The 72,089-nt window shown below is 41.2% G+C and overlaps 3 protein-coding genes across 10 annotated transcripts in view; all 3 read right to left on the bottom strand.

Moving 5' to 3' along the window:
* Positions 1-22,731: 22,731 nt before the first annotated feature.
* On the bottom strand, positions 22,732-42,905 carry LOC123507622 (cytosolic carboxypeptidase-like protein 5). Of its 6 annotated transcripts, none has more exons than XM_045260637.1 (8): positions 42,788-42,905; positions 40,698-40,865; positions 40,083-40,301; positions 38,083-38,234; positions 36,184-37,786; positions 35,571-35,709; positions 32,721-32,928; positions 22,732-32,456 (listed from the first exon to the last, which is right to left on the bottom strand). In XM_045260637.1, exons 2-8 carry the CDS (start codon positions 40,780-40,782, stop codon positions 31,077-31,079), a joined length of 3,786 nt encoding a protein of 1,261 aa, XP_045116572.1. In that variant the 5' UTR covers positions 40,783-40,865; positions 42,788-42,905; the 3' UTR covers positions 22,732-31,076. The 6 variants fall into 6 exon arrangements, with proteins under 6 accessions (XP_045116572.1, XP_045116570.1, XP_045116574.1 ...); XM_045260635.1 differs by having other exon boundaries at positions 40,698-40,868; positions 42,788-42,902; XM_045260639.1 differs by lacking the exon at positions 42,788-42,905 and adding an exon at positions 42,603-42,744 and having other exon boundaries at positions 40,698-40,868.
* Positions 42,906-46,200: 3,295 nt separating this feature from the next.
* LOC123507742 (protein PRY2-like) lies at positions 46,201-54,517 on the bottom strand. Of its 3 annotated transcripts, none has more exons than XM_045260904.1 (5): positions 53,807-54,516; positions 53,566-53,685; positions 52,782-52,901; positions 48,128-48,238; positions 46,201-47,481 (listed from the first exon to the last, which is right to left on the bottom strand). In XM_045260904.1, the coding sequence occupies exons 1-5, from the start codon at positions 53,918-53,920 to the stop codon at positions 46,810-46,812; spliced, it is 1,137 nt and encodes a 378-aa protein (XP_045116839.1). In that variant the 5' UTR covers positions 53,921-54,516; the 3' UTR covers positions 46,201-46,809. The 3 variants fall into 3 exon arrangements, with proteins under 3 accessions (XP_045116839.1, XP_045116837.1, XP_045116838.1); XM_045260902.1 differs by having other exon boundaries at positions 53,523-53,685; positions 53,807-54,511; XM_045260903.1 differs by lacking the exon at positions 52,782-52,901 and having other exon boundaries at positions 53,523-53,685; positions 53,807-54,517.
* A 15,858-nt stretch (positions 54,518-70,375) lies between these two features.
* LOC123507743 (glycine receptor subunit alpha-2-like) overlaps positions 70,376-72,089 on the bottom strand; it is a 70,284-nt gene continuing 68,570 nt past the window's right edge. The window contains exon 9 of the mRNA XM_045260905.1: positions 70,376-72,089. This exon is cut by the window's right edge and continues 557 nt beyond it. The gene's annotated coding sequence lies outside the window, so the exon portion shown is untranslated.

Genomic DNA, 72,089 nt, shown 5'->3' with positions numbered 1-72,089 from the left:
CAGTGTATAGCTGGATGCAGGGTGCAGAGTAGGTATGCATTCCTGGGACCTGGAGGGACAAGGGAACAGTGCTGAAACTGTCCCCTTTACAATGCAGTATTATGCTTGCCATGACAAGAAAGTATCTCAAATTGTGATGTATGAATGTGAGTAGTATGATATTATTTGTGCAAAAGAGCCATGATATTTTGACTGGTTGGTAGAGATGGGACAGGAATGGTAGAGATGTAGAAACAAGGGGGTGTACTACATATATTACTTTGAGAAATATGCTGTGGGGAAATGGTTAAAGAGAAATGCTGAGGAATAAAAGAAATTAAAAAAGGATGATTCAAGACTGACATGGGAAAAAATAGAATGATTAATAGATGAATCATCACAGTGTTTATAATTATAGGAAAAAGATTTGGAAACTGAAGATGTTAAGAAATGTCAGAGAGAGAGAGAGAGAGAGAGAGAGAGAGAGAGAGAGAGAGAGAGAGATCTGAATACCCTGAATATATTTTTGAAAGTAATAGGTTTTTAGATAAATTTATATGAACTTGCAAAAGAAAAGTGTATTCCCTTTTTTTATTTCTGTTCTTCATTGTTTCCACTCTTGATTGTTTTACATTTGAAGTAAGATGTCTTAGGAATCTGGTAAACTGCTTGGAATTGATTGTGTGAAAGTCAACTGCTCAAAATCAATTGCTCAAAAAATAAATTCTTGAATTATCAACTGCTGCAGATTTCTGGAAAATAGTGGTTTAATGAGAAATATCCAAAAAATATGATACAAAAATGCAACTTTATAATTGTCAACTGAATAGTGAAAATTAAGAATGGATACATTTGTATTATACATTATTCAAAGAATATCCAGAAATATATTATTGTTAATTGAACATATATAGATATACATCAAAACATAATTTCTTTTTTCCTTGTTTTGCTCTTAATAAAAGTTAGATTCATCTCTAGGGCTCAATATTTCCAAAATTATTGAAATGAAGATAGAAAACAAATATAAGAAAAAAAAACATATTTAACAAACACGAAAATCATCAGTATTATTGTAAGTTAATAGTTGCTTGATGGAATACAGAGACTAGCCCAGTGACCGTGTGGTAATTTAGCACACAGAGAAGACTGACTGAAACACTGACTCAACGTTGAGGCAAGTGTTTCCAAGCATTTCCACCAATTTACTGTTCCAGCAGTTGGTAATTAAAAATTTTGTTTTGAGCAATTGTTTCCATGCAATTTATTGTCCAGCAATTGATTTCCAGCAAATTACCTAGATCTGATGTCATAATGCCAGTATTGTGGAAGGTGTCATGACATGTTCATTGTTACCTAACATGAAAGTCCAAACATCCTTAGTCTGTGCCTTCAAATTTTAAGTTACAGTATTAGTAAAGATAAACATATATTTTTCAGGTAGGTGAGATTGACTTAGTACAGTAATGTATCACGATTATCCATAGTACAACTGAATGTAAAAAGCTTTTGTTACGATATTACTAGTAACAATGATTATTTGTAAGATTGCAGTCAGCTGACACTCTGTGGTTGGGGATTGCAGTCAGCTGACACTCTGTGGTTGGGGATTGCAGTCAGCTGACACTGGTTGGGGATTGCAGTCAACTGACAATCTATGGTTGGGGATTGCAGTCAGCTGACACTGTGGTTGGGGATTGCAGTCAGCTGACAATCTATGGTTGGGGATTGCAGTCAGCTGACACTGGTTGGGGATTGCAGTCAGCTGACAATTTATGGTTGGGGATTGCAGTCAGCTGACACTGTGGTTGGGGATTGCAGTCAGCTGATACTGTGGTTGGGGATTGCAGTCAGCTGACAATCTATGGTTTGGGATTGCAGTCAGCTAACACTCTGTGGTTGGGGATTGCAGTCAGCTGACAATCTATGGTTGGGGATTGCAGTCAACTGACACTCTGTGGTTGGGGATTGCACTCAGCTGACAATCTATGGTTTGGGATTGCAGTCAGCTAACACTTTGGTTTGGGATTGCAGTCAGCTGACACTCTGTGGTTGGGGATTGCAGTCAGCTGGCAATCTATGGTTGGGGATTGCAGTCAGCTGACAATGTGGTTGGGGATTGCAGTCAGCTGACACTGGTTGGGGATTGCAGTCAGCTGACACTTTGGTTGGGGATTGCAGTCAGCTGACACTGTGGTTGGGGATTGCAGTCAGCTGACACTGTGGTTGGAGATTGCAGTCAGCTGATACTGTGGTTGGGGATTGCAGTCAGCTGACAATCTATGGTTGGGGATTGCAGTCAGCTGACAATCTATGGTTGGGGATTGCAGTCAGCTGACAATCTATGGTTGGGGATTGCAGTCAGCTGACACTCTGTGGTTGGGGATTGCAGTCAGCTGATGCTGTGGTTGGGGATTGCAGTCAGCTGACACTCTGTGGTTGGGGATTGCAGTCAGCTGATGCTGTGGTTGGGGATTGCAGTCAGCTGACACTCTGGTTGGGGATTGAAGGGGGTGTCTGGAGGGGGGTACCTCTATGGCATTCAGTACATCCTATGGCTTTAAAATTTTAATGTTTTGTTAGTTGGCATCAGCTTATGATATTCAGTGTAAAGGAGTAAGGGATACCAATATAAAGTCATATTTCTTTTTGTTTCAGAGCCTTTATTTTTTATGAATCATCTTGAAAAAATACCATAAATACATTGTTGGTATATATACGTTTTGTATTTACAAAATTTCCATATTTGTGTTTAGTTTTTGAAAAAAATAAATAAAGGCTTTTTTCACCTTCAGTTTTCTCTACTGTAATTTCCCATTTTCTCTTCATCTTTTTGATGTCTTGCAATAGACAATCAAATTCTTAACAAATTTTGTGAATTTTTTTTAAGTGTTAAAAAGAGTTTATCAAGATATAGGTTCCTAGAGATTTTTTCTCACTTCTTCACTGTTTGCATTTGTTTGATTAGCATGAAATCTTCACACAGTAGTGTTTATACTTTATTTACTTTCTGGAGTAAGATAAGGCATGTGGTCCCCCTCTTTTAAAAAGCTAATACTCACTCAGCAGTGAGGGTATTAGAAGGTACCACTTGCCTCAGTTTAGCCTGATTTTATGCTAGAACATTCCAGGTTGGTAAGCATCATCCTTCTTTTCTATTTTTTTTTTTTTTTTTTTTTTCCCTGTTTTGGTGTTGTGTGTCTGGCTCTTTCTTGGTCCATCCATTGTATAGTTTTACCTAAAGCTGTGTCAAAGTTGAAGAGATGTGTGATGATGTTTACGTTGAAGTAACTAAAGTTGTGCTCCAGTGCTTTATGTTTTACTATAAAAACAGATCTGAAGAGGCCAGTAAACTTGGCTTTGCTACATGTATTTCAAACCTTGGAATGCATGGAGTCGTCAGGGTTCTGAGTAGCATGTTTCAAGCATTTGTGCAGGAGACTTGGGTTGGCAAGGGCTTTATAAACATCATTTATGTATGACAACTTGGAAATTTTGGAAGATAAAGTTTCATGTTGTCATGGCTTTTGGCACTCTGGAAGTTGCAGTGTCACTACTCTGTTGTAGAAGCATCAAGAGTCCTCTCCTTTTGGGGAGAACTTATGGTAGTGTTCTTTGTTGGAGGCTGTCAGATGGTAATATGAGGCCCATATTGCATGTTGCATTATTGCAGTGGTATATGCATGGTCTCTGATGGCCTGACCATAGTAGGATGATAATTTATCTATTACTTCATCTGTGAGCATGTTTGCTCCTCAAAGAAGGTTTCTTTTCCTCTTCTTGCCAGTCTTGGTTTTGATGATTTCATATTCTCTCTTGAGCTTTCTCAGTCTGACACCCATTCTTTTGCCAACAAGATTTATGCATTATTTGGGAACAGTAACTTTGTATGCGCCTCATCCACCATTTGGCTGACAGACAGTATTGTAGGCACTGGAATCCCCATCACCAACAAATTTTGTGAAGTGCATGTTGTAGTTAGAGGAGCGAGACCAGATGCGTACAGCTATCTCAGGTTCCGTGGCCTCCTCCTTCTCATTGAAGTTTTGTTCCATTTACGTTTTTTGTGTCATCTTGTTACTGCAGGTAAAACAAAAGTTGGAGCAAACATTGAGGTTGATGACCGCCTGTGTGCACTTCCATCACAAACCTGATACCAGCATGTGATTTCTGTCCCCTCCACATCCAACTGCAGTCAAAACTGACATCCACATCAAGGATTTCATCTTCATTTGGTAAACTGTGCAGTTCATCCATGTAATACTTAAAGATGCCAACTCTTCCCTCTTTCATTTTCTTGTAAAATGCACCTTCTTATTATAGAGGAACTTGCAGTAAGTCATGAATGCTGCCTTGTTCATTTTCCCTCCTGTCACCAGTGCTTGGTTAAATTGCAAGCCTACAAATCCGATGCCAGATATCAAGCTGAAGTAAACTTGACGTGTAGAGTAGTTTTATCCAAAAGAATAACATGTATTGTCACTGTCAAACTGCTGCTGCAGGATTGTGAGGGGCACTTATGAATCTCAACTAGAGACTGTAGCCGAGATAGTGTCACAGTGACAAGGGAGTTTTGTCTTTTCTGCCATAGGGGGACTCACAGGCTACACACCGTGAAGAATTCTTTCTCTAGTTCTAAGGTTGTTCTCCTGTTAGTAGGTGGTGATGGAATCAGTGGTGGTGGAGTGGTAGATAGTGGAGTAGGTAGTGATGTAATGGATAATGGTGGGATGGCAGTAAGTTGTGTTGGTGGTGGGTCAGGCCATGAGGACTCAGATAAGCTGCGTGGTGGGGGTGGCAGCAAGGTGGATGGTGGTGGTGGCAGCAGTGGCCATGGCACCAGCAGTAAATTGGGAGTCTCAGCTCTCAATGAAGATGTTCCTTGAGTGTTTTGCTGTCTGCAGCAAGAGGCAGCAACCTTGTGCATGTTCTGAAAACATGGCTGTATCGTCCTTCGCTTATAAGTCATGGCTGCAAGCCAAAATGATGCCTGTCCTTTCCCTTCAGTGTCTGGGTAAGGATTGCGGGCAGTGGGAAAGGGACTCGCTGCTACATACTCATGTTGTAGAGGTGGATGCCAAATGACAAAATTTACAGAAGAAAGCATCTTTTCATATAAACATTACTTATGTACAAGCTTTAACACATATCACATGTGGCAGTGCATGAGTCATGCTGTGACGCAGCAACGCAGGTTGGGGCATTTAGATGCCTCCTTGGATGGCTATTTGTAAAATTTTATGAAACAAAAACTTCACTTGAAAATCCAGGGTGTCTAGGAGAGGCTGAGCAAAGAAACTGGATATCATGAATTTGAAAAATATTTGTCAAAAAATTACACCCCGACACCTGCCTGAAGCCAGCTGATAATCTACCACATAGGGAGGTGGTGGCGTAGTGGATAAAGTGGTGAGCGTGGGATCGGGCAGACGTCCACGTGTAGGTTCGAATCCCACCACATACAGCCTGAAAAAAAAAAACACTTTGCCACTTGTCGAGTGGTTTAAAGTTACCTACATGTCACCATGATACCCAGGTTCTAAGTGGTTACACCCAAGATGAGCTTAGGTGGTGATATGGGCCCTAATATGGGTACCACTATAAATAAATAAATAAAAATGATGGGCGGAAGCTGAACAGCGCTTCCTACACACTCTTCAAGTGAGCCTACAGGCGCTATAGGCCTTACCGAAAAAAAAAAAAAAAAAAAAAAAAAAATCTGGTTGGGGATTGCAGTCAGCTGACACTCTGTGGTTGGGCATTGCAGGATGCAGGATGCAGGATGTAGCATAGTTGTTTATTGGGTGCGTCATCAATGGACTCTTCATTCAATTTCAGAACTGCCAGTTAAATGTGTAGGAAACTTGTAGGAAATTTTTTGAAAATTGAAATAGCCCATTTGTGTTCTATTCACTGGCATCCTTTGAGGTGCACTAGGGAGAGTTGTGAAGTGTGGACAACAGTTTTGGTGTAGGGATTGGAAGGAGGTACAGGAAAATGATGGTTGGAGCAATAGAGGCAGGAGTAAGATAAGTAAAGCAGCATGTAGTGCAATGCCAAGATTGGGAAAAGAAGTTACTTGACAAGTTAAGGATGTAATGTTGAAGAGAGTGGAGTGATGAAGGATTTGAAAAAGTCCCATTCAGTAGTTTCATGTGGCCTTATTAGCAGCCTGTTCTCCACCACCATCACTTCACCCTGGGCTGCCACTGCTTCCACATGTTAGAGTGAGGCATCAGTCAGAGCCATTGTACATAGTTTAGGCCTGTGCAGTCCTACATGTGTGCATTGTGACAACAAGGATCCAAGAAAACTGTACGTGATACTGTATGCATTTGTGGGGGAACTGTATGATATGAATGCTGACAGTAATGACAACACTTGATTGTTGTTATTGATGTCATTGCTGTTATTGCTGGTTAGGCCTTAGCAGTGAGAAGGAGTAAGGAGATGATAACTTAAGATAAATGTATATTGATATTTGACAAAAAAAAAAAAAAAAAAAATAAATAAATAAATAAAAAAAAAATTATATATAGCACACACACACACACACACACACACACACACACACACACACACACACACACACACACACACACACACACACACACACACTGATCTTGAGAGAAGAATATGACATTCGAAGCATAAGATCGCATAGTAAAAAGATGAGAAAGGAAAGATGTCTGAGAGATGTTAAAAAATATAGTTTCCAACAAAGATGTGTTGAGACGTGGAACAGTTTGAGTGAAGAAGTGGTGTCAGCAGCGAGTGTGCATAGTTTTAAAGAAAAATTGGATAAGTGTAGATATGGAGACAGGGCCACACGAGCATAAAGCCCAGGCCCTGTAAAACTACAACTAGGTAAATACACACACACACACACACACACACACACACACACACACACACACACACACACACACACACACACACACACACACACACAGGTACTGTATATGTCAGCTGATAAGATGACTTTCAGATTAGAGGACCTCCGAATTTCATGTCTTTCCTCTGACTGACCGTCTTCAGTCTCTTTCTCACAGCGGTAGTTTTTTTTTTTATCTCCTGCTAGCCACATGCCTCCCCGCCTCCCACAACCTTGCTGCACAAGACTTTCTTCTTTCTCTCAGCCTTATTCTCTCCACCTGTCTAATGTAAAAGTTAATCAGTACTTTTAGTCTCTCATATCTATCTCTGGTAAACTCTGGAACTCTCTGCCTGCTTCTGTATTTTCACCTTCTTATGACCTCAACTCATTTAAGAGGGAGGTTTCAAGACATTTATTCTCCAGTTTTGGCTAACTTTTGACCCTTTTTAGGGACCAGCACCTCAGTGGGCCTTTTTTTTTTTTTTTTAATTGCCTTTTTGTTGGCCTTGACAGGTTCTCTTCCTACATAAAAAAAAAAAAAAAATTATAGTGATATTTTGCACAAAATTTTATGGTATTTTTTATTTGATGTATAGCACGACTCACTTTTTCGTATCTTTTTGTAGGATTAATCAAGTGTCGTCTTATGTGACTGAATATACAGTATATGTAGGACTATTTATCTATTATAAAAAAATAAATAAAAATAATATAAAAATACTCAAAACAAATAGTAAAGAAAAAAACTACAAAATACAGGGTGTGAGTGTAAATACATTACATTAAGAAGAGTGTGCAAGTGTGTATCATCAGTATGGCAGTACCTTTCTAGTTATTTAAAGTTTGTGTTGAGCTCAGTTCTTGCTGTGGCAGTCATGATTAATAAACATTAAACTTCCATTTTTTTAGGTCACTGGTAAAATATTTTGTTCTTTATTGTGATCAAAGCATAATTTGTAGTATTTACCTACAGGTCAAGTCTGAAAATCTACTTCATTTTTTCTTTTGTAATACATTAAATGAAAAAAAAACAAAAAACAATAAGATCTGTTGTTGACTGATGTGTGAATATTTATTATCTGCATTTTTTTTTTTTCTAAAGAAACACAGTAATTAACTGTTGATGATTCTCCCATATTTTTCACTATTGCCAGATGGTGCCCTTTGTGTTTAGGGAATGATTTTAGTCACCTTCCTTTACAGCGTTAAGTTATGGACACTCCATACACACATTCATCCTGTTGTGAATGAAGTTTATTCCAAAGTGTCGTGGGTAGTTGTGGTATGGGTGTGGGTGTGTTAGTGAGACTGAAGCAATATAGATACATAAAGGAGGGCAATGTTGTTGGTTGTTTCCTGCTTGTGCTGCAAGGTAATAACTCCTTGGCTCACATTCCACAGTTGTTTTGTGCCAGCTGAGCACAGTAACAGTGTGACAGGAGATCAGCCAAGAATATCTAGTTTCTGTCCTGTCTGTGACTCAAATTCACATCCTTTTTGGCTGTGAGGTGAGCATGCTGTATGTGATATTACTTTTTTATCTTTTTTTGTTTCACTTTTTATGGTTTTATTTTTTTATTTTATTTTCTGATAACATTAGTAATAGTAATAGTAGTAGTAGTAGTACAGCTGCAGAAAAAGAAATTTATGCCTCCAAATGAAAATTTGTACAAATGAAGGTGTATCTTGATTCACTGTAAATGGATGCTGGCCTACTGATGGAGGGAGCCTTGATGCAATTACCAGCCACTGATTAAAATACCCATGGTGAGAAAATGCTCTTGTCACTGACTTTTCCATATCTTGGATGGTCACGCACCTCATGCTGATTCAGGGAATAGTCTGTTTCTGTTGTATTAACTTTGCTGGCTCTAATCTATAATTCTGCTCATGGCCTCCGTCCTCATAGTATGACATACAAGTCCATTCATGACTACATAATAGCGTGTTTAGAAATTTAACTCAAGGGGTGAGGTATAGGGCATTGCCGGGAGACCAACTTCTGCTTTTAGTCATCAATGATTTGTAGTTGACACTGACTGGCTGAACCTCAAGTGTCACAGAGATGCTGCATTCAGGCTCAGCTGGGACACAAGCCTTCTCTTCTGTTGTGAGCTTTTGTCATCGCATTCTGATGAAAGGTAACCAATATGGCAGAAACTGCAGGCCACTCCCTCAATCAGCAGGAGGTGCACTCACTTCCGTGCTGTGCCACCCACCACTAAGAAATGAATGGCTCCTCAGCGTGTGGAGGGCTGGCTGGTTACCTTGCAGCCACTCTCACCTGCCACCAAGACAGTGGCTGCTCAAGATGCACAGATTTTCACATATGTGGATTGTCTTGCATTTTTTATGTATACATTCCTTTGGCATCATCATCATCATCATCATCATCATCATCATCATCATCAGGTGACTTGTGGCATTGCCTGCATAAGTTGCTTCTTTCCCTTTGTTACCAATGAAATATATGAAAGTTCAATTTTTTTTTTTTCCAATTTTTTTCAGTATATTTGTTGTAACATATGCAGCATCAATATTGGAGAGGCACCAAAGTGGCTAATGAGTGTTACCAAGTGTGGGTGCACTATTCTCACTGAGGTGGTCACTCACTAAACAAGTGTTTCCAACCTTCAAAACTTTGTGTTGCTGCATTCTTATTTATCTGCATTGTTGCTGTTGGGATGTGTCATGACTTAGGAGAGAAGGTGTGTAGGTGCTCAGGATTTTATCTTTGGGACTGATTCAGTGAAATATTGATTTTAATAGGTGTTGTCTTTTTATTATCATGGAAGTGTTGGTGTGCATGAAATTTTATATCAAAATCTTTGAAATCACCTTCGAGTTTTACAAAACTACTTTTTTGGGTAAAGAGGATGTTGATCTGTTTTGTTTATAGTAGACAAAGACATGTAGTGTTGTTCTTTGTTTTCTGATCTCAGTACTTCACGAGGGAGGTGTTTGTATAGGGGTGTGATGGGCTTTGTGATTATCTTTTAATCATAAAGATATTCATTTGATTTTTAGAGGCAGGTTTTTATGAAAAGGTCTATACACAAGTATTGGTATTAACACATATTTATGCATAGCACGTGCAATATTGAAAAAAAATTGGAAAATATTAAATCTTGAATAGATTTGTGGACTATATGTTTTAGGCAAAGTTAGTTTTTACTTTGTTTCCTCATGTAGAAAATTAACCATGATATAACTTTGTATTTTTATTGTGAGGGACAGACTTGGTATTGGTCTCTTTCTGGAGTGAGATGTGGTATCCTTCACTGTACTATATGCTGTCTTTTGTGTTCTTTCTTCAATATTCCATCCAAGAGTAATATTTGACAAAGGACCAGCATGCTGTTTTCCATTTTCCAGGGTCTTTGAATGGTGATAGGACTCATAGATTGAGTGTTAATGTGTCTTAGAGGGAGTTGGCTTACTGTGGATAAGGGTTACAGGTGAGCTTTGGTTTAGTGTGGACAAGTTTTGTTTGACATTCTCAGGAATATAGACCCCTGGGCTGTTTGGCCATGTCTAAGGTCTAGTATAGGCACTCTGCTGTTGTGGGTCTAGATGTGTACAGCTGTAGTGTGAGAGGATGATTGGTGTGGAAAGTCAGGTACCTGTAAGGTACCAGTTGTTGCCACAGCATTAACTGTCACCTGAGTTTGCTGTTGTCACAGTCAGGTCAGTGTGTGTCCTAGCTGTCTTTTTGTGAGGCATTCAGCTGCTGGTCTGTGATGCTCGGTCACAACTTACTAGTGAGGGATGCATGGTGTCTAGTGTTACAGTGATTTTAGAGATGAAAATAATGATACTTGTGTATTATTGATAGACTGGGTAGTTTTATTTTATTTCTTTTTATAGATGGCAGTAGATCACTTGTATCATAACAGTATTGTTTTTCTTTTGATCAAGTGGTTATCTGAGTTTTTCAACTTAAGAAAGAATGCATTGTCCTTGAGCTCTTCTGTGTTGTGTTGCTGGCAGAATGAACACCTATGTTATTCTTGGGAGCCAGAGCCATAGTTGTCAGAAATGCCTAGTTGGTAAGGACTGCTGGACTTTAAGCACACTTATGGTATTTATTAAAAAATAGATTTTTTTTTTCTTTTAAATAGATGATTTTTTTTTTTTTTTTTTTTTTTTTTTTCAAATGTTTTACTGGTACCTGTGTTAAAAGTCAATTGATAGAGGTCATGAAAGTTAACCACTAGAAAATGATTGTGTGATTAGTATTGTTGTGTTGTAGCACAGTTGAAAACATTTTTCAGTTTTCTTAGAAAGACAATGCTTCTTAGAGTACTGTGTGACATGATTTACATGTTCTTCCTTGAGAACAAGCAAATAGCTGTCTTTACTTTATGCCTAATGGATGTCACATGTTGCATTCTGGGATTTGATTACCAAACAATATTTAAGAAAAGAAAAAAATATATCTGAATAAAAGTTCATCATAAAAAAAGTAAATGATTAATTAATGAAAATTAGATAAAAGGGAATATGTAGTTTCGAAAAGAAAAATTTAAAACAAGGAAAGAAAGTATGTCTTGTTTGTGTGGAAAAAAAATATATCCTTAATGATAGAAAACTGAATATGTATTCATTAAATAGATAACTAAGTGGTGATGTTACATACATCCTTGTGTCAATTCCTCTTTAGTTGGCATATAGCCCCAAGGATGGGATGGGCCAAGGTGCTGCCTCTTGGAAGAGTACCTGGCAGGAAGGCAGTGCAGGGATGGGACCAAATGGAGGTTGTTCTGCTGCTGTCATCCCTTTGGGAAACTTGTTAGAAATAGTGTCAGAGAGAAGCATAGATAGATAGGTAGAAAGATAGATAGATAGATAAATAGATGGGTAGGTAGAAGAATTCCTAGATATCAATTGATCAGCAAGTAAAATTTTTTTTTTAATATTCCATAGTCCAAATATGGTAATGGGCATTGTTTTCCTGTGAGACAAATATTAACAATATGAAGCTCCATCAGTGTAATCTTTGTGAGATGAGCAGGGTTATGGTGATGGCTATTGAGCTGCTACATGACAAAGTGGAGATATTGGGTTTTGTGTCCTTTTGCCCAAGACCAAATTTCCAATTATTGGAGAAGCAGTTGGTTAAATTTTACGGTGTGTTGTTATTCATAGTGAGGACATTGATATCTCAGGGAGCATACTATACCGGGCTTGGATACATAGTTCATAAGAATGATAGGTTTTGTGTGGAGTGGTCAAACTTTGGTGTTGTGTACCAGGCTGCAAAAACTGTGATTTTGGATTGTGAAGCTGCATTAGCTTTCAGCAGTGCTGACACTTTTCTTGGATGCCAAACAGCTGTCTGATGGAACATGTAGATGTTTTCACCAACAAAATGAACACCAAGTTTTTAATCAATAAGCTAATTGCATATGGTTTCTCTTTTTCCTTTTACCATTTAAATTTTCCCTGTTCTAACCTTTGCTGGCACAGAAGAGATTCACAGAACATTTGCATATTTACAAAGAAGGGAGTTCTATGAAGTTCATCACTCAATTTGAATCTTCTCTCTCACTGTCCCCTTCACTCCTTTACTAATATCTATCTCTAGTATTTCTATTTTACTTACAACTCTTTAAACATTATTGTATATCAATTAACATTATAGAGCACATCATTCTGAGTTAATTGGATAGAGAAATCCTGATGACTTCTAGTGCCTCAAGACACGTTTTTCCATCAGTCATCAAGACACAGTCAGATATGAAGCTGTACATTTCTGTAATGCCTTAATGACCCTCCCCTTCAAGTAAGACTTTCATATGCCATTTGATTTTCACCAAAACTTAATTTTAAAGACCTTTTAATTTTTGCTAAATTATCTTCTTTGAAATAATGCAATCTTTTTGTCTTCTCCTGTATGGAACACACCATGTGGGAAATCACACACACACACACACACACACACACACACACACACACACACACACACACACACACACACACACACACACACACACACACACACACACACACACACACACACACACACACACACACACACACACACACACACACACACACACTAAGGGAAGGCGTAGTGCCCCAAGACTGGAAAAGAGCTAACATTGTCCCAATCTATAAATCAGGTAACAAGAGACCCATTGAACTATAGACCAGTGTCACTTACAAGTGTGGTAGCTAAGATGTGTGAGAGGGTGGTGAAGACTAGATGGACAGACTTCTTGGAGAAAAATGACATACTTTGTGAGTGTCAATTTGGTTTTAGGAAAAGGCGTTCATGCACGACAAACCTGATATGTTACTATTCGAGGGTGATAGATGTAATACAGGAAAGAGATGGTTGGGCTGATGGAATATATCTGGATTTAAAAAAGGCCTTTGATAAGGTACCACACCAGAGACTGATCTGGAAACTTGAAATGGTAGGAGGAGTGCATGGCAGTTTACTAAAATGGATGGAAGACTTTTTGGTAGGAAGAGAAATGAGAACAATAATTAAGGACAGACCATCAGAATGGGGATTGGTGGAGAGTGGAGTTCCACAGGGATCAGTGTTGGCACCAGTAATGTTCGCAGTCTACATAAATGACATGGTGGATGGGGTGTCCAGTTATGTGAGCCTATTTGCAGGCGATGCAAAATTGTTACGAAAAGTGAGATGTGACAAAGATTGCGAACTACTCCAGGAAGACTTGGACAGAATATGGAAATGGAGCTGTACATGGCAAATGGAGTTCAACACGACAAAATGCAAGAAAATAGAGTTTGGCAAGAGTGAAAGAAGAATCAGGAGTATGTACAAGATAGGAAATGAAGACATAAAACCAGTCATGAAGAAAAAGACCTTGGGGTGACAATTACCAATGACCTATCGCCAGAGAGACATATAAACAAAATAATTGGAGAAGTATTGAACTTATTGAGGAACATAAGAGTGGCGTTCGTATATCTAGATGAAGAAATGATGAAGAAAATAATTACTGCAATGATAAGACCGAGGCTTGAATATGCAACAATACAGTGGGCTCGAACTTAAAGAAACACATAAGGAAACTAGAGAAAGTACAGAGGGCTGCAACGAAAATGGTGCCTGACTTAAGAGATTTGACTTATGAAGACAGACTGAAAAGAATGCAACTTCCAACCCTGGAAAACAGAAGAAAGGGAGACCTGATAGCAATATACAGAGTGATGATTGGCATGGAAAAAATGGATAGGGAAGATCTGTGTATGTGGAATGGAAGAATGTCGAGAGGGCATGGGAAAAAACTAAAATGGCCACTTATAGGAGAGATGTGAAAAATATAGCTTCCCTCATAGAAGGGTGGAAGCATGGAATAGTTTAGACGTGGAAGTGGTCAGCGCAAGGAATATTCATGATTTTAAGAAAAAGCTGGACATTAATAGATATGGAGCGGGACAACACGAGCATAGCTCTTTTCCCGTATGTTACAATTAGGTAAATACAATTAGGTAAATACACACACACACACACACACACACACACACACACACACACACACACACACACACACACACACACACACACACACACACACACACACACACACACACACACACACACACACGCGCGCGCCTGGTAGCTCAGTGGTTAGAGAGCTGGCTTCACAAGCCAGAGGACCGGGGTTCGATTCCCCAGCCGGGTGGAGATATTTGGGTGTGTCTCCTTTCATGTGTAGCCCCTGTTCACCTAGCAGTGAGTAGGTACGGGATGTAAATCGAGGAGTTTTGACCTTGTTGTCCCGGTGTGTGGTGTGTGCCTGGTCTCAGGCCTATCCGAAGATCAGAAATAATGAGCTCTGAACTCGTTCCGTAGGGTAACGTCTGGCTGTCTCGTCAGAGACTGCAGCAGATCAAACAGTGAAACATACACACACACACACACACACACACACACACACACACACACACACACACACACACACACACACACACACACACACCCGGTAACTCAGTGGTTAGAGCGCTGGCTTCACAAGCCAGAGGACCTGGGTTCGATTCCCCGGCCGGGTGGAGATATTTGGGTGTGTCTCCTTTCACGTGTAGCCCCTGTTCACCTAGCAGTGAGTAGGTACGGGATGTAAATCGAGGAGTTGTGACCTTGTTGTTCCGGTGTGTGGTGTGTGCCTGGTCTCAAGCCTATCCGAAGATCGGAAATAATGAGCTCTGAGCTCGTTCTGTAGGGTAACGTCTGGCTGTCTCGTCAGAGACTGCAGTAGATCAAACAGTGAAACACACACACACACACACACACACACACACACACACACACACACACACACACACACACACACACACACACACACACACACACACACACACACACACACACACACACACACACACACACACACATTTCTACCACTTTTCTGCTACACGTACATCTCACATATACTACTTGAAGTAAAAATGAGAACCTACATCCCTTGTGTGTGTGTGTGTCATGCACTTACTGTTTTAATTGCATCATTCATTTCAATACAAGAATCTCTTGGTATTATGACTTCTTCATTCTTATCATTGGTAAAGTTTAAAACAGTCTGACTTGCTAAGTCTTTCCATTTTCACATTACCTGAGCTCTTGGAACTTGATAGTTTTTATTCTTAGGAATAGAATTTACAGTATAATGGGATTTATTGTTACATGTGCTTTGTAACTCTTGGCCAATCAATTTTCACTTATAAAGTGCCTTCATAGAATGACAGGGTACCTTTGGGGAGACAACGTGTCAATGGAACTGTTGCTCCGTAAAACTGAATTAAGACGTGAAATTCACACACACTATAAATGTCGAGAGTGGATCTGTCGCCATGCAGCGCACTTTCCACAAGTAATTAGTGCTAGGTGTGTTTTTATCTTCTCAAAGTAAATGTGAATGCAGAAAGCCAAAGGAACCCACAATCTTGTGCTGTTGGGTAGAGAGATGGGTTCAGCTGAAACTATACAGAAGGGGAAGATTATTTCTACAAGTATAAGCTCTCTTAGTGAGGGACTTGAGCAAATCTTCACACAATTTTACACAACAAGCATAATTTTGTTCTTCAAGTGTGTATATATGTAGTGAGTTTGCTAAGTTCATATTAGTAAGATTTGGAGGAATATATATATATATATATATATATATATATATATATATATATATATATATATATATATATATATATATATATATATATATATATATATATATATATATATATATATATATATATATATATATATATATATATATATATATGTATAAAATTTAATTGCCATTTCTTAATTATATTTGTTAGCAAGATATGTAGATAATATGTTTGTTATACCACAGATCATTCCTAGTGTCATCCATCCTGAAGGCAGGAACTTGTTAGGGGTGAAATGAGTACAACAGTGTTTGATAATACAATGGACCCTCAGATTTCGAACATCCCCCGCCTCAAACAATTCAGAGTTTGAACAAAAATTCAATAAGTTTTACCCCCGGAGGTCAAACAAAATTCAGACTTTGAAAAACCTGAAGGCAGCCGAATCCAGGTAATGCTGGTGTCGTTGGTTTGAGGTAAACATCAGTTCCCTGTTTGTTTTGGCTGTACATTGTCACTTTGCTCTCATTCCCAGCGAGGGTCAGGACATTTGACCAGTTTTTCATTTGACTTGAGTCACTTTACCGGGTATAGTATGATGATTGAGTAATATTTCATATAAGTACGCACACTGATCTCGTAACTAACAAAAATATTTTTTAACTACTTCAGTGACTTGAAACAAAGCAAAATTTTCATTGCAGTTGTGTTGGGCTGTAGCCTCAAATGCCCACATCATCATTTAGGTGTGCCATGAAGCTCACTACTAAAAGGTAAATTATATTGATTTTAAATCAATTCTTGAAATGAATGAAAATAATTTACATTGTGTCCTGTGGGGAAAAAAATTTTGGATCTCGAACAGTTCAGGCATTGAACATCCTTCTGGAACTTATTATGTTCAAGGTTTGAGGGTCCACTGTGTGTACGTGCCTAGTCTGCAGTCTCTGTGGCTCTCCAGTGTTGCCTCTGTGGCTTACTGGTGTTGCAGGACTGTAATTGACAAACAGTTAGGCCGAGCACTGCTCTCCTCTTACAGCTTGGCCACCCCTCAGCATGACACTTTTTGTATTCAAGTAGACATTTATTTTGTACTTAATCAAAACTGTGATATTTTGTATTAAATGCAGTTGTGAGGAAAAAAAGAGAAAAACCTACTAGGCATAATATTTACCTTTACTTCTACCTGTCAGTAATTCAGCTTGTGGTTGAGAGCGACAGCATGTTCACATCAAGACTGAAGCAAGTAGTAGATACAAGCAGCAGTTCCCTTATCATCTTCATTAAGCTATGCAGAAAATTCTAACCTGAAAAAAATTGGTGAAATATAGAAGCAGAATTTCTAGTGGTTAGTTTAAAAAATCAATCATAAGGGAAACAAATAACACTTAAATTGAATGCAAGGGTTCTGCCAACACTGGCTCAGGGATGTGGAAGATCCATTCCAGTCATTAAGTGGCCTTGTCTTGGTGAGACTGTAGTATGTGTGGTGGACAACTGCTCTCAGTCATTCTCATTTCAGTCTCCACCAGACAGCTTACTCACTAATTCCAGGGTTTTTCAGCTTTTGTGTTCCCTCAGCAGCAATATCTGTGATGAATACATGAGCTGTAGGTTTAAAGTTTTATATTTGTGATAGAGAGGAACTCCTCCTATATTATAGTTTTAATTTTACTTGTACAGAACATTATGTTAGTATATTGTGTTTGCCTTTGTGTGTGTATTTGTGGTGGTCTTTGTATTATCATTCTTCTTTTAGGTATAATCAACTGAGGTATAAAATGAATTAGTTTGAAATGTATGTTTTAGGTTTTAATGCATATGTTATTGAAATGTTATTTTCTTCAAGATTGGAGTGTTATATTCTACTTTGTAATAGTATTTTAAACAATAGGAATTATGTACTGTAGATCTTGATAAAATGTTTGTCATAACACTAATTTTGGAAAACAAAGAGGTTTTACAGTGTTCATTATAATGGTTAATTCATTCCATTTTATTTTCACCTTTGAGTAAGATATATGTGTTTGGTGATGATTGAATGTATGTGAGAGACAAACTCCACTAATGTCTACATTAAAGTCAATAGAAAATTCAAATATATAGTTTGAGGTTGAAAGAAATACCTCTCATTAGATGGTGTGGTTTTTTAATTGTAGATGATGAAAGAAAGAAAAATTAATGTTTTTCTAACATGAAAATACCATTAGTGAACATCAATTGTCAGTGAAAAAATAGAAGGAAGTTGTGCTATTTATATTTAAATGATGTATGGAAAGAATAACTTGGAAGATGTGGCAGTGTATTGTGAGCTCTGATTGGCAGAGATGCTGTGGCTGCCTCCTGTGTGGGGCTACTTCCAGAGGTTGCATGGAACTAGATAGGTAGACTTAGAAGATAGAAGGCAGAGTTCTCATCAGTATTAGGTGTGAGGCTTGGAAGGTGAATGGCTGAAGCTCCACTGTACACTATTTGATATGCCATGTTTGGTGCAACCACTCAGAGCTCTTCTTAGAATTTTAGTTTATGAGCATTATAAGTAAGTAATAAGCCTTGCTATTTGATTTTTATTGAGTATTTAGATGTTTTCCTTTTTCTTTTACTTATAAAAGTATATCAATTTTTTTTTTTTGTAAGCTGCAAAGGAAAAATATTTCTACCATGGGTGTTAAATGGTCCAGTAAATTCAGTTGATTCTTTGATGGTTTGAAGCAGTCATTCATTGCAGTGCAGCAGGAAATAACCTTTACTTAATGCACTGAATTTGAGACTTTCAGCTGATCTTTCTATATGTGTTTCTCTGTCTATCTGTGTTTCTGCCTTTGTCTGCTTGTTTATCTATCTATCTATTTACACACACACACACACACACACACACACACACACACACACACACACACACACACACACACACACACACACACACACGGCCCGGTAGCTCAGTGGTTAGAGCGCTGGCTTCACAAGCCAGATGACCGGGGTTCGATTCCCCGGTTGGGTGGAGATATTTGGGTGTGTCTCCTTTCACGTGTAGCCCCTGTTCACCTAGCAGTGAGTAGGTATGGGATGTAAATCGAGGAGTTGTGACCTTGTTGTCCCGGTATGTGGTGTGTGCCTGGTCTCAGGCCTATCCGAAGATCGGAAACAATGAGCTCTGAGCTCGTTCCGTAGGGTAACGTCTGGCTGTCTCGTCAGAGACTGCAGCAGATCAAACAAACAGTGAATTACACACACACACACACACACATACATTTTGTGGCAGATCTGGATGAATGCATACTGTCAATGTGTTCCGTGTTTATTAAAAAAATGAATAAAATACAGCAAAGGAATGTGTCTAGGCTAGCTTCCTTTAAGGAAGGCTGCCCTTTCCTTGATAATTTCTATAATTGATTAGTATTTTTCATACAAATTTATTACTATAATTTTATTGAATTTAAGTTTATCAATGACTTATGTATAAGTAAGGTTCAAGAAAGGCTGTTGCTCATTTAGATCTATACAGTAGTCCTGTCCATCCTTGTATGGAATACACTTCTGTGTGTGTGTGTGTGTGTGTGTGTGTGTGTGTGTGTGTGTGTGTGTGTGTGTGTGTGTTGATCCACTCACAACACTGATAAACTAGATGAATCTAAAGCCTTTTGTTTGGTCAGTTTCTTCCTGCATACATACATACATACATACATGCATGTCACTGCTGGGGTCACAGCACAAACCAAGGTCAAAGGTTTTCATGCACATTTCTTCACTCTCAAAGCAATCTCACAGACTTTTCTTGTCCTTAAAATTTTATTCTTTATTTTAATGCATTTATCTTTTTTCCAGAAAATTTAGTGATTTCCTTCTTTGTATTATGGATATCAATACATTTTCTTACTCAAAATGTGTAATTTGAAATGTTAAATATCTAGGGTATGTACATTTGTGGCTGAGTTTGTTTCAATTATTGCTTCAAAATAATGTACCTTTGGAGCATCATTCGCCATCTTGGTCTGTCTTGACTGATTTCATTTGCTTTACATTTTTGCAGTGAAGTCAGTCATCAATATTCGATAAGATATTGATGAGATGGAGTCATTCAGTAACAAATTAGATTTTCAGAGAATAATGTATTCCAAAACTGAAGTTTGAAGAGCTGCTGCCAAAAAATTACCCATCCTCAGTCACTGCCTTGGTCATTAGATTTTGCTGAAAATTTCAGTTCCCTTAGACATATCAAAAGCTTTAGATAGAGTCTGGCTGAAAGCTTGCTTTAATTTTCAAATTATCTTCTAACAGCTTCTATTTTTCCATCTGATACTTTGTATCAAGTTTCCTTTCTGACTATTCCTTTCCTGCTGTGATAGACTGTTCTTCTAAATCTATTCACAGTGGTGTTCCTCAGAATTCTGTTATGTTATCCATGCTCTTCCTATTATTCATGAATAATCTAAATCAAATTTCTTGTCCTATCCACTTGTCCTATCCTTGCACTTTACCACATCTTTTCATAGACAACTAACACGTCAGGAAGTAAATAGATCATACAGAGATGCCACAGAATGCCTGACTTCTATTCTCTCTTAAAATTTCTAATGGGGGCAGAGCAAACTTATTATTGTTCACTACCTTAAAAGCTCAATTCCTCCATCTATCAGCTAGACACAACCTACCAGACAACTATCCCCCTCTTCTTCATTGACACTCAGCTGTCCCTTTCTTCTTCACTGAACACCCGTGGACTTTCCTTTACTTATAATCTTAACTGGAAACTTTACATTTCATCTCTGGCTGAAAAAGCTCTTATCAAGTTAGGTGTTCTGCTAGTTTTTTTCTCTCCCAACTGCTAATTCTGTATAGGGGACTTATCTGTTCATGTATGGAGTGTAGTTTACATGGGTAGAGGGATTCTGTTCATATGTTCTTTGAAACAGGATAGAATCAGAAGTTTTTCGTCTCATCAACTCCTCTCTTCTAATTGACCCTTCAACCTCTTTCTTATTTACATATTGTTTCATCTCTTGCTATCTTGTATTGCTATTTTCATGCCAACTGCTCTTCTGATCTTCCTAACTGCATACCTACCTCCCTCTTGCATCCAGCCTTCTCTTATGTCTACTATGTCTGTCTCTCTAATGGAGGAGTTAACCATTACTTCCATTACTCATCCCTTTCTTTGGTAAACTGGAATTCTTTACTTGCTTTTATATTTCCACTTTATGACATGAACTCTTTCAAGAGCAAGCTTTCAAGACACTTATCCTTTAGCTTTGGCTGATGCTCATGTTACTGTATGGGCCAGGCACCTCCGTGGGCTTTTTTTTATTGTAATTTTTGTTGCCCTTGTCAGTGCCCTTCCTACTTAAAGGAAAAAAAGAACAGTTGTGTATTGAATCTCTTCTCATGCTTTGTTCCTGACACTGCCAGAAGCAATGGTGCACTTGTGTGTGTATTACTTGATTGACTTGCATGTCATCTGTTTTCATTGCATTTGTAGCATTGCTAACTCATATTTTAGCAAATGTGGTTGCACCTTTCGGTTTTCAAACCACATTGTTAGTTTTAAGACTTCTTGATCAAGGCCCTGATGTTCAAGAGCCATATGTTACCCATCACCACATATCAGAAGTCTTTATTACTCCAGTAGGCAAAGGACTTTTGATTGTGTGACCCAAATTTATGATTTTCTTTAGTCTATTGTGATTTATTATTTTCCAAAAGGCCTTAAATTGGATATATCCATTGTTGTATGTTTAAATGAAATAGGGTTATGTTTAGATTAGTCTTTCTGTAATTTTGCTTCCTAATTGTGGTAAGTTCATTCAACACTGGTGTGTACTGAATGAAGTTTTTTCTTCATTTAATTTGGGCTTTCTATTTAGCTATCTTTCTCTGATGCCTCATTTCCTTAGGGATCTTGAAAGAGGCAGCCATACCAGAAGAGCTTCCCCCTCTCTCTCTCTCTCTCTCTCTCTCTCTCTCTCTCTCTCTCTCTCTCTCTCTCTCTCTCTCTCTCTCTCTCTCTCTCTCTCTCTCTCTCTCTCTCTCTCTCTCTCTCTCTCTCTCTCTCTCTCTCGTGTGTGTATCCTTGTCACACTGTTATGGACCCTTCACCTATCCTTTCCAGAATTTCCACTTTATTAGGGGCCTGTTTTTCACCCCTTGGTGTCATTTACATTTTTCCTTCATATTATTCACTATTCCAATTTTCAGTCAAACTATCACATGATATTTATTATTAATTTTTGTACATGTATTGTCCTCAGCCACACATTATGAACTTTATGTATCCTTCATGGATCACCCACTTGTGCAGCAGATTCTCTACTACTGTGCTCTGTTCATCATCAGTCAGTAGATTGATATTTTCAAAATTTCTATTTTGTAGACTCTTTTCCTCCATGGACATTCTTAGTTTTCATTATTCTTGTAATGGAACTTGCCTTTCTCACTTCTTCCTCTCTTATTTTTCCTTTCAAATGCTTAAATTCTGCTGTCTTCATTAACTTTTCTGAGACTACCTCATGCTGTCCTGTTACAGGCATGTTCATCCTATGAGATGTACTCAAGTTACTCACCTTTACTTCCTTTCCCCCTATGACTCATCTTACTTTCACCTATCTTGACTTTTAACTTTTCTTCACACAGACCATAGATTGGTATTTTCAATAAATATTGTAGTTTTCAGTTTGCTTGGTGTTACACAAGTATTTTTGTACTTTTGTAAATTATTAGTGCACATTACAGTGGAATATGTTCCTTCCTCCTGTTATTGCAGTGATGGACAGTACAAATAAATCACAGAATGTACTATAACATTTTAATAGCCATGTAGAACAGTACAAGTATTAATATCGCACATAAGAAAGCTCATGTATATTTTGTATTATATACTCTCACATTGGAAATTCTACAAATTTATATATGTACAAGCTACAAACTGGATAATCCAGGATTTGTACAATAGATAAGAAACATTCCAATATACAGTCAGAATTATTCAGGTAAAATTTAAAATTTGTGGAAAAAATCTTTTAGAAATCATATGGTAATTAGGACTCAAAAAAGTACAGTGTGTGTGTGTGTGTGTGTGTGTGTGTGTAGGGAAATAAATACCTTATGTTGCAATATCAAATGAATAACAGAAAGGAAGATCTTGGGTCATCATCTTGAATCATGGTGATGTGTTTGTTCTGAGAGTAAGTTTGTTTCAAATTGACATTTACAGTAAATAAGAAACATGCTTTGTTGTAAAACTTGCAAGCAGAGGATTTTGTGGGTTACCAGTGACTTGCAGTTTTGTTTCACTTAACGGAAAAATAGATTTGTGGTTACACTGCAATTCATGCCACTCACTTATCTACTCATAAATATGTACAGTGTTATTTGCTTAAATGATGAGGTTGATCTCAAACAAAATATTAGCCAGCTGTTTCATCAGAATTATTGTACCTAACATGGAGCTTCTTACTTCACAGATTTGCAATTCACTCAAAATCAGTCTACAATACCATTAGTACTGTACAGTGTAAGCCAGCACCATTATCTATATGATGCACTGTGTGTGTGTGTGTGTGTGTGTGTGTGTGTGTGTGTGTGTGTATATATATATATATATATATATATATATATATATATATATATATATATATATATATATATATATATATATATACACCTTTCCTTCTTGCTTGAAGTTTGCCTACGTTCAGCCTATTCTTAAAAAGGGTGACAGTTCTAATCCCTCTAACTACTGCCCTATAGCTTTAATCTCTTCCTTGTCTAAAGTCTGAATCTATCCTCAACAGGAAGATTCCTGAACATGTCACTTCATAATGTTCTATCTAATGGCCAGTATGGCTTCCATCAAGGTCACTCGCACAGGAAAGGAATTGATAAGATGAAAAGCTTCTGATTCCCCCTATCAAATAAAACAGTGTGAGTAAGAACCCTCTCATAAATGCAGAGAGTAGTACTCCATACAAGGGTGGATAAAGCCCATGTACAGAGTTACCAGTTGAGAGGGTGGGGGATGAAAAAAACTGGCGGAGATGCCTCAAAATGGCAAACTTCATAGGTGATTTAGTAAGAGATGAGATGTAAAGTTTCCAGTTTAGCTTATGAGTAAAGGACAGACTAATGATATTCAGTGTAGAAGATGGGGACAGATGAGTGTCATTGAAGAAGAGGGGATAGTTGTCTGGAAGCTTGTGTTGAGTTAATAGATAGAGAAATTTAGTTTTTGAGGCAATGAACACTATAAAGTTTTCTCTTTTCCATTCAGAAATCCTAAAAAGGTCAGAAGTCAGACATTCTGTGGTGTCCTTGCGGTAATAGTTAATTTCCTGAAAGCTTGGTCATCAAAAAGAGAGAAAAGTGTAGGGTGTTATCATCAGCATAGGAGTGGATAGGGCATGAAGTTTGATGGGTGACAGGACAGGACCCTGAAGAACACCGTTTAATAGATTTACGAGAACAGTGGTTGTTTACCATGGTTGCAATAGAACGGTCAGATAGGAAACTTGAGATAAATTGCAGAGGATAGAAGCCATATGAGGGTAGTTTGGAGATCAAAGCTTTGTGCCAGATTATCAAAAGCTTTTGATGTGTCTAAGGCAACAGCAGTTCCACCAAAATCTCTAAAAGAGGATGACGAAGACTCAGTAAGGAAAACCTGACTATCACCAGTAAAGCGGCCTTGACGGAAGCCATACAGGTGATCAGATAGAAGATTGTGAAGTGACAGATGTTTGAGAATCTTCTTATTGAGGAGAGATTAAAAACTTTAGACTAGCAGGAGATTAAAGCAATTGAGTGGTAATTTGAGGGATTAGAACAGTCACCCTTTTTAGGAATAGGCTGAATGTAGGCAAACTTCTGGAAAGATAGAAGTTGATAAACAGAGTTGGAAGAGTTTGGCCAGGCAAGGTGCAAGCATGGAGGCACAGATTTTGAGAACAATAGAAGGGACCCCATCAGGTCCATAAGCCTTTCAAGGGCATGGAAAACATCACTGCGAAGAATTATAATCAGTGGCATGAAATAGTCAGAGGGGGAGGAGGAGAGGGAGGGATAAGCCCAGAATCATCCAAGATAGTCTTTAGCAAAGATTTGAGAGAAGAATTCAACTTTAGAAACAGAGATGGCAGTGGTGCCATCAGGATAAAATAAAGGAGGGAAAGATGAAGATGTAAAGTTATTGGGGATGTTTTTAGCCAGATGCCAGAAGTTTCAAGAGTTGGTTCTCAAAAGATTGACATTTTCTATTAATGTCAAAATAATTTTTAATTCCAACTCCCCTTAAGACTTCTGACATCTGGCCAAAAACATCTCTAATAATCCAATTTAAATATTTGATATTTGACATCACCATTACATATTGGGCATTATTTAAGTACAGTTGTAATTATACAATCAGTGCTTAGTGGAAAGTGAAAGGATTTTGATGGGGTGCAACCACCACTACCTTGTGTCCTCCACACAGGAAGGTGTCAGCACAGTGGCGTGATAAAGGAAGGACCTCATCTACATGTCAGACATGACATCCATCAAGCACTGGTTGTCTACAGCCAAACTCACACAATGCCTATCAGTGGGAGAGATGTAAAATATGTAAGAATAACATTGAATATATTCCTCCAGATAGGAGGAGTTTCTGGAAAAACAAGAATGCTGTTCAGCCCATACAGAAAATTTTGCTGACTTCCACTGTACTTTCCTCTGATAAACACTTCAGTAATCATAAAACAAAATCTTCAATTAATAAATAATATTTTAGATATAAATCATACAACTTCAAATTCAGTCCAAAACATCAACAAAAGCTATTTAACTCTAACATTAAAATGAAAACATATACTGTAGCTGCAAAGCAAGATGGGTAAGAAAATTCCCTGTGTCTCAACATATAAGCAGCAAGTCATTGCCACCTTCACTTGAAGCCTCAGTCACCAAGTCCACAGTGCAATAAAGTTATGTTGCTGTCATAGCTCTCTAAATATTCCTGCAGTATACTCTTCCTAGAAAAAAAAATTGTGTTTTGGTGATGTACTTCTGTACTTACTTTTATGGAGAGAGAGAGAGAGAGAGAGAGAGAGAGAGAGAGAGAGAGAGAGAGAGAGAGAGAGAGAGAGAGAGAATGTCATGCATGAGGTGCCAGAGACCATCAGAATCCTCAGCATCATGGCAACACAAACCAAACTGTCTAGCACAACATCCTATTGTAGATCACTTACGCAGCACTGCAAACTTAATATTTATGACACACTGCAGATCACCATTAATGCAGTACTGGCAGTATTCACCTTAGATCAAATGAAATAATATGGGTCACAAAATTGAAAGAGAGAGAGAGAGAGAGAGAGAGAGAGAGAGAGAGAGAGAGAGAGAGAGAGAGAGAGAGAGAGAGAAATGTGATATACAAAAGCTTGCCCTTTGTGTGAGCTGTATAATGATGTATGATATGCATGAGTTAAAGTATATATATATATATATATATATATATATATATATATATATATATATATATATATATATATATATATATATATATATATATATATATATATATATATATATATATATATAACATTTTCAAACATACATACATAATTACATATACACTCAGTTCTGTATATGATAACATGTATGCATTACATCAATACTATATAAAAATAAATGCACACCTATACATTTCTTAAATCAAGTATTCTTATTGTTGGCCATCTTCATCAAGATGGAAGATAGTGTTTAATTCACGTAGACTTTATTCCACATGGATTCAAATTTACCAAATGCAATTTAACCACCAACAGTTGTCAGATTAGTTATTTGAAACCCAAACTGTTCTGCTAAACACTAAACTTTCTCATGTGATAACACTGACATGTCAGTATCACTCATCCCTTTGTGTGACACATTTCCATGAAGGACTGCAGGAGCGAAGCAGACAAGTGCACAGGACTCTTGGGACAACGACACACTTGAGGACCACAGGGAAGCAAGCAACAGACAACCTAAATATTCCATATTAAGTGGGAAAATAGATGAAGAATGTTGAGGGTGCATAGATGACAGATATAGATTTTTAGAAAATGAAGTAGTTTACTGAGTTTCACCAATTGTCCCTATAAATTAGTCACCTGAGGACACACAAACGTGGTAACTGTCGCTGGGTGAAATTCTCTCCTGATTGGTCCAAGCATTGTTGTTTTCTTTTACAACATTCAGTACATTGACTTTGTACTCCTACCATAATCCTCATCTATTCATAGCATGATAAATTATTCTCATCTGTATGCTTAATCATATAAGTATTTTTTAAGTAGGAATATAAAACTGGTACAAATTCCACAGCAAGACAAGAATACATAGACCAATCAGCAGGTGAGAACACTGCCTTTAGACTAAATGCATGCACTCAGGTGGCAAAATTACAGGGATGGAGTCTGTGACACCAGCTATAGAAGACTCAGTAGATACAATGAGACATGATGTAGAGATGTACATGAAAGCTGTGAATATACTGTGGCTCACGGTACAAGGAAAAGATACAAATCCCACAAACTCAAGAAATATGCACAGGTGAGCTTATAACACAAGCACTGTGGGTCTGCACTTTTAGCAAGAAACATCCACTTGCATTCAAACCTATTCAAGTGGCTGACAAGATTTGCCAGAATTAGTACTGAGTTTCTTTACAATGAAGAATCTGAGGCTACACTTATTTACTCATCTCATAATAACATGTGTATGAGCAATACAATGATACGATGAATTTTTACAATTTGTCATTCACTGTGAGTAGTAATGCTAGTGGCTGTACATAAAATAACTCAAAACTGCTCCACATCTGAAAGGTTTACACAGGCACTAAGAGCAGGGCAAACTGTATAGCTTGTGTTTTGTTGTAAGATTTCTCTTCAACACTGCTTTGGTAAGCTATGTACTCTATAGGAGTAAGAGGAAGATATTGCTAATGGTTACTAATATAAATGCATGGGTGTCAAAATAAACTGTAATAGATACCAACTTTGTAACTATCACAAACTGTCTTGTTAGCCATGTTACTCAGCTTCTTCATTTAAAGTCACATAAGTTGAGGTCCAGAATATTGAACACCACTTTATAAATGTGTCACCATCACACCACTGCTCAACCAGTCATAAGCTTCCTTCAGGGTTGTCATTTGTCAACTTTATGTACAATGTAAAACATGTACACTTGGCAGAAAATGTTTTTTTACACCTATGTCTGAAATCAAACTCTATCAGAAAGGTTTATAAATTTGACAGTGTGATACATGAATGTCACACCCAGGAGTGTAGCCTCAGCATGCTACACTAGCAGTTGCAGGCTGTCCAGTAACATCAATTTTTCTTGAGGCACATCAGATTGAGGCGTAAAAACTCTAATGGCAAGTGTACACTTAGTACTAATATTAATTATTATCACACAGGAAACACTGACCTCAGTCTAACCTGTTTCCTTAAACCACCGAATGACCATAAAAAAATATCTGAAAGATAACAAATATCAATATAAACAAATGCTGAATTTATCCTTATCAATGCAATGGAATTATCTACAGATCTCGAGAGCACCTATAAATAAATTCAACAACCAGATAAAGAAAATATTGCTTAAGATGTCAATTGCCGTAGAAAATTACAAATAAAATTTAATGATCAGCACCATCACATATCTCACTCAGCTAAGGTCTGCTCTTCCCCGCCCAACTCAGAGCCAACTCGCCTCAAAGTCACTTGTCCCACGTGGTACACAAAACTCATCCCTTAACACCCTTCAATGTTGCATCTAACAGTCATAAACAAATATATATATATATATATATATATATATATATATATATATATATATATATATATATATATATATATATATATATTGCATGCCTCACCAAGATCATAATGAACTTATTTGTGTTGTTGGCAACAAGGCTACAAAATTACATTCCTAGTAACAAACAGCCTAAAAGCAAGGGTCAGAGTACAAAAACTACACATCAAAGTTTTGTACTAACTCTACAAATCAAGGCAGGAACACATGAGCCCTGATTGTGGTCCAGTTGACTCTCCTGATGATTTACTAATCTATACTATAAATGAGGTGGGAAGAGGGAAAGGAGTGAGGATATTTGTTACATCTGTCCATTTTCTGCAGATTAAATATATACACCACACATGAATTTGATAAATTCAATGCTACTGTTTATGTTAAACCTATTGAGTTATGCAGAGACTACATGGAAGGACAGGCTGCATCATCAACCAAAGAGGTTTGTAACTTTGCAAGCAACAGCTGTCCCTAGTGCTTGCATCTCTACTGTGAGGAAGGCAGAGTCTAGCATTAACTTGATATTGTTGTCACCAAAGCACAAAATATGAATATTCATGTCCATGTGTTCTGAGAGGCAAAATTACAGAGCCACACTCGAGGCTATTAATTTTTGAAAACCTTGTGGCTCCATCAGTGCCGAACCAGGACAGCAATAAATTTGGTCATTCCCACCACAAGACCAAAGGTTAAGATATGGAAATAAACTCTGGCAAAAGAAGACTTAGGATATTCATAAATTATGTTTTCACTCAATAATTTTCTAATGGAAAGAATTAGAGTAAGGCATTTGGTGCAGCTAATCACTTGTGTGGTATGCTTGTTGTTATCAGTTATAACATTTCCAGATAATTAATTCTTTGGTACAAACATATATCCTCCTTATACAATTGTTTGGATGAATCTCAATACAGTGGTACTAAAATGGGATCCTTGAACTTTGGAAGGAGAAAAATAAAGACTGAGGAAATGTGCAACACAAACACACTGTCCTCACTGATTTAAATGACAGTCTTGTCGTGCTTTCACTCAATAAAACAGTCATCTCAAAAAAATCAAGCATAATCACTGAAATTTTGTGGACATACCAAAGCAGTCCATTCTTTCTGTAGTGCCTGCATATATCCTCTTAATGAGTATCAAATGTGACAAAGACACGTTGAGTGAATCTTATTAAATTTTAATGTTTGTTGGTTTTAGTTCTGGTACACATCACATCTGATGCTCTCCAGAATGTCAGTCAGATGAACTCAACTCCCTAGTGTGGCACTCCAACCACAGCAGTAACCAGTAAACAGGTTAAACTCACGAGCTCAAGCAAGACTTCATCTGCCGACCTGAGGCCAGCAAGTTGCCACTGTAACAGCCAGAAGCTTTTGAGTCAAATAGTCATGGAAGTTCTTAGTGCATGTACATTTACTCCACAAGTTATTTCCAAAGGAATATCAACTCATATAACAGTGTTAAAGATTATGTGAGTACTTTTTTGGGGAATAGTATGTCCTTGGACAAAATTTTCACACATACAATGCAGCCACCCACAGTTTCACAGCACCAGCACAAATCTTTCTGATGGTGACCTGCTATTCCTCTCAAATGTGCTTGTAAAGTCTTAACTGAAATCTCTCCATTACCTTAACAGTTAATAGTAAGTGTGCAGAGTAATGTCTTTGCAATGATTTGTGACTGGAATCTGTGACACCAGACTGTGTCACCATGGAAGCCCTTAGCTGGTCCATTTAAATCTTTTTTATAATCAGCAATGCCACATCCATCCCCTCTCAGTGAGTGAGTCTGCAGTGGCTGGTGACAATGGTAGTAGTAATAATCCATCTGCTATGGACAGGTGAGAACAAATTCCCCCAAAGGATCCTGCCCCAGCCACACAGAGCACCTGAGTGCCTTGCAGCAGCTGAGGTCACTTCATTTACCTGGTCCTCTTGCATGGGCATTAAGTGGGTGGTTACCTATGTAGCTATTTCAAACTGTCACTAGTAACTATATCTACAATTACTCATTTCTTGCTGACTGTGATTAACAAAACTAAGAGGTGAAGATTTCTTGAAACAATTATTACTGGTATTTAGATGAAAACAGCATACTACATAAATCAAAATGTGATTTCTGTCAGCAACAAATATTTCATTAACTATGAATTCTAGACATTAATACAGAAGGTGCAACATGAATGCATTGTTTTTTTGAGGTAAGATAACACATGAAGATAAACTACATGGGAGCTTTATCCCACAGATCACAAATAAAACATCAATTTCACAAGCTTTGAGCCCGTTGCTTAAAGGGACTTTCTGCTACTCTTCTTGCGCTTCTTGAGTTTGGGGGGCACAGGATCCAGGTCTGATGCAAGAGTTTGTGGGGGTTCACTAATGATCCAATCTAAAGTGGGTTGGGATGTGGCTGGCTTTATGGTCTGGGATGTGATAGTGCCAGGCAGGTCAGTAACACTTCTTGCAGACACCTTCTTTTTCACCTTCTTAGGCAACAGCTTGAGGCGTTCCCCTGCAGCTCCAGCCACTGCTGGTAACCGGTCCATACTCTTAGAGAGTGACTTGAGTGTGTGCTTACTGGAACGTTTACTGGGGGTGGACAGAACTTTGGTCACTTTTTTTGTTGATGGAACTACAACTGGTGATTTTGGCTGTACATACAGATCACAGGAGGCAGCTGTGGTAATGATACTGAGTCCTGGACTGCTCTGGCTGGCCTGAGGCTCGCACACTGAGGACAGTGGGGAACGAGGTGACAAGGGGCTTTGGCCAGCAGCATAGAATCCCTCCTGTGAGGGAGACAGAGGATTGCATTTGCGTTCACTGGCCTCAAGGCTTGGCAGGTTGTAGAAGGAGGTCTCCTTAGGCTTAAGGCTGGATTCCTCTGTACTGGAGCTAGAGCTTGGGCAGACCTTCAATTTCTTAGTACCGGAAGCTAGACCCTTGCTGCGCTGTCTCCGAATCTTCTCAACCTTTTTGACCAACTTTGGGCTCTCGGGAGTGTCTGAGATAGAGAGCTTTACATTAAGATTTGGGGTTAGACTGACTGATGCAGTAAGACTGTGCTTGCTTGAGGTCATCTTACTACTAGCCATCTTGCTTTCAGCAGAGATGTGGCTGCTCTCCCCCAAATCAGTGAATGTGAGAGAGCGGGACACACCAGTTTTTATGGGTGATGGTGCTTTTAACTTCTGGGACTTAGGCTTGCATCTTGGAGAAAGGCTTCCAGGCGTCATGGGCTTCTTTGCGCTAGTTGGTCTAGGTCTTGGTGGTCCCTCTGAAGTCTCACGGGGCTCCTGATTCTCTGCATCCACAGTAAGGCACCAAGAGTGTCGTCGGACCCGCTGACCACGTGTCCTAGGCAGTCTGGGGGAAGCTGGAGTACTTGGAGGACCCTGTCTACTAAGGCCAAGTCTGGGGCCACTTGCAGCTACTCTTGTCCCTCCAAATCTTTCAACACCAAGCTTGTTTGAGGTGCGGGATGTGTTAGCACGGGGTGTTTGCTGGCCAGCCAGTTGGTTGCGGGGAGAGAGGGCAGAGGAAGTGAGAAAATGGTGGAGCCATGTCCTTACTCCAGCTAGGCTGCCGTACTGTGACTGGGGCAAGCGTGACCATTCACACCCACCTCCCACCAGGTCCAGAAGACTCACGCCCAGCTGTCGTCCACACTGGAACAAGATGCACATCATAACATGCAAAATGCTTTGCTTATATTATTAATAAGAAATTCAATTTGTGACAAGTATCTCTTTGGAAAGAAGAAAAAACAGTAAGAGGGTATATCAGCTTTTTTACCAATTTTCTGTCAAAATCATGAATATGAGGGAGTTATTTGCTCAGTACTATGAGCAAATGACTCCCAGGCTGTTCAAGGAAGAAAATGAGAAGCATAGTGGAGTGGGTAGCAGCCAGCCGGTACCTGACATACTCACGTCTTCAAACACAGCTGGCGTGTACTTGGGCGGGATGGTGAGTGGGCTTGGGGGAGACTTTTTGTGATCTAGGGGTGAGGGAGGAGTTGGATTGTGGATCCTGCCTGTGTTGTAGTTGCACTCCAGAGTGTAGGAGCGGAGTAGCCCCGTGGCCCTCATGATGGCCACCCGGCCTGACCCTTCCTTGCTCATGCCATCCCTCCGGTCCCTGTAGGGATGGTGGAAGGATCATGCCTTGCCCATACAGAGGATGGGCTTAACTCAAGAAAACTTAGCGAGAGAAAATATGTGAAAAAAAAAAAGTTTATCAAAAGAAATGGATACTACCTATAATGAAGTGTGAGAGATAATAAAAGTAGAGTTTATATGAAAATCAATTCAAAAGACAAACATGAATATAGAGACGAAAATGTAAGTATTACTCGGACAACAAGTATTATAGTTGTGTATAAACACACACACACACACACACACACACACACACACACACACACACACACACACACACACACACACACACACACACATAACACATCACACATCACACACACACACACACACACATTGGGAAAGAGTGACCAAGTAATATTAGAAATGGATATAGAAGAGGGAAAGGAAGATAGAAACGAATCATACAAAGGAGACCGATTAAATTACAGAAAGGCTGATATTGAGAACCTCAAGAGCTATTTTAAAAATGTAAACTGGGAGGAGATGGAAAACTCAGAGACGGTGCAAGAGAAGTATAACTTATTTTTGGAAATATACAAAACAGGAGTCAGGGAATATGTCCCAAAATATAGACCTAAAGAAGAAGGAAAGAAAGATTGGTTTAATGCAAGGTGTGCTAGGGCAAAGGAGAAAAGAGATGGAGCATGGAAAAGGTGGAGAAGAAACAGAAATCCAGAAAATAAGGAAAACTTCAAAACAGCAAGAAATGAATATGCTAAGGTGAGAAAGGAAGAAGAAAGGAACTATGAAAAGGACATTGTCGAAAAATGTAAGGAACAACCAAAATTGTTCTACAGATTCATAAATGGAAAAATAAGGCAAAAAGAAACAATAGAAAGGTTAAAAGGAGAGAATGGGATGGTGGAAGACCCAAAAGTATGGCAGAACTGTTAAATAGTAAATTTCAGGAGGTCTTTACTAAGGAATCCAAATTTGAAAGACCACAGGGTAATAGAGACTGTCCATATGAAAGAGATTAAAGTAACCAAGCTTGAAATAAAAAAGTTGATGACGGAATTAGATGAGGAGAAGGCAATGGGACCGGATGAAGTCTCAGGCAGAATACTGAAAGAATGTAGGGAAGAACTAGCAAGTCCTATATACAACATCATAAAATGCTCAATAGAAAATGGAACAGTACCAGTAGAATGGAAAAGAGCTGAGGTGGTTCCCATATATAAGAGCGGAAGGAAGGAAGAACCTTTAAATTACAGACCGGTATCACTAACTAGTGTAATATGCAAGATGTGTGAAAGAGTAATAAAGAAACAATGGATTGAGTTTCTTGACAACAAATTATTATCAAATAGCCAATTAGGTTTTAGAAAAGGTCGGTCGTGTGTAACAAATTTATTGAGTTTCTACTCTAGAATAGTTGATAAAGTACAAGAGAGAGAGGGATAGATTGACTGTATTTATTTAGATTTAAAAAGGCATTTGATAAAGTGCCACATGAAAGATTACTATGGAAGTTAGAGGAGAAGAGTGGCTTAAAAGCAAGCACATTGAGATGGATGAGGGGGAGAGAAATAAGGACGGTAGTTAAAGATATGAAGTCCAAGTGGAGAGCAGTAGACAGTGGAGTGCCACAGGGGTCAGTATTGGCGCCAATACTTTTTCTCATATATATAAACGATATGCCAGAGGGAGTGAACAGCTACATAAATCTGTTTGCGGACGATGAGAAACTGTGCAGAGTCATTAAACAAAAGAGGATTGTGAAATACTGCAGGAAGACTTAAACAAGATCTGGAAATGGAGTAAAAAATGGGAGATGGAATTCAATGTGGACAAAAGCCATGTCATGGAAATGGGAAAAAGTGAAAGACGACCAGTGGGAATCTATAAGATGGGAGATGGAGTAGAACTAGAAAAAGTAAAAAAGGAAAAGGACTTGGGAGTGACAATGGAAGAAAACAATCAACCAGTAAGCCATATTGATAGAATTTTCAGAGACATATAATTTGCTAAGGAATATTGGATTAGCATTTCACTATATGGACAAAGAAATGATGAAGAAATTGATAAGTACTAAAATAAGACCTAGATTGGAATATGCAGGAGTTGTGTGGACCCCCCATAAAAGAAACACATAAGGAAATTGAGAGACTACAAAAATGGCTACAAGAATGGTTCCAGAATTTAAAGGGATGACATATGAGGAGAGACTAAAGGCTATGGATCTACCAACCCTGGAACAGAGAAGAGAGAGAGGGATCTGATACAAGTTTATAAATTGATTAACAGAATGGATCAAGTGGATAATGAGAAACTAATCCTGAGAGAAGAATATGACATTAGAAGCACAAGATCGCATAGTAAGAAACTGAAGAATGGAAGATGTCTGAGGGATGTTAAAAAATATAGTTTCCCGCAAAGATGTGTTGAGACTTGGAACAGTTTGAGTGATGAAGTGGTGTCAGCAATGAGTGTGCATAGTTTTAAAGAGAAATTGGATAAGTGTAGATATGGAGACGAGGCCACATGAGTATAAAGCCCAGGCCCTGTAAAACTACAACTAGGTAAATACAACTAGATAAATACATGGAGACAGGACACTTTGAGTCCCGCTCAAACCCTGTACATTACAACTAGGTAAAAAATACACACACAACTTACTTGAGATACATGTTTCTTTCAGAGAAGTTGCAAGCAGAAAAGTCAAAGTTAGGGCAATTGACAGCGAGGAGCTTTGGAAACAGCATGTTTTCCACCATCACGGCGGGGTCTTCATACCAGTTTCCATAGATGAAGATACCTGAGGAAAAGATGTGATTTTGCATTACAAAGGACTAATCAATTACTGTCACGTACATATCTGCTCTTCATTCATCAGTAGCATTCATTGATCCACACACACCTTTCTTTTATTTAATGTTCTTTTCACACTATTCATTTATCCAAACAGTGGTCCTTCCTTCTGCATCACACTTTCATGTGTGACCTTATTTCACTAACAACCTCTTTGATTCTCTCCACAAGACCAAATCATTGTAACATTCCCTATTCCATTCAATCTGCCAATTCTCTCACAACACCAGACTTCCTTTACACTTGCCCCTCATTCCTCAGTCAGTCTATGGATGCAACTCAACACATAATCCTCAAACACCAGACACCATCATCTCTATTACATCAAATCTCCATGCTACTAATCCAATACTCTATAAATCTAAAGTGAGAAAAAAACAGTACATAAAAACATTACTTTTTTTCTGGATGAAGCACAAACCTTTCTTGGAGGCATGTCCATGTAGATCAACATAGAGAAAGAGACCAGAAGTGACTTTGGTTTCCTCTGGTATTGGAGTTGGAGGAGTGAGGGCAGGAGGAAATTCCTCTGTAGTGAGGTGAAGAGGTCCTGCTAAGCATCCCCCTCTGGCAACCTCACTTTCTCTGCCTGGTCTGCCACACTCTGCCTCACTCTCACTGCTGCTAGCCACCCCACAGCCTTCCCGGCCACCCACCCGTGTCAACACAGGAGTGGGAGGAGAGCCTGACTTCATTACAGTCTTGTGCTGCAGCCCAACACTCAGATCTCTCTTATCTTGTGCCTCCTTTCCTGCTGGGACACCTCCCTTTACCTGTGCTTGTTGACTAGATTCACTCACACCACTGAAAGGGTTTACAGTCTTGTCTGCTACTTGAGCTGGCTTGGGAAAACAGCCAAGGAAAGCACATTCACTCTCTTCCTTGTGGAAATCTTTGAGGAAGAGATCTCGTGATTTGCTGCCAGCTGTCCCACCCTCAACCCCACCTGGAGAAGTGCCACTGTCTCCACTTGCCCTGCCTGGCAACAGGTTTGAAAAGTCACTGACAGCAGACAGTGAGCCAAACATGGCAGTGACGCCCGTCTCTGCCTCACTCACACCAGAAACATTAGAACAGTCATCGTGCAAGTCAGATGCAGCACCACGCGGCAGTGATGCACCAGCTGCACTGTTAGATATGTCCCATCCAGAGGCTGAAGGCTCATCCAGCTCCATGAGGGACACTCCTCGCACCCGTCCCCCACATCCAGCACCCCCGGCCCGGCCAGACTGAACATCACTGAAGCTGTGGCATGTGTCCTCATCCATCACCAGTACTGCCGGCCTCTTGGTCTCCCCCACAGAGGTGTCTGTGCCCTCAGTGGACTCTGAAGTGGTGGTGGTGGTTGTAGTAGCAGGGTCAGTGGAGTCTGAGGTACCAGTAGAGAGAGGACTGGTCTCTGATGAGGTGGGAGAGAGGTGGCCATGGTGGTGGTAGAGGATGACCTGACGTGCAGCATGGATGGTGGGGTGAAGAGCTGGCGAAGGGTCAATGTACACCCGGTTGAGATTGACGCCCCGCTGGTCGGTGCGGTAGTGACCGCGCACCACACCGTCTGGGTTCAGCAGCGGGATGACCTTAAATACAAACAAGTCACGCAGTCGCTCTGCCCGCGGGTCCCCAGACACTATGAAGTTGAGGAAGCCGTTGAGCACAAAACTGGAGGATGTCTCGCCGGGGTGGACTCTGGCTGAGATGAAGACCACCTTTTTACCAGGAAAACGGTGTGGCCTCAGCTGGCCCGGGACTGGAAAGAGGCCAGGCAGCCGGTCCTCCCTCTCATTGGCTCGTCCACTGTGAGAACTGACAGTCAGGAGATCAACCCTCCAGCGATCAAGGGAGTAGGCAAGCAGTTCACGGTGATAATAGAGGCTTGGGGAGCCGGCTGGGAAGCGACGGTCCAGCCCTTCCAGCACCGTCTGCACCTCTGAGTAGGTGTAGGGATAGGTGAATGCATAGTGAGTGGTGGCAGAGGCATCGTTCACTGTGTGCACCCACGAGATGACAGTGCTGCTGTCCTCACTCTGAAGAAACAAAGCCGGACAGTTACCACAAGAGACATCACACCATATTTGACAACTCAAATGGAAGCATGAGCAGTTTTAGACGTGAGTAGATAGAGATCAATGATGTTGTGAGAGTCTCTGGAAAGCAAAGTAGCAAAGTAGTCATTAAGAACTAAGTTAAATGGATAGAAATTTGGAAGGATGTGTGATAAATATATAAATACAATCACTGCAGTATAAAAGTAGTTCATATATGTAAAATGAATAATTCTTTTCCAAAAAGTTTTCCATCTAATGTTCTTGAGTCCACCCACCCTGTAGCTGCACTTCTCCTTGATGCGCTCCCAGCGGGGTGGCCGGATGCTGGACACACACTGCACCACCGGCTGCATGCCTTGTGAGAACAACTTGGTCTGCTTATTCAGGTTCATCACATTCAGACGCACTCGGTTCCCAATACTTCCTCCTGTAGATCAGATGCAGGTGAGGCTGTCAGCTGTAATACTGAATGTCATTTTGCCTTCAAATCAAATTACAATTCTTAGCACAGTTTTGTAATTTCTGTTATCCACATATGAGGCATTGCGTGACGGAGGGAGTTAAGTGCCACCATAGACAAAATTGAGTTATGTATAGCACTGTCTTTGCCAGAGTCTCAGCTTTCCAGCAGTACCAAACTTAGGAGCAAGCGCCAACGCCTTCATGGTAAAAAATTCCATAACGTAACATTAACTTTTCTCCGTGCTGTAGCTCTGTCCGCCATGCATCAACCCAGCCTTCACGAGGGGAGATAAGTGACAAGCCGAGTGACCAATCCCTTGCTGCGTAGCGTACCGCATAGCTCTGCCTTGGCCAATCACTGCCTGCCGTGCATCCTCAACTGCCCACGGCCCGCCACCAGCCAAGCCAGTCTACGCTTTTGTCTCTTCAAGCCCCGTGATTATTAACTTTTTTTGTGTTTTTTTATAATGGTGGTCAGCAGATACCATGTGATGGCTTCTAACAGTGATGAGGGGATTCCCGAAGGGGGCTTATTACGATGCAAAACAGGCCCCAGCCCTAGTGAGTGGAAGAAAATTGTGGCGAAAACTAAACGGAACACCAGCCAGGAATACGTGAGCTGAGATACAGGGAAAGTTGTAAAAAAGCGTAAAAAAGCATGAGGTAGGGCCTGCATGCAAGGATGGTTGTTATGATAAGTTGGGCTTAGATAACATTAGGAAAATACATGAATCCTTTTGGATTATTTCTTTTCCTTTTTTCATGTTTTCTACTCTACTTTTTCTCCTCTTAATCTCTCTTTTGCAATTTTGAAGATTTTTCTTATCGTGTTTTATTGTTATTTTGTATTTTGCTAGGATGTGATTATGATTGTGTGGGTTTGGAGTTATGTTTCAAGCACTATAGTAGGATATTGATTGAATAAAACAAGAGGAGAAAAACGCGATCAAAGTTTTGCGACATTTGGAATGCGATAGCTAAAAAACGGATCAAGCTAGAGACTTGAGATTGGTCTTAAATAAAAGCTTAGGATGTTTACTTTATGCATGGTATAATATTTTTTCAATAACTTATCATAGTTCTGAGATATAAACCGATGACCACATTTTTCGCCGATTTAACACTGTGAAAAACAGCTAAAAAATAATTTCACCGTTAATCCTTTCATATTATGGCAAGATGATGTGTTTGATTTTATGACAGACATAAAGTAGACATTCTAAGCTTTCTTTTAAGACCAACTCCAACTCCCTAGCTTGATCCGTTGCTGAGCTATCGCATTCCAAATGTTGCAAAAATTTGACCACGTTTTTCTTCGTTTTTTGTTTTTGGCGCTTATCGCCCTACGTCACACAACGCCTCATATGGTTTATTTGTGGAGACAATGATCCATGAGGAAGACTTAAGCAAACTTGTATCTATTTGGTATCTGTGATCCTTTTTCCTAGGAACTCTACCCAAGGGGCAACCATGACAGAAAAGTTTCTGTTTATTAATCATTTTTCTCTTTGTATGTTTGAATTCTCATTCTTTTCTCTGCCTTTCCTCTTACATGCTGTAAATCAGTACATACACACATAATTCATACTCTGTGCTTCCTTTTCTCAGATGACCATAATTTCACATCCAATACATTTCCTATTATTTATTCACAAACACTTGGGTAGTATCACTATGCCCCTTCACTGCTGCAGCACCCTTACACAGTCCCTGCTGCCACCTGACCTTTGTAACGTCACCATGCTGCCATGAAATACCACCAGTGTCCCTACACACACCCTCTGCTGGCTTACCTCCAGCAGGGCCACTGTACCTTTAATGCCAAAGAAGAACCACGTTCGATTGTTGTTCTCATACTCAGTTCCGGCACAGTCAGGACGCGTCCACAGATTGTATTCATAATTGACTGGTAGGGGTTCCACTGATGACTGACAGGAGGCAGAGGAAGAGGAGGAGGAAGAGGATGAGGCAGCCTTGTGAGTCTTGCGGCTGCTACTGAGTAAGGAACCTTGGCCACTGGAGTGGGCACTTCCTGTGATGACATACCGTACAACAATTTAGTATTATGAAGTACAGGTTTTCCCTACTATGATTCACTGTTATATAATATTTCACTTTTATAATATTTCTTCTTTACTACCTCTTGCCTGCTATATCACTGGTCATGCTTATTTTTACAATTGCTGGAGTGTGCTCAAACACACTCCACACACAAGTATAGCAGCATTTGTTTGGGTGTGTTAGTATGTATCTAAGTATATAGGGTAATTGTTTTATTATTATTATTAATTCTCTTTTAACCTTGGTGTTCAACTGTACACTATCATTCAGAAGCATGAATTTTATTTCTTCAAAGCTTTTGTTTTTAACTTTTTTTCCTAGACTAGACATGAAGACCTTCCAGTAAAGTCCAACAGTTCTATCTTACCTGGTGGCTCCACTCTCTCTGCCCTGGCCAGGTTTCCACACTCAAAATTTGAGGTGAAGGTGAAAGGTCCAATGGTCTCCTCCATGGTGGTAGTTGGGTGGCCAGCAAGAGTCCCAGTGAGAGTGGCCAAGAAGTGCTGGCCCAGCTACTCTTTAACCTCACATGGTGCTGCTGAGGAAAACAAAACAATGCAAGAGCTGTACCTAAAAGGCCTCATCATTACTGTGTCAAGGGGGATGCATTCTGTCACAGGTGTTAAGAGTGCAACACAAAAAGGAAGCATCCACTCTCTTCTGTCAAGTCTCTCTTTATGTAAATATGTACACATGTTTACTACCTCAACCTTAACTAGCAATTAGTAATCCAGCCACACTACTACTTATCATTATCAAATGATTGCTTTGACATTGTAGTTGTTTGTTTCTTGCTACACCTGAAGTATGAAAAATGTCATCAAATATCTTATATTACAGCATACAGTTATTTGTTGTCTGTTGATACTTGAATGAATGGAATAACGCTGTTGTCACACTGTGAACATTGCTGTTGACCAATTCCCTGAGAGTGAGTTGCTCTTACTGTGACTGGTAACTGGTGGCCCTGAGACAGCACCAAAATATCCACAAGTTCCACTTCCCCCACCTCTATCATAATTTTGCCCTTTTAATAGATGTTAATCTTCACTATAGGTCTTTGTTAGTAGCGCATGACATGACTGCATGTTGAAGTAGTATACTCATTGCAATTCACATTTAAATTTTTTTTTCTGTGTGATTGGCCATTATTGACTCATGTTGATGCTCTTGAAAATCAACAAATTACATCAGAAATAGTTACATTAGGTTAGTTTACAGTTACTTTAACTTAGATGAAGTTTGCTTTGGTTTAGTTGGTTGGGGAAACTGAATAAACCAAATTTTGCATTTCCTAAAACTGTCTAAGAAGACAGATGGCCATATTGGGCAATGGAAGGACCTCTTATAAATTCTTATCTTAATGCCGCAATTCTCAGCTTGAGATTTACAAGAAGATTTTCAGGGGTACTTAGATGGCTGATCTAATAATATTCTTTGCAGTATCATTGTACACTGAGTTAGTGTCAGTCACTAAATTAACATTTTGTTCTGTCAGATTACTGGGGGTTCAGGTAGAAGGCTTATAACTCAGGGGGTTCTTAACCAGGAAAAGGTAAAGAACTCCACTTTTTATGGGTACTTACAGAATCATAATGTTACTCGTTTACAAATGGCAGAGCAAAAATATCCACAGACAGTACAGTGCTCAAGTAAGAGACTTGTTAGCAAACCTACGTAACTCCCAGAGGAATCTCAGCGTCAACACACACAACCTTGTGCCGGCCATCACTAGGTCTACCTTCACAAGTGCCAGAAGTTATGCATGATCCCTGCAGCATCACCATTCCATCTTACCCCTGCAGCATCACCATGTCATCTCACCCCAGCAGCATCACCATGCCATCTCACCCCTGCAGCATCACCATGCCATCTCACTCCTGCAGCATCACCATGCCATCTTACCTCTGCAGCATCATCATGCCATCTTACTCCTGCAGCATCACCATACAAACCCTGTTGCTGTGTAACCCCTCCAGCATCACCATACCCTCTCACCCCTGTAGCCCAAGGTCTCATCGTGGTGCACATGGCAACACATCACCACAGCCTCACCAGCAGGCCCGGCAGGCTAGCATGGAATGCGGCGGCTAATGTTAAGTTTCTCACCAAAAACTGACAAAAAGTCAAGTTGATCTCTGAAGATAATGCAGGTTAAGCAGCAATAATGTTTGGGCAGCAGGTCCGGAACTAAGGAGTCCAGGACGGCCGTCACTCCAGGCACCTCAAATCATCCTAACGACCACCTCCCCTCTGCGTGCAAGAGCCTCACCATTACCACCACCACACGTTGACACCATTGTTTACATCCGTCAGCTGTGATTGTGGTGGTGTCAACACATCAGCTGCTGCACCACACACAGCCTCTCACCCCGCTGCTGCACGCCTCCACGCCCTCACACGCCTCTTCCCACACCCTTCGCCCCTGCTGGAGGCAGTGGCGCACCTTGGCCTCACCTTTACTCGGCTTGGAGCAATTGGTGGAGCTAAAATATACGTAATGCACCGACGTTTTCTGTGTGAGGTAAACAGTAGCAGGTTCGCCACATGCCCACCAGGGGGACGCGGCGCTGGCTTCCCGTCATTGATTTTTTTGTTGTTTTTCTTCCTCTTCGCACAATAAATGAGCCCAATAGCAGAGTAATAGATGATATTAGAGTCTAGCATGTCTGTTACTGTCACCATTGTTCCTCTGCATTACTGTACATGCCTGACGCCACCTTGTGTATTATAGAAAATTGTAATTTTATCAAATTTTCTATGGAGAGAGTCAATTCTCGGGGACAACTTACTCATTATTAAGATTTCTGGAATCAATAATGTCTGGAAACCAAATAAACAGACTGCTTACTGTTACACAAAAGTGTGTGCAAGGATCACACTATCACACTCCCATGGTTAGGACATGGGCAAATAACGCTGTGGGAAACATGCACACACAGACGCGCGCAATCCAACACTCTGAACTGCTGGCTCGCCTTCAAACCTTTCCGAAAGACATTAGTCAAAAACACAAAGAGGGCCGAAACTGGATACGTTATTAGATGCCTCTCACACAGTGTTAGGTAGAACACCAAACACTTCAAATTCTTCTAATCGCGCAGATGACACAATAATCATATATATATAGCTGTCCTCAAATACTACAATAATCATACGTACTCTTGCTGCCATACTTACCCAAAATGCAGTTCCACTCTATATTCACCCAAGGAAACCCCATAGCACCAAGCATGCCAAGCAACCCTTACCTAGGCATTCCCCCTCGACACCAGCTCAGGACAAATGAAATACTGAAGTTACAATACAGATTCTGAGCACCATGCCCTAAATTCACTTCCCTATTCTTTATTTCCTAAGACCTGTGGACCCATCCTTGCTCCCATCTTTCAGGTAACCTTTACTTATTCCCACCATACACCCAGGCATGTGGCCGGATTTATCCTATAATGATCACCCCATTTCTCTTACCACCATTTCCAAATGTTTCGAACGCATCATACACAAACACATAATGAATAATTCTGATGCAACGTATGTACATATTCCGCACCCAAATGGATCATTAAGTCATATTTCTCGTTGTTATACAGTACAATATAGGTACATCTCGCTGGACAGACGCGCCGCTGAATCAAGTTGACGATAGCTATCCCTGTCTCCCATGCAATGCTTCAGAACACTGTCTCAGGCCCCGCCAACCCCCAACACTCCTTTACTTGCTCTATAATGTCTACATAAATCATCCTTTCCTATCCACTACTAACTCTACAATGAGGCTTTGTTGATTTGATAATAGTCTTATCTATATAGCGACCCATTTAATTGAAACAGTTCTGTAGACGATTGCCAGTTTCTCTTTTATTACCTTGAAAGTTAAATGGCAGATGACCTTCAGGAGGGGCAAATGCAAACAATTCTAACATTCATCTGCTCTCCAGAACCACTATGGTGCAATTAAAGCCCCCATCACAACTATAACAACCACATCACACAAGTACGAGTAATTAAACATCACTACCACACGCCAACACAAGAATATGACACCCTCACACTTAGAAGAGAAGTACAAGGAATTAATAATGCACAAAAGCACAATCAAAGTGACATCAATGATTATGAAAAGGTACTTACACCACGCAAATCCAGTTAGCGTCCGTAATACACACAACCACAAAATACTTAACATACCACGCTCACACCGACTCTTCCAAACACTCATACTTTTTGCGCACCTTAACGACTGGAACAGCTACACTCCCCATTCTACACATAATCAACGCATTTACAACAGACGCATTCAAACACATACCATAACCTTCAGTACTTGGACACATTTTTATCTTGAGATTTCTGTACGATTAGATCATTCTTTTGACATTAGGAAGGATCTATGGAGGTCAGAAGATTAACGGCCACAGTCTTCAATATTCTAATCCCCAACATGAGTTTCTGAAGCTGTACAAAATCACCAAATAGTAACCAGAATGAATATGGAAGCGCGTCATGGTACTGAAGGGGTTAACACTCGCACATCTTAAAACATGCACAGGAAACTCCCATCCTAGACTCAGTTTTCCTTCCCGCCATCCCACATATCCTTTTCCCAACCCAACTTGGAACCATACGCACAACATATTGAAACTGAGACTAATTAAGTGATGCCAAGATCTTTGTCAGATGCAGAAGTCTATAAATGCTTAAACTCTTCAGTGCATTGACACGTTTTCATATTTATTCTGCTTACTATTTGGTGATTTTATAAAGCTTCAGAAACTTATGTGGGATTAAAATAGTGAAGATTGTGGCCATTAATCTTCTGATCTCAATAGACTCTTCCTAATGTAAATAAAATGGTTTAATCATACCCAAAACGCAAGGTAAAAATGCGTCCCAGTACTGAAGGGGTTGATTTGTCTAGCCTCGTCCGTAGCAGTATCATGCACAGAAGTTGGATAGGAATTAAACTGATCAAATTAGTATTACAGTTTTCTCATGTTTCTTCTATATAGTGATGCAGAACCTTTACAATTATACATAGTGCGTTAGTCTATCAATACTTAACTTGTCTAATTGTCAGTAGCTGCATAGCCAGGCATTTGTTTATTTTTTTCTGACATTTGTATAAGATGGTGCACCAGCTGTTACTCATGAAATACTACATGCTTATGTTTTATGATGCAGTTTTTTTCTCACCTACTTTACCTTTATTTAACTTACTCACCTTATCACCTCGACTGATTTACTGCTTCATTTGATTTGCTCACATAATCTAGTAACCTTTTTTTTTTTTTTCCGTTGGAGTCACTTACTTGCTTTACTTGGCTTACTCACCCAATTTCATTTGATTTGTTCACATAGTTTTATGAATCATTCTCTCTCTCTCTCTCTCTCTCTACTCACCTGTTTTACTTACTTGATTCGCTCACCTGGCTTACTCACCTACGTAACTTGTTCATTCTGTGTACTGAAGCAGCCTTGTCCAGGTCATGTGCTGTTCGTCTTTTGTGTCATTCGTAAAATAAGGACAATATCTTTCATTGTCTTCCTCTTCCTCTCCACTTATTCCCTTATTACTCGTAATCATTACAGTGAGAGCAACATACAATATCTGTTCCTTGTATCAGAACATGGATTCGCTGCTGTTGTATATATTCACTTGCACAAGGAATTAAAATTCACAAATTCTACCCAGCCTATCCTTCTCCAAGGATTGTTACCAGTCTCATGGTGACTACACGCCAATAAACGAACCCTGTGTGTAAGAAAGTCACACACACACACACACACACACACACACACACACACACACACGTATCCGAAGTAACAATAGTGTATTTCATCAATAGGGACAACGAAAAACTTTCACGTTTAATCAATAATGTATTACAATTACAATTTGTTCACACATTGTGATATATAGGTATATATAGGCCATTTGATGCAGAGTGAGGCACAGATAGTGAGAGATTTAGAAAATACACTTTAATGATTTCCTCAGTAGGGATAAAGAAAAAAACTCTTACGTTGAGTTAGCATTGTATTATATTTCAACTAACACTTGCTCACACAATGTAGGTAGGCATTTGACGCAAAACACTATGGTGAGGCACAGACAATGGAAGTCGTCTACGTAATATCACTCATTCGCGCAACAAGTACGTGGTCATGCTGACAATAGTATGCTGGGATGTAGCTATTCATTTACTGACACAGTATGTAAATATATTGAGGTAACATTAGCGTTTCCATCCCAAGATACAGTAGGGGTGAGCTAGGATTAAAGCACTTCGTCATTTTCATTCCTAAGCTCTTCATTGCAGAGGCTATTATATAATTTAAGAAAAAAAAAAAGTAGTACCTACTATTCATTTATATATATTATCTTTTCCTATTGACAGTGCCATAAGGTAAGCAGTTAAACACACAAAATCTATACACACTCTAGAATGAAATATACTTGTATCTATATCATCAACTCAGGGTGATGAGAAAAGACAACAAAGAACATTGATAAGGAACAGCAGTATTGTAGTTATGGCGGCAGTGTGAGGTGAGGCGGAGAGGTGAGACCTGGAGCCACTCTTATCAGCGTCACTCCTGTCATTCTGCACCAGGTCGTTCCTTCTTGTGTGTGTGGGAGGCGCGTCTCCCTGTGGCCTCTGGGAATTGAGTGCCGGTTTGCGAGTTGCGAGCAGAAAGCCAGAAAAGTTGATGTCAGGAGACTGTGAGGAGGACGCGGAAGCGAACCCGTGTGAAACAGTGAGGCTTTGTCTTGTTGGTGTTGTAGGAAGTGGTTCAGTGATTCCTTCCTTGGCTGTGATACTTGAGATCGTGCCCGCGTCCGTGGCAGTGGTTGCGGTGGTGGTGTCAGTGACGGGAAAAGTGGTGGTGGTGGTAGTGGTGGTGTCAGTGGTGGTGGTGGTGTCAGTGACGGGAGAAGTGGTGGTGGTGGTAGTGGTGGTGTCAGTGGTGGTGGTGGTGTCAGTGACGGGAGAAGTGGTGGTGGTGGTAGTGGTGGTGTCAGTGGTGGTGGTGGTGACAGCTGTGCTGCTCAGGGTGATGACGTCTGCGGAGACGGGACTGATGGTAACGTCAGCACAAGCCCGGTACTCTTCACGGCCTGCGCGTCCCCCCTTCACAAACCTCCACTGTGGGCGCCATCAAGGTACAGTATGCGTGTCATTACTGCTACACACACACACACACACACACACACACACACACACACACAAAGTGCGTTTGATTTTTCCCGTGACCGTGACCATTGCCTTGAATGGCAGCCGTTCTTCGAAATAAGCATAATAGGTATGACCATTCTGATCTCCCCCACGGTCCATCTCACGGCTGCCTTCCGACTTGATTGTCCCCCCCATTCTCTCTCTCTCCATTCAGGACACTAGATGAATGATTTAATTTCATGTGATCTATATGGCGAGTCTTCATTACTGTAAAAGTTTTTTATTTTTTTTTTTTTTTAGTAACAAATTGGTGCTCAATTTGTTACTAAAAGAAAAAAAAATTTTACAGTAATGAAGACTCGCCATATAGATCACATGAAATTAAATCATTCATCTAGTGTCCTGACTCTAGAGAGAGAGAGAGAGAGAGAGAGAGAGAGAGAGAGAGAGAGAGAGAGAGAGAGAGTGGGGAGGACACTCAAGTCGGAAGGCAGGGTCACAGAGCCCCGTTATGAAATGAATGAATTATTGAGACGGTAAAGGATAACTGACTGATGACAAAACTGTAATGCACACAAAGGTGTGGAGAAGAGAGCACGTGTCGGTGCACGCTTACCTGCAGGATACAGGCGAGGCACACCACCTCCTGGGGAAGGCGCAGCACGTGTCTCAGGCGTGCAAATTTCTGGGTCACGTTCACGGGGATCTGGCTCCGGCCCAAGTCATCCTGCGGGAGAAAACTGCTTGCTTGAGTTGTCTTCGAGCGGCCTTGGCCATGGCTGGCCGGCCACTTGGTAGGAAAACAAGGAAAGCTTCCCTGACTCGGCTAAGCTGTTTGGTGCTTAAGCGCTCACGCTTACGACGTGAAGCGAAGCATTTGTTGTTCCAAGGGAGAGCCCACGATTACCTCCGTTAACGTTAGTGTACCTTCTGCAGATCAGGATCACTGGTGACCTTACTGCGGTTGTTTTGACAATGCTCTCGTCCACGTTCAGGGTTAGTGAGTCTGGCATGGCGACCATTCTGTTGCTGGGGTGGCGAGGGAGGCACCTGAGTGTCATGAGGGCGGGGTCACCTTAGCTGTGGTATTGTTATGTATTAGTGATGGCCAGTGATGGGCTTAGCGAAGGGCAAACTGAGAAGCCGCCTTCTGACTGAGTATAGTTTGTCAACCTGACCTTTGCTCGTATGGATATTTCTGAGGTGGTGTTGCATGCTTTTGGCGACATGGGAGTATCGCTGTGTCAGCCACGGCCTGCAAGCGTGTGGCCCCACTGTGCTGCCTCTCAGCGTCAAGCGGCCGAGATGTGGCATGTTCAGAGTCGCTTTGGCATAAAGGGAACAATAAAGATGATGGGCGAGGTAAAGCCTTAAAGGTTGAGTCTCACGCTGGCAGGTTAAGGGGGAACACTATATGGTGATGGATGGTCGGTGTGGGGGAGGGAAGAGAGAGGAAAAAGCTGCTGTTATACCACAAAGGTCGCCAACCGCTGGCTCGAGGTCACCGGCGACACAGCAGCCACAACGAACACTTGTCCTCGCCTCAAGTGGCGCTGTTGTTCCCAGTACGTAAGGAACACTGCGTCAGGGTAAAGAAGGTAGCGCGGGGAGTCAATTGGGGCCGTCAGGAGCAACTCTCTTGACAAAATATATTAAATGAGCCTATATAGATCAACACCACCACCAACAACAACAAAAACAATCACATTTGTTAAATCTAAACACGTTTGCTTATGTGATTTTAGTATCCTTTTCTTCACGGACTTTTTTCCTGTGTGTGTGTGTGTGTGTGTGTGTGTGTGTGTGTGTGTGTGTGTGTGTGTGTGTGTGTTATAATAATAATAATGATAATAGTAATAATGATAATAGTAATAATGATAATAGTAATAATAATAATAATAATAACAATAATAAGAATAAAAATCATGAAAATGTGTGTGTGTGTGTGTGTGTGTGTGTGTGTGTGTGTGTGTGTGTGTGTGTGTGTGTGTGCGTGCGTGCGTGCGTGCGTGCGTGCGTGCGTGTGTTATATTAATGATAATAATAGTAATAATAATAATAATAATAATAATAATAATAATAATAATAGTAATGATAATATTAATAATAACAATAACAATAATAAAATTGTGTAATAATAATAAGAATAATAAGAATAACAATAACAATAATAAAAATGTGTGTGTGTGTGTGTGTGTGTGTGTGTGTGTGTGTGTGTGTGTGTGTGTGTGTGTGTGTGTGTGTGTGTGTGTGTGTGTGTGTGTGTGTCACTGTGAAGGATACAAGGAGCACGTGGTATAGCATTGTTATGGATCAAGGATACGCGCCTCACTCATTACTTTTTGTATAGGCGATATTTCCGAGGTATTTCAAAATAAAGTAAAAAAAGAGAAGTAAGAAATAAATGGAAAGAATTAACTACCGGGAACTTGAAGCGAGCGACATATTTTTTAAGGGACCGTTATAGTGTTAGACAGGCAGAACAAAGGAATTTCTTATACCAATATACAAAAAGATAATGTAAAGGATAATGTAAGATTTTTCCAGCTGACCACATTTAGTCTTTACACGGCCTACCATGGCCAATAGGCGGTCGGCTGACATTTAACAGAGGGTAACACTAAAATGTGGCCCTTTCAGCACCTTGCACATATATTTTTATCCCAAACCCAGCGCTTGTAATATGTAGCAACTCGGCAGTAATTGATATGACGTGGTGTACAAGAAAGTTTAAAGGAAATCAGTGGAATTGGTCTTCTTTATATTAGCTAAGGTTAAGTTTCATTGGCTTACGTTTACTTGGGTTAAAAATTTTGTACATGTGTTGGTTTGCAAGGCAGGCAGGTGATGTAAGGGACTTGTAAGCAACGACAAAGTGGGACATATCAGAGGAAATCAGCCGCACCAGCCACATTTTTAGGTAGATAAAAAAAGAATTAGGTTTGGTTCGATTTTGTTTAGCTGGATAGTTAATGCTTAGCTTCCGAAAAACAAATGGGGAAGAATCAGTTGAAATCAGCTGACCCAGATACTCTTTGAATTGATATTATATTATTTTTTTTTTCTATACAGGATGTCCTGTGAGTTAAGGTAAATACTTAGGGATTTGATAGTTCAGTTGATTGTAAGACGAAAATACTCTATACACATATGCTGTATTTTGTTTTATTTGGCGAGAAAATAACGTACTTGCAAATTGAGTGCTTGGGTGGGCCTCCCTCTGCCATACCACACCCCTTCTCTTCCTTCCTCCATCCCCTCCCTCCCTTCCATCCTACCTTGCCACGTACTGGAGTGGTGCGGCACGGCATTCAGGTCAGGTGTCTTTCAGGAAGCTTTGTCTTTGTAACGGTACATCCCTGGCAATAAGTAATCATTATTGCATCTGATGTAGGCAGTCAACCAAAGCCTTACTGGAAACAGTTAACAAATGATAAGATTAAATGTTTGTGCTAATGAAAAAAAGAAAAAAATGTAGAGGAACACAGTAATACAGTGTTTGTTAAGCGGTACTTTTCAACATACATCGCAACTCTCCCGCTCATCACGCAGTGTACATGTTGATACCTCAGGGATAAACTTACGTTTCGTCAGTCAAAGTGTTTCTATCATTTTGTTAAGGTGAAGACTGAAGAGGTGTGTCACAGTGAGTGGTGACATTAAGGTCATGGTACTCATGTGGTGATGGTAAGCATGGCATGATGTTGTTCATTCCTTGACGTGATGGGAGTGATTGTATCGTTGTGGCAGTGAGGACAGTGAGGTTAGTGAGGACAGTGCATGGGCTGCGCTAACTGTTGTGTGTCGCGGTGAAGACAATACAGTGCCAAGCCCCGCGTGGCACTGCAGTGCAAACATAGACACACAAAGAGGCAGAATTCAAGAAACAGAGAACAACTTGACGTCACTTTGAAAGAATATCGTATTATCTAAACTCCTTAGTGACGTTCCCAGAAGTGAAGATCCCACCGCCGCGCCCGGGCCGCTCTCCATGAAGCGGGTGAGTTTCCAACCACTGTGTTAACTGTGTTATTTGTACATTTTCTTGACCAACACAAACAAAAAATCAGTGTGTCATTTGGTGTGTCCTGTGAAGCTTTGGTTGCGTGCATTACAGACATGGCCCGTATTCTGAAACGCTTTGCTCTCTCATCATCACTGCTTTCCAAAGACCATAGTTGAGTTCTGCAGAGCGCCACTAGTTGGTGGAGCAGGGTCTGAATGTAATGACAAAGATAGCTACTTTTTTTTTTAAAGGTATTTTTATAGTTCCAGTGATAGACTGGCAAGATTTCTAGATTGTTATAAGAAGAAACTTTCTTAAAAACTCAGCTAGTCGTCTCCGTGACCATGGAAAACTGTCGCGATGAGAGAGTGTATGGAGTATAAGCAAATAATGGTAAGTAATGCCACGCGGCGCGCGCCACAACTCAGCACGTAGGGAGGCGGCGTGGCGGTGTTGGGCAAGAGTCCCGCCCAGGTACACCAGATCGCACTGCATTCTTCCATGTTAATTTCTCACAAACTGAAGCAAAACACAACGTTGTATTATTCACCTAGAATGACTTGAACTATCGCATCCCGAAGTGTGTATCGTAACTCACGGAGCACCCTGTATATTAGACTGAGTTTTAAATTAGATGACTAACATGTAAACAACAGCATGGTATAAAAAAAAAAAGAAGAAAAGAAAATCAGTCTATCCAGATTCAGTTGTTATTATGCAGAACAGGGTTAGGTTTTCCTACATTACGTTTGGTAAAATTATATCACCCAACTTTTTGAAGCGACGTGAGGGCAATGAAAGAGATGAACAATCAGGGTTGACCAGCCAAGCCAGACCCTTTTCTGGTGTATTAGATAAGGCTAAATCTTGTTATATTACGTTTAGTTAGATTAATCGCTTCAGTACCAGGACGCGTTTTCATATTCATTCTGGTTACTATGTGGCGATTTTGTATAGCTTCAGAAACATATGTTGGGATTAGGATAGTGAAGACTGTGGCCATTAATCTTCTGACCTCCATAGATCTTTCCTAATGCAAAGAAAATCTTTTAATCATTCCCAAAAATCAAGGTAAAAATGAGTCAGTATTGAAGGGATTAAATAACTTAATATAATATAACTTAATTATGACAAAAAATAGGTTTGACAGCAAATCGTCAAGCAATTCTCATCCCATGCCTCTTTAAAATAGTGAAAATAAATGGTAATGATAAAGTAAATGAATTAATACGTGAAAAGTGATAGTATTGGTCGAGGGTCTTACCTTGAGGGCGTGTGTGAAGCATTGCTGTGTTTCTTGTGTCCAGGCGCTGGCTCGCGGACACAGCTGGTACTCGAAGTGGCCGCTGCCCACCGCTGTCACCTCCACCTCCACCACCACCGCCTGGCGCGCACACACACACACACACACACACACACACACACACACACACAGAAAAAACATATATGATAATTTGGTAAGAGACGAAGCATCAGAAGTTTGTCAAAATACAGATTGACAAAGACAAAACACACACACACACACACACACACACACACACACACACACGCACACACACACAAGTACGAGTAATACATATTGCTAGAAAAAAAAAGTAACGGCGATGAAAACGATCGTGTAGAAACAATAAAATGTTCAAAAACCGGTAGTAATTTCTGAATGCAGCGTGACAAGTGAATGTGAAGGAAAAGAAAGCGTATTATTATGTGTAAAAGAAAATGTGATAGAAGAAATTTGGAACATGAGTTTAACGTGGATATTTTTGGTTTGGTGACTTGTTTTCAAGTTATGGGATTTATTTATTTATTTTTTATATATCTTTTACATTAACAATGTGTGTGTGTGTGTGTGTGTGTGTGTGTGTGTGTGTGTGTGCGCGTGTGAAGGGGCCCACGAGTCACAGGCGTAGCCTAAGGCCACAGTACCGCTTCACCCATTAACGGTGGTGACAAGCTCCCGCGGCGTTACCAAGCTAGCAGCGCGGCTCAACCCAGTAGTAATTACCTGTGCTTGCGTGTAGTTGCGCACTATGATCCCCCGGGCGTACCTGCCACGGGTCTCGTGAGGACGCGGCTCTGGCAGGTCCCAGGGGTCGCCACACACACCGCACCGCCCTTGGTTCTCCCTCCACTGTCGCGCGAACCCTCCACAGTCCACACGGTCGTCGCTGCCACACAGAGGGACATGTTAAGCAGGAAAAACACATACGGATCACTTTCACTCAAGATATAAACACGTGGACGCGCGCGCGCGCGCACACACACATTACACCTTGGAACTGTCCTCACTTGAAGTCCACTGGGTTGCTGAAGTCGTATCGCCACATGGAGGCTCGAGAGGGTGGGTCCACCAGCCTGCCCCGAGCCTCGCACATCGGCGACAGCAGCAGCAGCAGCGAACATGCCAGGGAGGCCAGCGGGCAGCTCACCCACGCCACGCCGTGCCTGTGGTGCTTAGAGTGTTTGGCTTGCCTCAGCTGCGCTGTTAAGGCGGTTGCGTCATGACTCAGGCCACGGCGCCTCTCACTCATGTCTGGCATCGTTCAGTGAGGCAAGTAACAACGTGTCCCGCCCACATTGCCATACACCATCATGGGTGGACGCTTCCCACACTTCATCATCAGGTTTGGGTTAACTCCGCACCGCGTTCTGGCTCACTTCACTCAATCCCGTTAACCGGCGAACTTTTCTCGTCTTTCAATTTCGGGACCATTTAAGTTTAGGCAGCGATGGCGGCGAGGTTTGCTTGCTTGGAGGGAGACGAGGCTGAGTTGGTGTGGCGAGCGGGACGCCTGTCTGTGTCTGTTCCAGCCTCTGATAGACTAGCTGTCGTTGCTGCTTGGTGCACGTGTCGCTGCCGCTGTCACCGCCACCAGCCCGCCACGGCCACTTCCCTCCCACTGACTGACTGCCGCTTCCTGTCACACCTCCCCGTCACACACACACACACACACACACACACACACACACACACACACACACACACACACACACTGGAAAATGCCACTCACTCACGCACTCACCACCTCCACGTCTCGGTTTTTGGAGACGAGGAGGAGTCGAAGTGAGTCGGGTGAACTGAAGGAGAGGTGAGAGGCGTGCTGGCTTGGTGGCGTGGTGGCATGGCGTGTCATACTAACCCGGATCATGGGGACTCATTTGTTCGGTATGCTGAGTGGATCGATACACGCCATACACTGCACACGCAACGCACTTACAGCTAACTTGGTTCTTACCGCTCGGAACTCCGGCAGACATTCTCATTAGCATACGTGAAGCGATTTTTAAGTTTCCTTCCTAATAGCAAATAGAAAAATTCCAGTATGGTTATATATATATATATATATATATATATATATATATATATATATATATATATATATATATATATATATATATTTCAATTGTGTGTGTCTGTGTTTGTCTGTGTGTGTGTGTGTGTGTGTGTGTGTGTGTGTGTGTGTGATTCACCACGGTCGTCTGCTGATCACCCAGCCAGTCTTCCCCATTACGGATTGAGCTCAGAGCTCATAGACCGATCTTCGGGTAGGACTGAGACCACAACACACCACACACCGGGAAAGCGAGGCCACAACCCCTCGAGTTACATCCCGTACCTATTTACTGCTAGGTGAACAGGGGCTACACATTAAGAGGCTTGCCCATTTGCCTCGCCGCGCTGGGACTCGAATCCGGTGTGTGTGTGTGTGTGTGTGTGTGGCTTCCTAATGAACTGTCACACACACACACACACACACACACACACACACACACACACACACACACACACACACACACATACCATCGACAACATAAATATTCAATAAATAAATATTCGATGCTATGTTATCGTGAGTGCCGGAGTAACCCTCGCCAGAACCCCACCTGGATATAGAACACAGGCGCACTATTACACCTAAAGGAGGCCGTGAGTGGGTCCCAGGGTACACCCAATACGTGTAGACTATTACCCTTCCCTCCCTCTGTGATAGACACTTTCCTGTATAGCGTGTAGCCAACAGGGAGGCGGAAACTTCGCCCCTATGAGAAGTCTATAAGTGTGGGTGATACCGGGAAACGTACGGGATGGGCAGACTGTTTTCCTTTTCCGGTGGTGGTGGTGGTGGTGGTGTGTGTGTGTGTGTGTGTGTGGGTTCACGGTGAGGGTTATAGAATGTTTTTTTATTTAGATTTTTTTGGATGAATTTTATTTGGGTGAATGTTGTTGGATGGGTATCAAAACTACTACTTCTATTACTACTACTACTATTATAACTACTACCACTGCCTACTACTACTACTACTACTACTACTTCCACCACCACCACCACCACTACCTACTACTACTACCACCACCACCACTATCTACTACTACTACCACCACCACCACTACCTACTACTACCACCACCACTGCTACTACTACTACTACTACTACTACTACTACTACCACCACCTACTACTACTACTACTACTACTACTACTACTACTACTACTACTACTACTACTACCACTACCTACTACTACTACTACTACTACTACTACTACTACTACTACTACTACTACTACTACTACTACACACACACACACACACACACACACACACACACACACACACACACACACACACAGACACACACACACACAAACACAGATGAAAGTTTTGACAGGTTTTGAAAGGACATGAACAGTGGTGCGAGGTAGGGTGAGGGATCCATTGTGTGTGTGTGTGTGTGTGTGTGTGTGTGTGTGTTCAACCATTCCTTCCAGACAGTCACCAAAAGCACTGCCTGTATCACTAGTATGGTGTGGTGTGGTTGGACATGCTCCGTCTCACGCAGTCACTTTATAAGGGACATACATACACTTGCCGTGGCCAAGGTCACTCCTATGCCTCAGAGCGTGGTGGTGGCCAGCGGACCGATGGAGGCGCTGACGGCAGAGGGGGGAAAATGGATGAAAATAGAAAATAAAACAAATAAAACGAAGCATGTTAGTCTTGTTCGTGTTCTCTTTGTTGTTACTGCTGTTGATGATATTGCTACTACTACTACTACTACTACTACTACTACTACTACTACTACTACTGTTCCTGCTTAGAGTACTTACCAAAACACTTTACTATATATTTTTTTCATCCTTGTACCACTTGTTTTTTTCTTTTTACGAGGTGCACAGCGTAGCGGAAATTAAAGCCCCTTCAAGGCCCACTCAGACACTCACCCCTACCCCCCCACCACACACACACACTCACTTCCCCTCTCACTTAGTCCTTGTGCTTACCACCTTACTTCCTCTTCCATCCTCTTCCTGCCCTCCTCTCCTGCCTGCCTTGCCTTCCTCTCCAGCTTTGTTCCCGCCACTCACCTGACGCTCACCTGCTCTTGAATACACAGACGCCGCGTCAACTCTACTGCCTCTCTTCGGCAACCCTAGCCTACCTCTTCTACTGCTACTGGTGGTGCTGTTCCTGCTGCTGCTATTGCTTCTACTGCTATTCCTGATACTGTTATTCCTAATGTTATTCTGCTGTTGCTACTACTACTACTACTACTACTACTACTACTACTACTACTACTACTACTACTACTACTACTACTACTACTACCTCTACTACTACTACACCACCACTGCTACTGCCACTGCTGCTACCACCACTGCTGCTACCACTGCACCACTGCTACCACTCACTACCACTGCCACCACTGCTGCACCACCACTGCACCACCACTGCACCACACTACTGCACCACCACCACCACTGCCACCACTGCTACACCACCTGCCACCACCACCACCACTGCTACTACCACCACCACCACCTGCACCACCACCACCTGCACTGCTGCTACCACCACCACCACCACCACCACTACTCACCACCACTGCTACTACTACTACCACCACCACCACTCACACCACCACCACTCACTACTACCACTACCACTGCTACCACCACTGCTACTGCTACTGCTGCTACCACTACTACTACTACTACCACTACTGCACCACCACTACTGCTACTACTACTACTGCTGCTACTACCACCACCACCACCACCACCACCACTGCTACTACTACTACTACTACTATTACTTCTACAACAACAAGAAAAACAATAACAACAATAACAGCAACTACTACATTTACTGCTACTATTACTACTACTACTACTACTACTACTACTACTACTACTACTACTACTACTACTACTACCGCTATTACTACCGCTTTTACACAATTAATTTTTCACTCCTAAAAATCTCACGGCACAAGGTCACGCCTCTTAATCTTGTGTATGTTTTGCGAAAATAACAATGATTTCTTGAAATTATCCCAAGAACGTGAGAGAGAGAGAGAGAGAGAGAGAGAGAGAGAGAGAGAGAGAGAGAGAGAGAGAGAGAGAGTAGAGAAACTGAGAATTGAGAAAAGAAAAAAAGAGCACGTGAAGGAAGAAAGGCAGGAAAAGGTGTGAGAGAGAGAGAGAGAGAGAGAGAGAGAGAGAGAGAGAGAGAGAGAGAGAGAGAGAGAGAGAGAGTGAAAATTACACACACACACACACACACACACACACACACACACACGAGAGAGAGAGAGAGAGAGAGAGAGAGAGAGAGAGAGAGAGAGAGAGAGAGAGAGAGAGAGAGAGAGAGAGAGACCCTTGAAGGATGTGTAATAAGCCTTAGGATCATCAGGTCGGTGCCTCCCTTTCTCTTCCTCCAGCATAAAGCACGTTCCTCCTCCTCCTCCTCCTCCTCCTGTTTGTCTTAGTAGAGCAAAGGCATGTGAAGAGTGTGGGGTGGACGGGAGGAGGGCTGGAGTACCGCTGTTGGTGTTGTTGTTGTTGTTGCTGTTGTTGTTGTTGTTGTTGCTGTTGTCGTTGTTTTTAGGAATGGTGGTGGTGGTGTTAGGAGCGGTGCTAGTGTTTTTTTTCAATATCTGACCACTAGCACTGCTAATACTATTACTACTAATAATACTATTACTGCTACTGCTACTATTACTGCTACTGCTACTATTGCTGCTACTGCTACTATTACTGTTACTGCTACTATTACTGTTACTGCTACTACTACCACTACTACTACTAACACTACTACCACTACTGCTACTACTACCACCACCACTACTACTACTACTACTACTACTACTACTACTACTACTACTACTACTACTACTACTACTACTACTATTACTACTACTACTACTACTACTACTACTACTACTACCAACTTGCTAAAATTCAAACAACTGTGACACAACCACGACCACCACCACCACCACCACCGCCATCGGATCCCACCCCACCCCACCCCACCCTCACCGCTGCACTCCCTGAATGAATGGTGCAGCGGAACCCTGGCAGTGCAGTACACGTAATGTTGTGACGCTGACACAATGAAGCTGTTTTTGTGTTGCTGAGCTGTGTGTGTGTGTGTGTGTGTGTGTGTGTGTGTGTGTGTGTGTGTGTGTGTGTGTGTGTGTGTGTGTGTGTGTTGGCTTGATGGCTGTGTACGTATAGACTATTTGATTTTTTTCTCCTTTTTTCTTTTTCTTTTTCTTTTTTTCTTTTTTTTATTGTTTATTTATTGCTCTTTTTTCACGTGTGTTTCCGGTGAGTGAATGTGTGATGTGTTGCTTATGTTGTAGGAGTGTTTCCCTGGTGTTGTTGTTGTTGTTGTTGTTGTTGTTGTTTGTGTTGTTGTTGTTGTTGGTGGTGGTGGTTATGTTGTTTTGTTTTCATTGTTGCTTTTGTTGTTTTTTTGTTTGTGCAGCTGGTTTTGTTGTTGTTGTTGTTGTTGTTGTTGTTGCGGTATTGAAGTTAAAGTTGGTGGCGGTGGTGATGATACTTTTCTCCGTAGTGGTGATGGTGGTGGTGGAGGAGGAGGCGGAAGTGGTGGTGGTGGATGGCACAGTTTCTTGCGTTACAGTTAAATGACGTTGATGTTGTTATTGTAGATGGTAGTGGTGGTGGTGGCGCTGGTGGTGGTGGTGGTGGCGGCGGTGGTGGCGGTGGTGGTTGTGGGAGTCATACTATTGTTTGTTACTGTTGCTTTGTTGTTGTTGTTGTTGTTGTTGTTGTTGTTGTTGTTGTTGTTGTCGTTGTTGTGGTTGTGGTTGTGGTTGATGGTGATGGTGATGGTGATGGTGGTGGTGATGGTGATGGTGGTAGTGTTTTTACAGTGTGATGACTTTCCCATATCTTCATAGCGGATGTTCTCCACTCCTCATCCCTCTGCGCTGTCCACACAGACACAGACACACAGACAAATTCACACAGGTACAGCCACACAGGCACAAAGACACAACCACACACACACACAGACACAGGCACACAGACACATAGACACACAGACAGCCACACAGACACACAGACACAGACACACAGACAGCCACACAGATACAGACACACAGACACAGCCACACAGACACAGCCACACACGTCATGTATTCATAACACAATGAACGTTTGCTGAAGGAGAGAAAAAAATGTGAGTGAGTTTAGCCGTTTATTGCTACACTCATGATACATTGGTGGTAGTGGTGGTGGTGGTAATATTGACACACACACACACACACACACACACACACACACACACACACACACACACACACACACACACACACACACACAAAGAATGTAGTGCTGGATAAAAGAAAAAATGGACAAATAAAAGATAATAGCAAAAGAATAATTCATAATGAGAAAAAAAGCCAACAGGAAATGGACTATAAAATATGCTCACACACACACACACACACACACACACACACACACACACACACACACACACACACACACACACACATACACCACATTTCCTACTCGTGGCGTCACTGATGTCTGGCTGTGGTTCTGGTGGCAGGTGAGGACAGCATCAGACAGTCAAACCAAACCAGACAAGCCAAGACATAAAGCGTTTCTCTACTAACTGGTATATACACAAGTCAATACCGCTTGACTATTGGTAACAAAATACAGGCAAATCAAGTGTAGACAAATGTAATACTGAAGAGGTATTTTGGCAATGATCTCGGCGTGTTTGGACATACATTTTAAGTTCCTATGTGTTTATATGAGTGAATAGATTACACGACACACACTGTACTAGAATATACTTATGTAACTCTCCTTATAAGCTACTGACTACTTATACTTGATTACACTTAACCCTTATACTGTTCTACTCATCTTGTGTTAACGTCCATAGCACTCAAAAATTATTGTTAGTAAATAAATAGATAAATCAAATGTTCTTCACACACAAGGGAGGAGACTATAGCTTTATTTTGCCTTTTTCTAAACTACGCAGATATTCAAATGATTGACGGTAGTATAAATATAATTCTCTAAAATGTTGTAGGGGATGATGAGAAGAATCGTATAGCAGTGATTAAGTCTCGTATTCCTTGACACTGTTCTCTCGCCAGGACCCACGCAACATACTCGTACACACGTAGAGGGAGGCAGAACGGGTCAGCTTTGTGTTCCAAGCTGTTTAAGAGGTTAGCACAAACATAAGTGTCTAGAAAGCTGTGTTGGGTTATGACAAGAATCGTCAAGTAAAGAAATGTCATACTTTCTTAACGTTTTTCTCTTTTACCACGATCCATAGACTGAGGGAGCAAAGATAGATAAATTACGGAAATACTCAGACTAGCATAAATGTTTAAGAATACAAGCAATGTAAGAAAGACAACGGTTCTGTATTTACTGTATATGAAGAAGAAACTGTTATTATCCTTCATCAGTATAAAACAGCCCATTATGAAGCTAGATTAAATTATATATATATATATATATATATATATATATATATATATATATATATATATATATATATATATATATATATATATATATATATATATATATATATATATATATATATATATATATATATATATATATATATATATATATATATATATATATATATATATATATATATATATATATATATATATATATATATATATATAAAGAGATAGAGAGGAATTGGTTCTCAGAGTAGCGGATGAAAAGAATAAACTCAGTAATCAAACTGTTAGTGACGAGTCATTAGGAAGAGTTAAATGAAGATGTATAAATTCATGGATGAGGATGATAGGTGAAAATAAGTAGATATGTTTCATGCAGGGACCACCACGTGTAGTCGTGATGGCTTCCTCTAAGTTACACCTTCCCTCATTTTCTTATGTTCTTATGTTCTCATGGTCTTGCATTAAAGCCTGTGTTCTGAAACCCTTTGGTCTCTCGCCTCGACAATTTTCAAAAGCCACAAAGATTAGCCAAGATTAGACTAGCCAAGAGTGTTCCTCCCGTTGATAATGTAACACTTTTGTTAAATCGTCACTCTAACAGTAAAAACACCTTTGGAAGCTATAGCGTCACTTCAACCACAACCTTTGGAATGGAGTGGAGGTGGCAAGTGTGTCGGGGAGTAAGTGGTTAGTTAGTAGACAGCTCAGCACACAGCGGCGCTCACGACAGACTCAGACAGACAGGCTCACTCAGCAGAAGAAGAGCCAAGATTTAAGAGTCTGGCAACTTTCACACAACTTGAACTTCGCTTCCTGTCAATTAACTCGTGGTTTTTTCTGTAGCTGTTTTTGCTCTTACTTTTTTCTTCTCTTTTTAGTAACTGTTCGATCTACTTTCTAGTGGCAGTTATTGTTGTTGTTTTCTTTCATCTTGCTGACTTTCTTTGATTTGTCTTCCGTATCAGGGTGTGTGTGTGTGTGTGTGTGTGTGTGTGTGTGTGTGTGTGTGTGTGTGTGTGTGTGTGTGTGTGTGTGTGTGTGTGTGTGTGTGTTCTCTCTCTCTCTCTCTCTCTCTCTCTCTCTCTCTCTCTCTCTCTCTCTCTCGTTACAGATACAGTTTTCCTAAAGTTTTGACACAAAGGGATAAGGAAAGAATATGAAGAGAAAAATATAAACAACTAAGAAAAAACACACAAACTATTTCTCATTCCCTTTTCCTTAGTGTCACCTTTATCACCATCACCATCACCATCACCATCACTGTCACCAACACTCATTTCACACCTTGCATCACCGTTCCAGCACCAGTCTTTCACCTTTATCACCTCATGCCATCACTTTCACCATCCCTTCACTATTCACTACTCCCGTCACTGTCCGTCTTCCTATCACCATACCTCCAATAGTGAAGGAAGGAAGGAAGGAAGGAAGGGAGGAAGGGGGAATGTAAGTGCAAGGAGTAACATTTTCATTGCTTTTCTTTCTGTGCGGGTAAAAACGAAATAGTTAATGAGAATTCCTGTGAGTGTAGACTTTTAAGGGCGAAAGGGGAATCTCCATTACAGTGTTGTCCTCTCGCTGATAACTATATGGCCTATACAAATATTTTCATACATTGGACTACTAAGAAAATATTTTCTCTATCTACTGCACGTTTACGAGGTAAATGTTTACTGTAGTGAATAGACGTGTGTGTTCTTTGAAATCTACTTGATATGGAGAGAGAGAGAGAGAGAGAGAGAGAGAGAGAGAGAGAGAGAGAGAGAGAGAGAGAGAGAGAGAGAGAGAGAGAGAGAGAGATATGAGAGAGAGAGAGAGAGAGAGAGAGAGAGAGAGAGAGAGAGAGAGAGAGAGAGAGACACACACACACACACACACACACACACACACACACACACACACACACAGAGAGAGAGAGAGAGAGAGAGAGAGAGAGAGAGAGAGAGAGAGAGAGAGAGAGAGAGAGAGAGAGAGAGAGAGAGAGAGAGAGAGAGAGAGAGAGAGAGAGAGAGAGAGAGAGAGAGACACACACACACACACACACACACACACACACACACACACACACACACACACACACAATATAATTACATAAGTGCGTGCGTTATTTTGTTATCGAATATAGTTTTTTCTGTCATTGTTGTCTTTGTTATGTTACGTATGTGTTTGTGTGTTTGTTTCTTTTACGATATGATGGAAGTCACTTTATGTTATGTTGTTGTTGTTGTTGTTGCTGCTGTTGTTGTTTATTGCTACTGCTGCTATTACTACTACTTCTACTACTACTACTACTACTACTACTACTACTACTACTACTACTACTACTACTACTACTACTACTACTACTACTACTACTACTACTACTACTATCACTATCACTACTATTACTACTCGTATTACTATTACTACTGCTACTGCTACTGCTACTACTACTACTACTACTACCACTTCTGCTGCTACTACTACTACTACTACTACTACTACTACTACTACTACTACTACTACTACTACTACTACTACATTACTACTACCACTACTACTACTACTACTACTACTACTACTACTACTACTACTACTACTACTACTACCATTATTATTGCCATTCTTAATATGGTTATTGATTATTGAGGATTCATTTGAAACTTCGTAAATGCAAAAACAGATGAATAAGTAAAAATAATTGAATATATAAATGAATGACAAAGTTTTCAAATGACGTGGATAAAAAACATATGAATATTTTTCCTTCCCTAAATATATTACTTAAAGCGCAGACCAATTTCTTGCCAATAATTTCTTACATCCTTCCTTGAGTTTTAATTCGATCTCCACTCCTGACCCCGCCTTGCCTCGTGACTTTCTCTGAATATAATAACTTCTCACTCCTGAAGGCCACGTCCTTTGTATTCAGGCGACTCAGAATCACTCTATTAAAACCAACACCCGCGATGAGAACTGCAATAATGATAAGAGTAATAATGATAACAGTAGTAATAGTAACAATAAGAATGGAGTGTAGCGGTGTGCTGCGCGTGTGAGATGACGGTGGTGACTGCACTGTTAAAACTAACACCGCCAGTATTGACAGTAAGAGTGGTAATGATAGCAGCAGTAGTAGTAGTAGTAGTAGTAGTAGTAGTAGTAGTAGTGTTAGTAAATATGGTAGTGGTAGCAGTATTAGTAGTGTTATTAGTAAAGCAGCAGCAACATCATCAGGAGTGTAGTGTCGTAGCGGTAACACACTATACACAACACGTGGTCGGTCGGCGGCTTAGGAAGACTAACCGTGACCTTTCACTCGCCTTCCTGTCGCGGCGGCGGAACGCGGGTGTGCGCCCCGATGGCCTCTTTGACAAGCCCCACTGACACTGACTCGCTCTTGACACGCTCGTTACCTGGAGGTGTGCGAATGACGGAGCGAGTGAGAGCTTCCTGAGTCAAAGGTGTGAGAGTGTGAGAGTGACCTCATTAGCTCATCCTCAGTCACGCTGCTCTGCTCGTCCACGCCAACACCATAAGAAAAGAGTTCAAAAGTTCAAAGGTGACGACTGGAGCGTTGGTGGTGTGGCTTCCGTGCGTGAAGTTCCGGGCAATAGTGGAGTTACAAACACCACTCGCCTCTCTCTCTCTCTCTCTCTCTCTCTCTCTCTCTCTCTCTCTCTCTCTCTCTCTCTCTCTCTCTCTCTCTCTCTCTCTCTCTCTCTCTCTCTCTCTCTCTCTCTCTCTCTCTCTCTCTCTCTCTCTCTCTCTCTCTCTCTCTCTCTCTCTCTCTCTCTCTCGGTGTGTGTGTGTGTGTGTGTGTGTGTGTGTGTGTGTGTGTGTGTGTGTGTGTGTGTGTGTGTGTGTGTGTGTGTGTGTGTGTGTGTGTGTGTGTGTGTGTGTGTGTGTGTGTGTGTGTGTGTGTGTGTGTGTGTGTGTGTGTGTGTGTGTGTGTGTGTGTGTGTGTGTGTGTGTGTGTGTGTGTGTGTGTGTGTGTGTGTGTGTGTGTGTGTGTGTGTGTGTGTGTGTGTGTGTGTGTGTGTGTGTGTGTGTGTGTGTGTGTGTGTGTGTGTGTGTGTGTGTGTGTGTGTGTGTGTGTGTGTGTGTGTGTGTGTGTATGTGTGTGTGTGTGTGTGTGTGTGTGTGTGTGTGTGTGTGTGTGTGTGTGTGTGTGTGTGTGTGTGTGTGTGTGTGTGTGTGTGTGTGTGTGTGTGTGTGTGTGTGTGTGTGTGTGTGTGTGTGTGTGTGTGTGTGTGTGTGTGTGTGTGTGTGTGTGTGTGTGTGTGTGTGTGTGTGTGTGTGTGTGTGTGTGTGTGTGTGTGAGTGTGTGTGTGTGTGTGTGTGTGTGTGTGTGTGTGTGTGTGTGTGTGTGTGTGTGTATAATTTTTTTCACTGTTTGATCTGCTGCAGTCTCTGACGAGACAGCCAAACGTTACCCTACGGAACAGCTCAGAGCTCATTATTTCCGATCTTGGGATATTTCTGAGACCAGGCACACACCACACACCAGGACAACAAGGTCACAACTCCTCGATTTACATCCGTACCTACTCACTGCTAGGTGAACAGGGCTACACGTGAAGGAGACACACCCAAATATCTCCATCCGGCCGGGAATCGAACCCGGCCCTCTGGCTGTGAAGCCAGCGCTCTACAAGCCAGAGGGCCGGGGTTCGATTCCCCGGCCGGGTGGAGATATTTGGGTGTCTCTCACGTGTAGCCCTGTTCAACAGTGTAGGTACGGGATGTAATCGAGGAGTTGTGACCTTGTTGTCCCGGTGTGTGTGTGTGCCTGGTCTCAGACCTATCCCAAGATCGGAAATAATGAGCTCTGAGCTCGTTCCATAGGGTAACGTCTGGCTGTCTCGTCAGAGACCGCAGCAGATCAAACAGTGAAAAGATGTGTGTGTGTGTGTGTGTGTGTGGTGTGTATGTAATTTTTTTTTCACTGTTTGATCTGCTGCAGTCTCTGACGAGACAGCCAAACGTTACCCTACGGAACGAGCTCAGAGCTCATTATTTCCGATCTTGGGATATTTCTGAGACCAGGCACACACCACACACCGGGACAACAAGGTCACAACTCCTCGATTTACATCCCGTACCTACTCACTGCTAGGTGAACAGGGGCTACACGTGAAAGGAGACACACCCAAATATCTCCATCCGGCCGGGGAATCGAACCCCGGCCCTCTGGCTTGTGAAGCCAGCGCTCTACAAGCCAGAGGGCCGGGGTTCGATTCCCCGGCCGGGTGAGATATTTGGGTGTGTCTCACGTGTAGCCCTGTTCACCCAACAGTGAGTAGGTACGGGATGTATCGAGGAGTTGTGACCTGTTGTCCCGTGTGTGTGCCTGGTGCCAAGATCGAAATAATGAGCTCTCCCAAGATCGGAAATAACTGTCTGGCTGTCTGTCAGCTCTGTGTGTGTGTGTGTGTGTGTGTGTGTGTGTGTGTGTGTGTGTGTGTGTGTGTGTGTGTGTGTGTGTGTGTGTGTGTGTGTGTGTGTGTGTGTGTGTGTGTGTGTGTGTGTGTGTGTGTGTGTGTGTGTGTGTGTGTGTGTGTGTGTGTGTGTGGTGTGTATGTGTGTGTGTGTGTGTGTGTGTGTGTGTGTGTGTGTGTGTGTGTGTGTGTGTGTGTGTGTGTGTGTGTGTGTGTGTGTGTGTGTGTGTGTGTGTGTGTGTGTGTGTGTGTGTGTGTGTGTGTGTGTGTGTGTGTGTGTGTGTGTGTGTGTGTGTGTGTGTGTGTGTGGACCGCCTTGGATCCCTTACTAGCAAAGCGTCTCATCTACCAGGCGCCAGGATTTGTGGGACTCTCAGTAGATCAGAGGTCAATAAAAATAGAGAACATAACAAAAAGTAAGAAGTCCTCTGGTCTACACGTGGCCACGCCTCTACGAAACAAACTCGCCTATTTCCACTTTTCATTCTTAACCATTAGCTTATCTCGTCTTCTCTTAAAGGTTGCCATCGACTCGGTACTAACAGCCTGAGAGGAGAGGGTTATTCAAAGTTTGGCCGGATCTGCACAATGCTTGAGTTTTCAGTGTGCGGGGAGGGATGAGGACGTGAAGGGCAGTGGATGCAGGAACGGTCAATGTGTTAATCCAGGCGGGCCAAACGAGGCAGCTGCTCTCATGACATTATGGACAGTATAATATTTTGGACTATTGTAAGGACAGTTTTCAAAGGCCACATAAATATCGTGTTCGTATTAATCGCGTTCTCGTGAACTATTTATTCCGTTGATGATGCTTCCACTACACCATTTCACCATTTCAAATTAGTCGAACTTACATGTTAAACTGTCTGTAGAGCCATGTGAACACTTGAAAACCTCGACAATTTCCACCAGAGCATGTCAGAATTAATCAAAACGAGACGCCGAAACGTGCAAGAATCTGAACTCACGACATACCACAGTCAGTAGAATTATATAAACACCTTTGAAAACCCAGACAACTCCAGTAAAGGAACTAAATTTCAAAAAGGACTAGTCGCTGAGAGGTTCAATGATACTAATTTACAACAGAAGGGCTTTGAGGGGGTGGTGATATTCTCGTTATCATAAAGATTAGAAAAGTGAATGGATGAATATGACATGTGGATATTGATTTTTCATGTAAGAAGGGAAAAGTAGCCAAGAGCACCATGAAATGAAAAAAAAAAAGGTCCACTTAATTTGCAGCTCCCTTGCAGGTCCGAAAGTGTTAGCCAAAATGAAGGGATCAGTGTCTTGAATGAAGTCAAGTCATAGGAAGTTGGAAATACAGAAGCAGGGAGGGAGATACAGATTTTACTAGAGAAAGGTCTAATGGGTTCGTGTAGCTTCCCTTTTCTCCTCATTTTGTCCTGAAAGGTAAGTAGAGACAGGTATGTCTGCGGCGGACTATGAAATGCTACAAGTTGATGGCTCAAAATTATATAACTATATAAGTTATATAATTATATAAGTTGAAATATGAATGACTTTTTACCTATGAGTAGATTAGTGAGTGAGTGTGAATAATCTTCAAATAAAGCAGGTGACACTTCTATCCATTGTAGTAACAGCAATCACACGTGCATGGCGGGAACATCTTAGTTACGCAGCGCGAGTTAATTGTCTCTTTACAGTGCTGGTCAGAAGTCAAGCTACGGTGTATTCTCCCACTGCCTCACTTTCCCTCATGACTCGAGTCTTCTCTGCAGAACCATGGAATTGAGACACACTCGCCTCACCAGAAACCTTTAGATAGATATATAGATAGGCAAGAGAGAGAGAGAGAGAGAGAGAGAGAGAGAGAGAGAGAGAGAGAGAGAGAGAGAGAGAGAGAGAGAGAATTTCAATAATCAAGAGGAAGACAAGAATGACATTCTCTCTCTCTCTCTCTCTCTCTCTCTCTCTCTCTCTTAATCAATCAGTTAATCAATCAAAAACGCTTTGATCTGCTGAGAGAGAGAGAGAGAGAGAGAGAGAGAGAGAGAGAGAGAGAGAGAGAGAGAGAGAGAGAGAGAGAGAAAACGCACATGTCACACTAGTCTTCCCTACGCCTGTACCAATAAACAAGCCGAGTAAACACAGCGTGGAGTTTTAGACGAGAGTGTTTGTGGCGTGTGTTTGGGTTTTCCGTGTTTCGGGGTCACATCTGTCACAGCTTGGCGGGGAGCGCGTTCAGGTCAAGTGTGAAGGTTAAAGGTTGGCAGGTGAGGCTCGCGGCGTATGCAGGTGGGTGCAGGTTAATGAATAGCTACACTTCACTGCATCCTCCTCATCCTCTTCTTCTTCCTCTTCCTCTTCTTTATCTTCTCTCGTCATTGAGTTGTGTGGTGGAAGTCTTTAGGTTTCTCTCTCTTTCTCTCTTTAGTTTTTTTCTTTTTTTCTTCTTACTTTTTTCCATTTTTCTTGTTTTTTTCGTTTTCTTTTTCTTTTATTTTGCTTTCTGCTTTGTCACTTTTCTTTCCTTTCTTTGTCTTTTTCTTCTTATCTATAATAAATGCTCAAATTATTCTTCACTGTCTTTTTTCTCTTAAGATTTCTAAAGATTTAAACAATTTCCCTTCTACTTTTGTTTATAAGTTGTTCCTTGAGATTCATTCATTCATTCATTCATTCTCTCTCTGTCTCTCTCTCTCTCTCTCTCTCTCTCTCTCTCTCTCTCTCTCTCTCTCTCTCTCTCTCTCTCTCTCTCTCTCTCTCTCTCTCTCTCTCTCTCTCTCTCTCTCTCTCTCTCTCGTCACATTACCCGTATGATTCCATTGGTACACTCACTCTCACAGCGTCGTCTTGCAGTACAGTGACTTGCTAAAGGGGATTCCTAGAACTGGAGTGTGGCGGGGTGGCGGGGTGAGGGGATGAAGTGGTGAGGGGGTTGGTTGGGTGACGTGAATTGTATATGCTAGGGAAGTTTTATATGTAGAATGTGTCATGGTGGTGGTGGTGATACAGAATGGAGTCCTAATATCCCTTTTGATCTTATGACTCTAAGCAACACAAGGATGGCTGCGAAATTAAGCCCTTCAGTATTGAGGTGCATTTTTACCTGGTTTTGGGTATGATTAGACGATTTTATTTGCGTTAGGAAGAGTCTATGGAGGTGAAAAATTAATTCTTTCAGTATTGGGATGCATTTTTATCATGATTTTTTGGTATGATGAGACGGTTTTATTTGCATTAGGGAGGGTCTATGGAAGCCAAAAGATTAATGGTCAGACTCTTTACTGTTCTAATCCCTCATATATGTTTCTGAAGCTGTATAAAATCACCCAGTAATAACCAGAATGAATATGAAAACGCGCTCTGGTACTGAAGAGATTAAGGTTTACAACACTTCATTACATTTCCCACACTACTCCGGAGCAACGTTAAGTAAAGCATGGCACTTCATACCTGTTAATTAAAAGTCACCTGGGGAAAGAATGGCGGTGGTAATGATATGTAATAAGTCAGGTATGCAAACGAGCCTCATTGTCTGGTATAAAATTAATAACCATAATTGTGATTCCTTATTATTACTTTTGTTTGGTATGCTGTGTGTGTGTGTGTGTGTGTGTGTGTGTGTGTGTGTGTGTGTGTGTGTGTGTGTGTGTGTGTGTGTGTGTGTGTGTGTGTGTGATGTGCTTGTTTATCCTGACTCTCTCTCTCTCTCTCTCTCTCTCTCTCTCTCTCTCTCTCTCTCTCTCTCTCTCTCTCTCTCTCTCTCAGGAATACGTAATAGTGACTAGCGGTTCCTTATTTTAGTCTTAAAAAAAAGGAAATGAAACTCCGATTGCTTTGAACACTCGACTAATACCAAAGGGCATCCTCCTCCTCCTCCTCCTCCTCCTCCTCCTCCTCCTCCTCCTCCTCCTCCTTTTCCTGCCTCTGTTTTATCAGCTCGTGCGGTTGATGGGGTTAGACTTAATGAAGGCGTGTTCTGAGACGAGACAATGCTTCGTTAATGGACCAGCAGAGAGAGAGAGAGAGAGAGAGAGAGAGAGAGAGAGAGAGAGAGAGAGAGAGAGAGAATAAAAGTCATTAATTCCTACATTTTTGCCTCATCCGGGATTGTTTCCTTCCTTGGCGGCGTGACATTAACACACTTCTGGTTTTCAAGGACACACTGCTTCATATTCTCTCTCTCTCTCTCTCTCTCTCTCTCTCTCTCTCTCTCTCTCTCTCTCTCTCTGACAGCGTAGAGGACGGAGAGAGAGGACTGGAGTCTTGTTGGTGCAGCGGGACGTGAGTGTGTTGCTGGGTGAGTCTGGGGTGTGTTTCTTGGCGCGATACTCCTGCCTTTGTGTCCAGGAAGTGGAGGAGCAGCAGGACGAGGAGGAGGAGGAGGAGGAGGAGGAGGAGGAGGAGGAGGAGGAGGTGGAGGTGGAGGTGGTAGAGGGCAATTGGAGGTCCTTTCACCGATGGATCGCTCCCCGTCCCTGTGTTCTGTTGTTTCCTCTGAGAGACAGAAAGGGCGACAGTTGGAATTTAAATAAGCTGTGCTCGTAATGGCCTCGCCGCGCCGCTCGTCAGAATAATATGGGAGTGTGTACAGTAATAGTTGATGATCGCCGACAATTTGTGCGGGGCAGGGGAGGAATGGAGCGAATCGTGTGCTTTTACACTCAAATATTTCGAGGTGAAGTGTTCTAAAAATTCAGTGTTTTGAATGGTGATGGATTTGTACTGCTGAGGTTCAGGGTTGTGTTTGTTGTGACGCCGAACGTCTTGCAAATGTGTTGCATTTTGATTTTGTTTGTCTCCGTTACTACATTACTAATATGATATTTTGGAGCATCTCTTTTTGCTATTTTCTTAGAGGTTGATCATTGTCATCATTCGGAGCGAGAGCAGCACATTTTGATCATATTATTTCGAATCAGTAATTCACACAATAAGAGATGCAACAACGGCATAATTCGAGGCTTTCAATACCACTTGGAATTTGTTAAGTGTGTTGTCATTCCCAGTAGAGAAAAGCACGACCATTGCTGTCCAGCCGCCAATCAAATGTCTTCGAATGGACGCAAAACGTGCTTGGTGCCTTGGTGTCCTTAGTGTGTGGTGCCTTGGCGGCTATGGTGTCGTGCTGGGGGTCTGGTGTATTCCATGAAGGCATTGCGTTACATCCCTGGAGTCGTGGCTGTCAGCCTGCTGCTGCTGCTGCTGCTGCTGCTACTGCTGCTTGCCGCTGCCACGGCGGCTACTCCGGCGATGAGGATGTGTGCGTCTCGAGGGAAGTGTCGCGTGTGTTTCCTTTCATTGGGGAACAATACAAGTCACGGGGGAGTGCGGCGCTGCGGCCCTCACCACAGAGGGGTGGCGGGACACAGCGGGATCCGAACGACACACGGGTGGGCCAGCCAGCGAGTGGCCAG

The sequence above is a fragment of the Portunus trituberculatus genome, chromosome 23 (genome assembly GCF_017591435.1).
Source record: "Portunus trituberculatus isolate SZX2019 chromosome 23, ASM1759143v1, whole genome shotgun sequence".
NCBI lineage: Eukaryota > Metazoa > Arthropoda > Malacostraca > Decapoda > Portunidae > Portunus > Portunus trituberculatus.
Note: the sequence above shows the minus strand (reverse complement) of the source record. Positions and strands in the feature narration are given on the sequence as shown.

What these genes read in the sequence shown, in the direction of transcription:
- LOC123507622 (XM_045260637.1), bottom strand. Translation starts at nt 40,782, where the DNA reads ATGGAGGAGACCATTGGACCTTTCACCTTCACCTCAAATTTTGAGTGT. An exon ending in AGAGAGAGTGGAGCCACCAG is followed by an intron (nt 40,302 to 40,697) that starts GTAAGATAGAAC and finishes ATGTCATCACAG; the next exon opens with GAAGTGCCCACTCCAGTGGC. An exon ending in GAAAGAAACATGTATCTCAA is followed by an intron (nt 32,929 to 35,570) that starts GTAAGTTGTGTG and finishes CCATCCCTACAG; the next exon opens with GGACCGGAGGGATGGCATGA.
- LOC123507742 (XM_045260902.1), bottom strand. Translation starts at nt 54,057, where the DNA reads ATGCCAGACATGAGTGAGAGGCGCCGTGGCCTGAGTCATGACGCAACC. An exon ending in GCTTCACACACGCCCTCAAG is followed by an intron (nt 48,239 to 52,781) that starts GTAAGACCCTCG and finishes TTTCTCCCGCAG; the next exon opens with GATGACTTGGGCCGGAGCCA. An exon ending in GCCTCGCCTGTATCCTGCAG is followed by an intron (nt 47,482 to 48,127) that starts GTAAGCGTGCAC and finishes TGGCGCCCACAG; the next exon opens with TGGAGGTTTGTGAAGGGGGG.